At 44.5% G+C, this 72089-nt stretch overlaps 1 pseudogene; it reads left to right on the forward strand.

Moving 5' to 3' along the window:
* LOC141096908 (uncharacterized) overlaps positions 1-277 on the forward strand; it is a 601-nt pseudogene extending 324 nt beyond the window's left edge.
* The last annotated feature ends 71812 nt before the right edge of the window (positions 278-72089 follow it).

The following is a 72089-nucleotide window of genomic DNA, read 5'->3' on the forward strand; positions in this document are numbered from 1 at the left end:
AGTGTTCGGAAATCAACAAGTAGTTACTTGTTCAAGTCAATAGAAAATTCAATTTATTGATCCAGCAGAAAGCAAGTGTCATTTGCATTTTCTTCTACAGAAGCAGAATATAGGTCTGCTGCTTATGCAAGTCAAGAAGTAATTTGGTTGAAACAACTTTTGGAAGATTTCGGCAAGCCATTAGCTCAATCAACAGTTATCTATGAGGACAACCAAGGATGCATTAAACTTGACAGCAGTGAGAAAATTAGTGCAAGGACTTAGCAAATTGATGTAAAACATCACGTGACTTAGTGGAACGTGGTGTACTCGAGTTTGTTTATTGCGAGTATGACAAGATGATAGCTGATGGTACAACAAAGTCATTATCAAGAGCTAAGTTTGTGGACTTCAGAACCGCACTGGGACTAACAGGATAAGTAGTTGTGGAGTGGAGGTGTTGGAATATGTTTGGTGCAACAACTTCATTCCTGTCTATGAGTGTTTAGTTGCTAGATTTGTATGCTGTTTATAAAGTTAGAACAAAAAAAGTCCCATAGGCTCACACAGGGATAGCATGTGATGGTATTTCCTGTTTTCCTGTGTCTGTGTATGAAAGATGAAGCAGCCTCCTGTAGATGCTGCACAGATAGCGACACACAAACAATTTAATCCTGATCTATTAAGCTTATCATATATTGTTCCCAATTGTTCCTGAATAAAGAAGCTCTGTTGTCACATGTCATTTAAATATATATATCTTCAAAAAACAGAAAGAGAAAGAAAGAAGGAAGGATATGAAATGATATAGAGAAGGAATAAAATAGAATAGAGGAAAAGAGAGGGGAGGGAAGAAGAGAAGGAGAGACACCTGTAGGAACAGGCAGGAAAAAGACAAGTAAACTAATGTAACAATAATTGTAAGTACAAAATTATACAAGAATACAGTAGCTTATAATATCCTGCAATATAAAGAAGAAAAGCAAGTTAGTAGGACAGACAAAAGGAAAAGGAGGGTTTTTAAGTGTTAAAAAAGGCTACATGAACAGACGTGTGGCATTTTATGAAGGAAATAATGGGCACTGAACCAGTAAAAGCTATATCTCCAACAAAATAATATAGATAAAGTTGCCACCACTACCAATGAAGGAGCAATATGCCATGAATTATGTGGATGCAAGATTACTGTTTTTGGAATTTTTGTTTTCCCTACATTGAACTTTTTACTGTGAAGTTTTTCTCAGGTGCAATTTATTTGCTAAACATGCCTTCCTATATCATGTCATAAGTGGGTTTTTTTTACTACTTGGAAGATTTAAGAAAAAAAAATGGTTGCTCAGTCACGAAAACGAATATGCAGGTTCTACTTTCTCTCATTTTGTGAATTAATATGGTAAGGGCGGACTCTGCTGCTAAGCTGAAACAAGATTAAAAAACATGGAACAGTTTCCTTCAAAGTCTTACATTCTCTGATTGATCCAGCAAGCACAAAGAGCCCAAGTATTAGTTATTAAAGTTCACAAAAACACATTTTCTATGCTAGCAAGCAGCACCCACACACTTTCATAATGATCTCATATATGAAACTTTGTATTCTGTGAAAGAGGTTCAAGGTCTTCATTATGCTTTCTGCAGAGCAAAGTTTAATAAATTGTGAAAAGATTAAAAGATTGTAGTAATAGTTAAAACTATGTTGGTTGAGCTTTAATTTGTAAACTCACTTAGCACAAGTAAGTCATTATTTTATTGCCTGTGTCTGTTATGCATGCATTCAGGCTCTTGCTAAGATATTTATACAATTAAAGGGGTGTTCTTGAATTCTTAAATTGTTTTAATTAGTTAAGCAGCATGAAAATAAGCAAATTTGCAATTTACTTGCTTTTTCTATCTGTGTCATTCTCCTGCAATGTCATAATAATAATAATAATCTTTATTTATGTAGCGCCAACATATTCCGTAGTGCATTACAGTTTAGCAGTTTCAAACACAACAGTCATAAGTAACGTTAACAATAGAATAATTAAAGCAAAATAAGATGACCCTGCTTGTGAGAGCTAACAAACTACAATGAGGTGGGGTAGATACAAAGTATAGATGGGTATTTACAATGATGTTTTTACAATGATGGTCCAGCCATCTTGAGGGAGTGGGGGATAGATAGAGATAGTGAATGGGCTACACACACACATAAAATGACTTTGATTAGGGAATGTGATAGGCCGCTCTGAACAAATGTGTTTTGAGGGAACGCCTAAAACTGTGCAAGTTGTGGCTGGTCCTAGTTTCTTAGGGTAGAGCATTCCATAGGATTGATGCATCATGGGAGAAGTCTTGGAGTCGAGAGTGGAAGGTATGGATTAGTGCAGAGGTTAGTCAAGAGTTGTTGGCAGAGCGCAGTGATCGGCTAGGCCGATAGACAGAAATGAGGGAGGAGATGTAAGGGGGTACCGCACTGTGGAGAGATTTGTGGGTGAGAACAAGTATTTTGAATTGGATCCTGTAGTAAATGGGCAGCCACTGTAATGACTGGCGAAGAGCGGACATGTCTGAGTACCAATTAGCTAGATGGAAGACTCTGGCTGCTGCATTAAGGGTAGACTGGAGAGGGGAAAGTCGAGTTAGGGGGAGGCCAATTAATAGAGGGTTACAGTAGTCCAGGCAGGAGTGGATCAAGGCGACAATGAGGGTTTTTGTTGCTTCCATGGTGAGAAAAGGGCAGATTCTAGCGATGTTCTTTAGATGTAAGAGGCAAGAGCTGGCAAGAGATTGTATATGAGGGGTAAAGGAGAGATTGGTGTCAAATGTAACACCCAGACAGCGCGCCTGCTGCCGGGTTGTTGTTATGGTGCCACCCATGGAGAGGGCAGTGTCAGATTAAGGGAAGTTAGTGGATGGCGGGAGCAGAAAAAGTTCAGCTTTGGAGACGTTGAGTTTCAGATAGAGGGCGGACATGATCTTGGAGACTGCAGACAGTCACTGGCGTTCTGTAGTACAGCAGGGGTAAAGTCAGGGGATGACATGAATAGTTGTGTGTTATCAGCATAAAGATGGTACTGAAATCCAAATTTGCTGATGGAGTGTCCAATTGAAGCCATGCTGAGGGAGAAGAGAAGGGGGTTAGGGACTGAGCCCTGAAGTACCCCAACAGTTAGAGGAGGAGGAGATGAAGTGAAGCCAGCGAACAAAACGCTGAAGGAGCGGTCAGAAAGATAGGAAGACAACCAGGCAGTGTCATTAATGCCAAGTGACTGGAGCCCAAAGAGTAGGAGACGGTGGTCAACAGTGTCAAAAGCTGCGGAAAGGTCAAGAAGAATGAGCAGAGAGTGGTCACAGTTACATTTTGCTGTCAGAATGTCATTGGTCACTTTGATGAGTGTAGTTTCTGTCAAATGTAGGGGAGGGAAGCCGGACTGTGAAGGGTCTGGGGGGAATGAGAGGAGAAGTAATGGGCAAGGTGGAAGTAGACAAGGCGTTCCAAGAGTTAGAGATGAAGGGGAGATTGGAGACTGGTCTGTAGTTGTCTGTGCAGGATGGGTCGAACGTGGGTTTCTTTAATAATGGGGTAATGATAGAGTGTTTGAAGGAGGATGGGAAAATGCACAAGGAAAGGGAGAGAATAAAGATTGTAGTTAGGTGAGTTGTGACGACTGGAGAGAGAGACTGGAGGATATGTGAAGGAATGGGGTCAGTAGTGCATGTAGTCGGATGAGAAGAAGAGAGGAGCCTGGAGACTTCTGTGATGGGATCAAATATGGAGAGTGAGCCAGGGGAAATGCAGGGAGGGATGGGAGTCACTGCACTTGGTGGCTGGGAGCGGATATCCTGACAGTTATTATCTATTTTCTCTATAAAGTGGAAAGCCCGGTAATCAGCACAAATGTCTGCAATAGGAACTTGTGCTTTCGGTCTGAGGAGGGAGTGAAAGGTGTCAAAAAGTTTCTTGAGGTTGTTCGATAGTGAGATCAGGGTTTTTTAGTAGGTCTGTTTGGTGAGGTAGACTGCAGAATTATAGGTTCTTAACATAAAATTGAAGTGGGTGAAGTCTTGTGGTGTGCGAGTTTTCCTCCATAAGTGTTCAGCACTCCTATGGCATCGCTGGAGAAATCAAGTTTGCAATGTGAGCCACGGCTGTTTTACTCTGTCTTTGAAGGTTCTGAGGGTGAGGGTTGCTACTTGGTCAAGGGTGCTTCTGAGAGTGTCATTGTAGTGGTGTACAGCCAGATCAGGACAGGAAAAAGAGATTGGGGATAGTGATGAGTGTAGGGAGTCTGAAAGTGTATGAAGGTTAATGGCATGTAGATTTCTGAATGTGTGGTAGGTAGGCGTGTGCTGAGGTGGGTGGGCAAGGAATTGTGAGCGTGAAGGAGAGAATGTTGTGGTCAGAGAGGAAAAGCTGTGAGTTATTTAGGTAAGAGCGTGAACATAGCCAGACAAAGACCAGGTCAAGGGTGTTACCGTCATTGTGTGTTTGAGAAGTTGAGAGCTGTGAGAGGCCTAGAGAAGTGGTCAGTGATAGAAGCTGGGATGCAGATGTGGAAGTGAGGCTGTTAGAGGAGATGTTGAAGTCTCCCACAATAAGGGTTGGGAGTTCTGAGGACATGAAGTGCAGCAGCATGGCCAAGAAATGGTCAAGGAAATGGGTGGGTGAGCGTGGGGGCCGATATATGGTGACTACTCTGAGGGAGAGGGGACAGTAGAGCCTAATGGTGTGGACCTCAAAAGAAGGGAATGAAAGTGATGGAACAGGGGGAATGACCTGGAAAGTGCATTGTGGGACAGGAGTATGCCGACTCCACCACCAGGTCTGTTTGTGGGTCTCGGGGAATGGGAGAATTGTAAGCCACCATGGGAAATGGCAGCAGGGGAGACAGTATCAGAATCCTGAACCCAGGTTTCAGTGAGGGCCAGCAGATTAAGATAGTTGGTCATAAAGCAGTTGTGCAGGAAAGGAAGTTTGTTACATACAGACTGTGGAAGCCAGAGGGCACAAATAAAAGAAGGAGATAAAGGAGTGCAACTAATATTAATAAGGTTAGTAAGGTTTTGATGTGAGGTAGGGTAGGGGCTGAGGGATGATGGACCAGGGTTGGGGAGATGTCCTCCGAAATCTGTTATGAATGAGTCACCGTAGGAGGCAAAAACAGAAATACTAGCTAAGTCCAGAAAACCAGAGAAGTTGGCAGCTATCGGATTGCAGACCCCTGAACCTAACAACAACAACTAGCAGTAGCCATGGGGGGTTCCTACGGTGCCCTAGACCCCTCGATCACAGCCGGAGAACTAAATAGCCTAAAGACAGAAAGGGAAATCTAAACTGCCCCAGAGCAGACCCCAAAGCAATAGGCAGCCCCCAACATATAATGACGGTGAAGCAAGATGAAAAAACAGTCACACAGATAGAAAGATAGGCTGAGCAAATGATGGGGCCAAAGCTAACTAAATAGGACAGGATAGAAAAGCTGTTGTCTGCAATCCGCCAAAACCCTATCAAAACAAGAGCCAACAGACTGATAGGGAAAAAAGCCCTGAAGACGCTAGGCTTCAAAAAGACTATATCAGTACTCAGGTATTTTCTGAAGACAGAGCAAAAAGGAATTCAGCTCACCCCAGCAGGGAATGGCAGAAATCCAGAAAAACAAGGCAAAACAAAACCAAAACACAAATGCAAAAAGCAGAGCAGAAAACTTAGCTTTTAAGGAGCAGGAATCAGAATGGTCTCCTAGAATCCCTCAGGGATATCACCAGCAAGGCAGAAGGGCGTCAGCTGCCTTATATCCAGTCAGCAATTCCAGTCACCCAGTCATCATCATCCAACTCAGGTGCTTGGTAATCAGCCTCACTACCTTCCTTCACCAGAAGAGGGAGTTCATCAGACCTCAATGGTGAAGGGGAAAATGAACTCACAACAGAAATCAGTAGGAGTAGCAAGATCAAGAGCAAGTAGTTTTTGGAATTGTAAGAAATTTTTTTGGTGGGATGTGTTTGAGCAAGATAAGCTGAGGTTTTTCAGGAAGGTGAGCTGTGCATAGGAGCTGTACATGGGAGAGGGAAGTATAGAGGGGCTGATGTGTATGAGTTATAATGGAGAGGGGATGGGGCTGTGAATGTGGATGGCAAGGGAGCATAGGAGGATAAAAATAAAGCACATGGCTAAAATAGAGAGCAAAGTGTGGGTTACCTGACTCCTGCCCTGACTAACCGCCATTTATTAACTGCTCTTTCTAGATACTTAGCTTCTGGGATGCTTTGCTGGATGGGATGCATGCAAGGATCCCACACTGCGTGCACCCCTTAGAATGCATCTAAATTTATAGCACTCAATACAGGGTCAGGAGAGAGGGATTTTGGGAGCTGGTTTGTGATAAATTAGCACGAGCTGCTCTACACACCCAAATGTGGATAGATGATCAAAGGCACAAGTCCTGGCTCTATCTCTGATATAACACCTTTCCCAAGATGGTATGTACAATGATCCCCAGCCATTGATATACAGCAGTAAATACTGAGTATGATGCTACAGATGAATTATAGCAAATGTTCAGTAAGCAGAGATCATTAAAATATAATGCAGATGGTATGCAGCAGATTAGACAGCAGACAGACATGTGCAGTTGTACCTTTAGAATATATGTACAGAATGTGCAGAATGTACAGTTGATTTCCATAAATGCCTTGCTATCTCTATGTGTACATACATGGATAGCAGTATAGGCTCCAGAACAAACCACTGAAAGCTAAATGATGGTGTGGTGCTATTTGTCCCTTGTATGTGGTATTAGAGGTCACTATGTGGTGGTAATATGGTGTCTGGTCACAGTGGGATGGTATTTGTCCCCTGTGTGTGATACTATTGGCCTTTTCAAAAATTGAAAAATAAGTAAAAATATACCTAAATTGTATTGGATATTTTAACAAATGTTTAATAGGTTAGAGTAGAGTAGGGCCTGGCCAAAAGAGTCTACCTTGTGGAGGCTGCTTAAAAAATATTTTGACTGTGGACAGTTCTATGGGTGGAGGTGGGGATGGGGTGGAGCATGGAGTCTCAAGGGGGCCTCGAAAATTTTGCCAGTATGGGGTCCCGAAATTCCTAGTGGCAGCCCTTCCAAGTTCAGTGTGTCTTGCCTGAATTTGGCAGGGCTTTCAGACTACCAGGCCTACACCTGTTATTCATCCACCTATTATTGATCAATGTTTAAGCTACAAATGCTGCTTCATGCTCTGTCCCAGGCCCTGTCCCATGCTGACATGTGAAATTTGGCCTACTGGCTGAAGCACACAATTAGCACAAAGGATTTATGTATTGAGATGTAGCCTGCTTTCTGTAGCACATTATTATTCCAAACAATTTTGATTCAGAAATGTGGACTACTGGCGGGAGAAAAACTAGTAGCACTATATATTTATATAGGGGAAAGAGGTGCAGTGGCTTCTCTGGAGTCCAAATCTGTAACCCACATCTCTTGAGGCAAATCACTGGAACAGGTGGGTGCATGTCTAGGCTGGTAAGCACAGCAACAGGAAGACAGAGGAGGTGAGGGTACACCAAGTAATAATATCCAAAACCTTTATTGCGGCATGTCAAGCCATCATTAAAAACGTCATGATGTTTTTAATGATGGCTTGACATGCCGCAATAAAGGTTTTGGATTTTATTCCTTGGTGTGCTGTCACGTCCTCTGACTTCCTGTATATTAATATACTTAAATGTGGCCTTGTTTCAGTAACATGCTATTAGCAGTAATAATTTGTATTTTCAAATGTGGACACATGCATGGACAAAAATATTACCCGCACAAAATATTTTTCTCGAGAAATGTGGCTTTACTTCTGGACCACAGTTGTTATGATTGGGTCACCGAGGAGCAGAGCAAGCCCAAGCTAAGCCACAGAAAACCAGAGAGGTTGGTAACTAAGCGGATTGCAGACCCCTGATCCTATCCACACAACTAGCAGTAGCCGTGGAGCATGCCTATGATGATCCTAGACGCCTCGGCAGAGCCGGAGAGCTAATTAAGCCTAAAGCAAGAAAGGGGAAATCTAAACTGCCGCAGAGCAGACCCCAAAGAAATACATAGCCCCCAAATGTATATTGTTGGTGAGACAAGAAGAAAACACAAATGCAGGTAGGAAAATAGATTGAGCAAACAATGGGCCCACACTGACTAGACAGGATAGGAAAGGAAAGACACTGTCTGCAATCATGCAAAAAACCCTGCAAAAAGGTCCAACACGTCTGATGCAAAAATACTGAAGTCGCACAACTTCGCCCACTATATCAGCACTCTGGTATATTCTGAAAGCAGAGCAAAAAGAGGCCAATCTAATAAGGGACAAAAACAAACTGGCACAGGCAGTAACATATGGATTGTGATTCAGCACAGCTCCAACAGGAGCTGGCTGACCCACACAAAACTGAAATAGACAAAACCAGATCAAATGTGAACAGAATAGCAAAAGAACACGTAGCTGGGCATGCAGGGACTGAGCTGGAAACTAAGACCTCAGGAGGCAGGAAAAAATCACCAGCAGGGATAGAGGGAGTCGGCTGTCTTAAATCCAGTCTGAAACCCCAGATCTCCAATCGTCGTCCTCATTATCAGGTGGCAAGCCTCTGTTAATCAGATCGGCCCCATTACCTCCAGTAACCACCAGGGGGAGCCCAGAAAGAGAACTCGCAACCCCTCCGTCAACCTGACCAGCTCCACCACCTTCAGCAATAACCAGAGGTAGGCCAGAAAGCGAATTAACAACAAAGTATTACCACAAAGAATTTATATTTTGAAATGAAAAATATTTAGAATTGAGAGTCCTCAGTGGTTGATAACTTTTAATGGCTAACTGAAAAGATGGTGAGACATTGCAAGCTTTCCTGACTACTCAGGTCTCTTCATCAAACTAGACTAATACAACATCTGAAGAATCACATATTTATACACAAACAGCACAGAAACAACGCAATAGATAAGGCAAGTGATGTGAAGCAGAGTTGTCATTATGGGAAAGGGATAAGCATAAATATTGGAACAGTTCATAGATAAGGTGAGTGAAAATTATATTGTCATTTGATTAGTGTCTGGTTCTGTGTTGTGTGATGCACCCAGAAGGTCTGAAGAGCAAATTCCTTAATTGATGTAAAAAGACATAAATTTATACTCCCAGATCCTCCTGTCTCTCTGAGACTTGAAGTTACCTTTTAATACAAGTAATTTAATGTCCATCATGCTATGACCGGGGATACAAAAATGTTTTGCCACAGGTAGATCCATTCTTTTTCCTCTTATTGTGTGGCGATGAGAATTCATCCTTGTTCTCAGTTTTTGCCCGGTCTCCCCCACATACAGACCCCCAGTTGGACATTTAGTACAAATCATAAGGTACACCACATTAGTTGTGATGCAGCTGAAAGTACATGGGATCTTGTAGAACTGATGTAAGTTGGGGATCTTTATCTTGTCCGTGGTTATAATAAATGGACAGGTTTTACATTTTTTCTGGATGCAAGGAAAGGTTCCTGCAGCTGTTGGAGAGGATGGTTAGCTTCTAACAATGATGCTTCTTAAATTTTGGGGCTGCATAGAACACAGCAGTGGGGGGTCTGGAAATATGGATTGTAATTTACAAAACATCTTGATTTATTCAGTATTGAGTATGAGTGCCAACTGCAGAAACATATGCTCTTACAAGCCGTAACATGCTATTCATGAGGTTCATAATGGTTGTTTGAGGAATATTCTGCCATTTTGGATGTACTTGGGCATGAAAGTCAACAAGATCTGCATTGTAATTTTCCTTTGCCATTGCCAGCCAATGATAACCCAAATGTGCTCATAGAAGACAAGTTCTGAGACCATGGTAGCCTGATTAGGCTGCTCGCAGTTACACAAGTAACATGAGACCCGATGTTATGTTGAAAAAAGTATTTTGGGGTACTTTGGGGAAATTAATGAACCATTGGTTCCACCAACAGATCAATAAAACACTGAGTTGTTTTTCTACTTGGAATTAAGACTTAAGACTAGAGGAATCCAGCTACTGTACATCAGGGACATTTCTTCAAAGTGCCGCAAGAGCCATTTTTTTTAGCATGAAAACGCATTGCAGATGTTGCTTTTGTTACTATGAACAGCCTGCATGCCAAAATGAATTCTGCATAGCTGAATGCTCCTCAGACAAATATTAATAACCTAATTTACTGATTGTGTTCACATACCCTCACTGTTCAAAACAATTGCTATTGCTGTATGTATGCTGATTTATTCCTATAAAGTATTCTTATGTACCCTGCTAACTACACCATCTGTTAAAAATGTACTGTTTCCCCCTTGCTAGCCATTTACTAAAGAGGCAGGACTAGTGCTGTGTCTCCTCCCACACACTAGTCCTGCCTTATATTTTCTAATAACACCTCCTATGGCATAATTGACAGCCTCCACATAATCCCAGCCCCAACGATACCACTAGATTATGGCTTTTTTTGCATAATAGCGCTCCCCACCACATTCTGTTATGGGAGCTTAAAAACAACTCTTATCAAGTATCTAGGACTGTGCAGCAATACCGTACACAAACTGCCATTGTGCAGTGCAAAACTTTAAAGTGGCTCTAGCGATTAGCTAGCACTGCTGTCCCTTTAATTTGAGGATCAATGAAAGTCCTAGCTTTTGGATTTCAAGCCATCATCAAGCAATGGCATATTCTAGTTACTGTATATGTCATCTGATGAAATAATAGGAAAAACCTTTTAAGTAACACATAGTAAACTTTATTATAATACTAGCTGAAGAGTCCGGCGCTGCCCGGGCATAGTAACTAACTGTGGTTAGTTATAACAAATTATAATTATCCTCCATCCCATAGTCCCTTGCCCATATGCCCATCACACATATCCACGATCCCATAGGCCCGTGCCCATATACCCGTCATACATATCCTCCATCCCATAGTCGAGTGCCCATATACCCATCACACATCCTCCATCCCATAGTCCCATGCCCATATACCCATCATACATAATCTCCATCCCATAGTCCCATGCCCATACACCCATCATACATATTCGCCATCCCATAGTCGAGTGCCCATATACCCATCACACATCCTTCATCTCATAGTCCAATGCCCATATACCCATCATACATATCCTCCATCCCATAGTCCCGTGCCCATATACCCATCACACATCCTCCATCCCATAGTCCCGTTCCCATATACCCATCATACATATCCTCCATCCCATAGTCCAGTGCCCATATACTCATCACACATCCTCCATCCCATAGTCAACCATTATGACATCATAATGAGCAGTGGAGCTTGCAACCTATGATGACATCAGCGTCGCCATGGCAACCATTGTGACATCATAATAAGAGGCGGGGCTTGATACACACACACTGTTTCCCCGGTATGTAGATAGGGGCATTATGACATCATAATGAGGGGCGGGGCTTGATGCGCACACACTTTTTCCCCAGTATGTAGATAGTTGCAAAATTGTTTGGTGAATTGGAATGCGCGGGGTTAAAATTTCACCTCACAACATAGCTTAGGACGCTCTCGGGGTCCAGACGTGTGACTGTGCCAAATTTTGTGGCTGTAGCTGCGACGGTGCAGATAGCTATCCCGGACATACACACACACACACATACACACATACATACATACATACATACATACATACACACTTTGAGCTTTATATATTAGACTAGCTGAAGAGCCCGGCGCTGCCCGGGCATAGTAACTAACTGTGGTTAGTTATAGCAAATTATAATTATCCTCCATCCCATAGTCCCGTGCCCATATGCCCATCATACATATCCACGATCCCATAGGCCCGTGCCCATATAGCCATCATACATATTCTCCATCCCATAGTCCCATGCCCATATACCCATCATACATATTCACCATCCCATAGTCCCATGCCCATTTACCCATCATACATATTCTCCATCCCATAGTCCCATGCCCATACACCCATCATACATATTCGCCATCCCATAGTCGAGTGCCCATATACCCATCACACATCCTTCATCTCATAGGCCCGTGCCCATATACCCGTCATACATATTCTCCATCCCATAGTCCCATGCCCATATACCCATCATACATATTCTCCATCCCATAGTCCCATGCCCATATACCCATCATACATATCCTCCATCCCATAGTCCCGTGCCCATATACCCATCATACATATCCGCCATCTCATAGTCCCGTGCCCATATACCCATCATACATATCCTCCATCCCATAGTCCAGTGCCCATATAAACATCACACATCCTCCATACCCGTGGTCCCATGCCCATATACATATCCGCCATCCCATAGTCCCATGCCCATATACCCATCATACATATCCTCCATCCCATAAGCCCATGCCCATATACCCATCATACATATCCTCCATCCCATAGGCCCGTGCCCAAAACCCATCACACATCCTTCATCTCATAGTCCCATGCCCATATACCCATCATACATATCCTCCATCCCATAGTCCCGTGCCCATATACCCATCATACATATCCGCCATCTCATAGTCCCGTGCCCATATACCCGTCATACATATCCTCCATCGTATAGTCCAGTGCCCATATACCCATCACACATCCTCCATCCCATAGTCCCGTGCCCATATACATATCCGCCATCCCATAGTCCCGTGCCCATATACCCGTCAAACATATCCTCTATCCCATAGTCCAGTGCCCATATACCCATCACACATCCTCCATCCCATAGTCCCGTGCCCATATACATATCCACCATCCCATAGTACCGTGCCCATATACCCGTCATACATATCCTCCATCCCATAGTCCAGTGCCCTCCATAGTCCAGTATCCTCCATTCCATAGTCAACCATTATGACATCATAATGAGCGGCGGCAGGGCTTGCAACCTTTGATGACATCAGCGTCACCATGGCAACCATTGTGACATCATAATGAGGGGCGGGGCTTGATACGCATACACTGCTTCCCCAGTATGCAAATAGGGGCATTATGACATCACAATGAGGGGCGGGGCTTGACGCGCACACACTTTTTCCCCATTATGTAGATAGGGGAAAAATTGTTTGGTGAATTGGAACGCGCGGGGTTAAAATTTCGCCTCACAACATAGCTTAGGACGCTCTCGGGGTCCAGATGTGTGACTGTGCCAAATTTTGTGGCTGTAGCTGCGACGGTGCAGATGCCTATCCCGGACATACACACACACACACACACACACACATATATACACACTTTGAGCTTTATATATTAGATAACACTCGTTCTGATATGCACTACAACAATGATACTTGACTAGCATGTATTAGTTACATTTATGCATATTTTATATTGTACCTTTTACTGCATATTGTGGTGTCAATCTGACAAAAGACTAGATGCAGGCTTAAAGCGTGAAAGCATTAGCAAGATATTTTGCTGCAAGCCAAGTAATAATTCATTTTCAGGAAAGTGTCATTTTTCTAGCGGGGCACATTGCTCATGCTCACATGCACATAGGTATAAATGCAATAATCTGGAGAATTTTTTATTGCAAACAATTGTCTTTATTTTCCTGCTTGGTGCAAAGAGTTTTACAAATGTGCTGACTTTCACTGCATTTCAATTTCAATTTTTACTTAAAGAATCTTAATACAGCTACGAAAGATGCAGGTTCTACTACATGCGTATTACAAAAACATGAGTTTTCCATCTAATAGTACAATTTATCTTACACAAATCGTTTCCATAGCATTTGGAAATGTAAATAATGTTTGCTTTTATTACCCATACCAATCTATTCTGCCACTTATGATCGAACAATAAATATTTTAGATAGATGCAGTGCTTTTTCATGGAACAATGTTCATTTTAAATGGAAGTGTTTTCAGTTTAATGTATAAATTGAGCATTTAAAACACAAATACAAACTACATCATTTTCTGAAAGAATGTACTGTATTGCTTCATAGTACACTTTCATACCCTCCTCATCACTGAAATTGCAAATCCAAGGAAAACTTGTGGCATTTTGAAAATACCAGGATTGATGGGCATGTTAATGATATGCAAATATGCAAATTAGGAAAACAAAGCTTTTTAAACATCTTGAGGTATTTAGTGTCAAGTATTTTTGTCGCCGCCTTTGAGAAAGGTAGTATTAGGTCAATTGAACACCTATAACTGGAAATCTGGTTTGACACCATTGGCTTGCTATGTGACATCACTTGAAGAACACTGTGCCATTCTTTGAATTTGATGGGACAACATGAACAACTCCCTGGATTATGGTATGAATTGGAACTCATACTCGATTTTTAATAAATGGAAATACTTAGAAAATGTTGTTTCCATTTTTTCATCATTTGCATGTCATTAACATATCTATCCATCCTGTAATTTTCATGATTCTATCCCTTTTCCTTCTTGGTGTTGCAATTTCAATGTTGAAGATGTGTCCTATGTTCCTCATTGCGAAACAAAGAAATTGTTAAATGTTCTCCTTTCTTTACTATATGAAAAGTAAAATCTTCAGAAACATTTAGCGATATCTTTTAATTGCCAATTTTTTTGTTTCTATTTTTGTTATACTTGAGTTTGGAGCTCTTTTAAACAGGGACCTTTATGTATCAATACAGAATAACAAAAATTAGACCCCAGCTCTTATTTCTTGGTGCTTCAGTATATCAGATCCATCACTCTTTGTCTCTTTTACAGTTACAGTCTGAATCAGGCTTTTGTGGCCTGCTTGCTTTCAGTATTTTTATTCCTATTTGAGAAATTATTAAGAAATTTACCTTATTGAAATAGAAATAAGTGTCACTGAACAAACTATTCCACAAAAGCTGTTAACAGAGTTGAAGTGCATCACAGTTAATGATGATGATAGGATATTTATTACATCCAGTGGTAATGTCATAAAAAAACAAGATGGTGCAATCCCTTTATACTCATAAATAGAGATGCGTGAACCCGAACAGTAAAGTTTGGCATCTGTACTGGACACCTACTGTTCGGGCATAGACACCGAACACGGACTTCGACAAGGTACTTCATAACTAGTAGGGTAAATACATACTGTAGACACCTTACTTGCTCTTCATTGACTTGACTGTTTATTTTTTGCTGGTCTATTGAAAATGTTTAATAGGAGAAATATGGGGTTTTTTGCTCCTAGTTTGTAAAATTGTTCGGTGAGTTTGATGTTTTGATACCATGTTCAACTCTTTAGATCATTTATCAAGAAGCATATAAATAAACTACATATAGTACACAATTTTCAAAGTAAGTTTTGAAATGAAGAAAATTCCCCTTTGTAAATCCACCCAGAACAGCATAGAACTCAAATCACAGATATTTGTTGCATAGAGACTTCAAAGTTTATTCTGCTACAAAGTCTACAATAGTACAACACTGTGAACAGAGAGCTGGAACGAGATGACAGACTGTTAATAAATATATGTTTCAACTTTTATTTTATTGCTTTAAAAAATAACATTTTATTTCAGTAAGGAAATGAAATTTCACACACTATTTGTATAAAAATATATACAGAATATACAGTTGGTACGGAATGTATTCAGACCTTTAAATTTTTCACTCTTTGTTTCATTGCAGCCATTTGGTAAACTCAAAAACGTTATTTTTTTCTCATTAATGTACACTCTGCACCCCATCTTGACTGAAAAAAAGCAGAAATGTAGAAATGTTTGCAAATTTATTAAAAAAGGAAAACTGAAATATCACATGGTCATAAGTATTCAGACCCTTTGCTCAGACACTCATATTTAAGTCACATGCTGTCCATTTCCTTGAGATCCTCTTTGAGATTGTTCTACTCCCTTCATTGGAGTTCAGCTGTTTTTAATTAAACATATAGGACTTGATTTGTAAACACACATACCTGTCTATATAAGACCTCACAGCTGGCAGGGCATGTCAGACCAAATGAGAATCATGAGATCAAAGGAACTAGCCAAGGAGCTCAGAGACAGAATTGAGGCAAGGCATAGATCTGGCAAAGGTTACAAAAGAATATCTGCAGTACTCAAGGTTCCTAAGAGCACAGTGGCTTCCATAATCATTACATGGAAGAAGTTTGGGATCACCAGAAGTTTTCCTAGACCTGTCCATCCAGCCAAACTGAGCAATCGTGGGAGAAGTGCCGTGGTGAGATAGGTAAAGAAAAACCCCAAGATCACTGTGGCTTAGCTCCACAGATACAATACTCAGATGGGAGAATGTTCCACAAAGTCAACTATCACTGCAGCCCACTACCAGTCGGGCCTTTATGGCAGAGTGGCCTGACGGATGCCTCTCCTCAGTGCCAGACATATGAAAGCCCTAATAAAGTTTGCTAAAAAACACATGAAAGACTCCCAGACTATGAGAAATAAGATTCTCTGGTCTGATGAGAAAAAGATAGAACTTTTTGGTGATAATTCTAAGTGGTATGTGTGAAGAAAACCAGGCACTGCTCATCACCTGCCCAATACAATCCTAACAGTGAAACATGGTGGTAGCAGCATCATGCTATCGGGGTGTTTTTCAGCTGCAGGGACAGGATGACTGGTTGCAATTGAAGGAAACATGAATGTGGCCAAGTACAGAGATATCCGGGATGAAAACCTATTCCGGAGTACTCTGGACCTCAGACTTGGCCGAAAGTTCACCTTCCAACAAGACAATTACCCTAAGCACACAGCTATAATAACAAATGAGTGGCTTCAGAACATCTCTGTGACCATTCTTGATTGGCCCAGCCAGAGCCTGAACTAAACCCAATTGAGCATCTCTGAAGAGACATGAAAATGGCTGTCCACCAATGATCACCATCCATCCTGATGGAACTGGAGAGGATTTAAACAGAAGAATTGCAGAGGATTCCCAAATCCAAGTGTAAAAAGCCTGTTGCATCATTCCCAAGAAGACTCATGGCTGTACTAGCTCAAAAGGGTGCTTCTACTCAATACTGAGCAAAGGTTCTGAATATGTGATCATCCCAGTGCAGGTTTTTGAGCTGCACGGCAGGGGTTAATGTCTGGAGCTCAGTGCAGGTTTTGACCTGCACACCTGGGGTTAATGATTGTGGCCTCTATTTGGTTCTGGGAGAGCTTCTTAAACCCCTGGGAAGCTCCAATCCCTGTCAGTTATTCTTTCACCCTTGGCATAGTGTGGTGACCCCTGAGTGTGTTTGTGCTGTGTTCTGGTTGCTTGATACTCTGTGTATGACTCGGTCTGTTCTCTGGATATTGCTTGTTGGATTGTGCTTGGTACCTTCTATGTCTGTTTGGTTTTGACCCCTGATTGGCCCTGACTATCCGTTCTGTCTCATCCCTGGTACTTTACTGCTATCTCTGTGTATGACCTCCGTTTTGCCTGACTCTGAGTATTTCTGTTTAGTGTCCTGCCATCTCTGGAAGCAGGATGCTAAGCCCTGCCCCTTGCAGTCACATGACCGTATGTTCTTCACTGCTTGCTAAACTTCAGCGTCCCCAGGTCCTGTTTGTATTTTCCGTCCGTACCTGACCCCGGGCCCCCCTACAGTGTGGGTGAGTCCCTGCTCAGCAGAGGCTGCACGCCGGCACTGACAGGACCCTGACAGAATACTTATGACCATGTGATATTTCAGTTTTTGTTTTTTAATAAATTTGCAAACATTTCTACATTTTTATTTTTTTTCAGTCAAGATGGGGTGCAGAGTGTACATTAATGAGAAAAAATAACTGTTTTGAATTTACCAAATAGCTGCAATGAAACAAAGAGTGAAAAATTTAAAGGGGACAGAATACTTTCCATACCCACTGTATACTATGTTAAAAAAATAGAGCATCACCTTTAAGAACAGAGGGCACAAAGCCTTCCTGGTAAATACCAACTCATTCAGATAAAAGAGAAAAACTGGAGGCAGCACACCAAAAGATTGTACAATATGCACAATGTCATGGCTGTAATCCCCATGCCTCTTCAGCATTCTTCTACTAACAGTGCAGTTTTTCTCCACTTCAGGCCATTCCACTTCTTGCTTTTTGCAGCCTTGCTGCTTCTTCTATGAATTTCATTTAGCCTTAGAAGGGCATGGCTGGACCCTGCTGTGCCTTGAAGAGATTGACTTGCCCAGCCTTTACCGTACTAGCAGGGCCTTCATTAAGCAGCTCCTCCTGCCACTCACCACCCGAACGTTGGTTTTTACTCTGATAGCTCATGTTTTGCATTCCTCTGTATTTCACTTCCTGTTAATGAAAGAGCTTGTTTATCCATCATGCCTGACCTCTCTGCTCCTGACCTCAGCTGCATTTACTGATCCTTTGCTGCCTGCCCCGACACATAGTAGGCCATCTCACTGACCTCTGTCTTGCTACTCTGTACCTCATAGCCACGCTTCTGACCTTCTGGTCATCTGCTGCAGACTTGGGGACTGCCTTGGAGTGGTACCTGATGACTACCGGTGGCAAACCTTATCCTCACCATCACATTGGGAATAACCTGTAGTCACTTAGCTATGCACAAAAAATATTCTCGGATTGGAAGCAAAACATCACCACAATGAGCTTGTGGGGAGGTTGAGCTGATGGACAGGTCTGTCTGTAGTAAGAGACGGAGATAGCGCAGTGTAGGCTGAGATAAAGAGAAAAGGGTGTCATGTGGTAGTTTGACAATTAGAGGGCAGTGGGGAGCATAGGAGAGAGTGGTTATGTAACTGCCATGGGTCAAGGTAACTGCCATTGGTCAAAGGTTACTGTCAGGTGATGGTGGACGGAGCTGCCAGGGCTGGTAGTATAAAGGCTGAAGGAAGGTTCTAGAAGTTCCAGTCAGCCAGGGGAGCTCACTAGATAGGAGGGCCTGCCGTAGAGAGAAAGACGGTATAAGGCCCTCACAGAGTAACTGACAGTTGAGACGGTCACGGGGGGGTGGCCCAAAGGACAGAAGCGGCAGACGGAGACGGTCTGAGAGTACCAAGTGACGGTGTACTTTGAATGGTGAAGCACTGTGGTGGATGTGCCTAGGGCAGCCATAGTGGACAGAGTCACAAAGGACACCACGACGTACAAAATAGGAAGTAAAGGTACCCGGGTCTGTGTATAAAGAAAATGCGACATTCCTGTGGCAAAGTGCAGAAGTCGTCAGAAAGGCGGTGAATAAACACGGACCTGTTGAACTCAATTTCTGTCTCAGTCTCAAGTCTGTCGGCGTCAAGAAGTGGGTCACCCCCCATTCCTGTAGGATCACCTTCCCCGCACGTATCCTACATTTGGCGTAGTCAGCAGGATAGTTGCTGCCAATACAACATCTTCAGTGGCAAGCCTGCTCCAAAAGAGCCTAGGGATCCAAGTTGCTTTTTGCCCTTGTGGATTATATAAAAAAAAAAACTGGACTGTGGATTGCTGGCTGTTAACAAGCGGATCCGGAGCGGAAAAGTGCTTTGTTAAAAAATGGCTGTGGCGATTTGGCATCAAAAAGAAGCATGGGAGGTTGCAGCCACCTTGGGCTACCAGGAACAGCTGCTAGAGGAGCTATGCCGACCGTCCGTGCGGAGTCATCGGGCCTGGAGGCTGGCCCTGCCGGACGGCAGGGTGAAGAACATCGGCTACTGGAGGAGCTGCGGGATGGACTGTTGGGAGCCGTGGTGTCGGGGAAGGTGAGCGTTACTCCGGCCCAGCCAGCAGCACCGCAGGCAGACCCCGCCCCCATACCCTGTGTAAAAGACAGGCCCCAGGGCCCTGACACCGGCCCCCGGCCTCCCTGCCTGACCTCCCGTTCTTCAACGAGTCCAGCCCTGGATGACTTTACGGCTCCTGTCAGCGATCCTGAGCCGCCCCGTCCTGCGGCACCTAGTTCCGTGTTGCAGGCGCAGAACTGACCTGTGGCCGTCCCTGCTCCATCTTCCGGCAGCGGCCTATCCATCAGGGCCTGCTGCCATTTCAGCCCCTGCTGTGGCCTGCTCCACGGCCTACCCGCCGATGCCTGTGGCCACCTCGGTCCCGTCCGTGACTCTGGTTGCGGCCTGCTCCCCAATGTCCGCGGCTGCCTCTGCCCTGATCTTGACCCCGACTGCTGCCCGCCCACTGGACTCTGCGGCCTACACCGGACCCTCCGCCTGGGATGCGAAGATTAATGAACAGAAGGAGGCCAATGAGTTGGAGGTGTGGGCACTGTTACACGAGAAGGAAGACGCAGCCATGACTGCCCCTCAATCATATGGGCGGCTTGTATATACTAACAACGCAAAAGGCTATGGATTCATCCGGGTCCTCGCCACTGGTGAAAAAGTATATTTAAATGTGACTTCCATCCATCACGGCCTTGCTCTACAGGAGAGAGACTTAGTCTCTTACTATAAGGAGTACTGCCGCCGTGGCTACTATGCCGTTGCAGTGATCGCTTGTCCTGAAGACTACATGCCCCCATAAAAGGACTTCTAGAGACACCCCAAGAATCCCAGGACTTCATGGCTGTGGAGTCCTTTACTGAGTTGGCGGAACACCGGCCGTCAGGAAATTGCCCGGTCTACCGGGAATTCGATGCACCGTTGTGTACAGTTCATAGAACAGTCTTATGTCCAAGTTATTAGAAATGTTTTGTTTGTTGAAAGCTGTTTGCTCCTGACACAGCGTGGACACATACGGGGAGGTGCTCATGTCAAAAGAAGGGGGAGTATGCCTGTTTTGTTTTTTTTATGTTTGGTTTAAAAAAAATCTGTTTTAAAAAAAATACAACGTATTGCAACAAATCTGGAACAGTGTGTAGTGAATTTGAAATGTTAAGGTTTTATTAAAAAAAAAAAAGTGTGTTCAACAGGTCCTGGGTACGTGGCGTATGACGACCATGACTTATTCAAGTTGACAGGACGACAAGACAGGAAGAAGGTAGACAGACCGGGGTACATGAGTCAGGCCCCAGTACCACATACCCCCAGAAGGTTAGGAGGATGTTGACGATGACCTGGTAGGTTAGGGCCTCGGTCATGACGTTAAGAGGGTGACAGAAGGGGAGAGCAGTGGGAGGTACGCATCTGTAGAGTAGTCCGGATGGACCTAACCCAAGCTGAAGGAGTTGTCATGGCGGTGTACGTGCTGGCGAGTGAGCCATGAGCTACTCGGAGCATGATTGCTCCCGGTTTGGTTCAGCCCCAACATATCGCGGGCCTGGCTCAAAAACCGGTCCAACAAAAGAAGGTGGGGAAGTTTCAGAACGGAAAAGGAGGAGATAAGATTGTCGGGGACAACAATGGATAAAAGAAGGATGAATGTGGGAAGGTTGAGCTGATGGACAGGTCTGTCTGTAGTAAAAGACAGGGAGATAGCGCAGTGTAGGCTGAGATAAAAAGAAAAGGGTGTCATGTGGTAGTTTGACCATTAGAGGGCAGTGGGGAGCGTAGGAGAGAGTGGTTATGTAACTGCCATGGGTCAAGGTAACTGCCATTGGTCAAAGGTTACTGTCAGGTGATGGTGGGCGGAGTTATCAGGGCTGGTAGTATAAAGGCTGAGGGAAGGTTCTAGAAGTTCCAGTCAGCCAGGGGAGCTCACTAGATAGGAGGGCCTTCCTTAGAGAGAAAGACGGTATAAGGCCCTCACAGAGTAACTGACAGTTGAGACGGTCACGGGGGGTGGCCCAAAGGACAGTAGCGGCAGACGGAGACGGTCTGAGAGTACCAAGTGACGGAGTACTTTGAATGGTGAAGCACTGTGGTGGATGTGCCTAGGGCAGCCATAGTGGACAGAATCACAAAGGACGCTAAGACGTACAAAATAAGGAGTGAAGGTACCCGGGCCTGTGTATAAAGGAAATGTGAGATTCCTGTGGCGAAGTGCAGAAGTCGTCAGAAAGGCGGTGAATAAACACGGACCTGTTGAACTCAATTTCTGTCTCAGTCTCAAGTCTGTCGGTGTCAAGAAGTGGGTCACCCCCGATTCCTGTAGGATCACCTTCCCGCACGTATCCTACAAGCTTATAAATAATCAACTTTTGCACACCTTTTTGCACAAAGTTCAAATATTGGTGAACTGATGATTTTGCAAGTTTTCCCACCTAAAAAAAAGAAGAGGTCTGCAATTTTAATCAGGTACACTTCAACTGTAAGAGACAGACTCTTAAAAACAATTCCAGAAAATCACATTTTTTAATTTTTACACTATTAGTTTGCATTATATTGCATGAAATAAGCACTTGATACAATAGAAAAACAGACATTAATATTTGGTATATAAACATTTGCTTGCAATTACAGAGGTCAGACATTTCCTGCAGTTCTAGGCCAAGTTTGCACACCCTGCAGCAGGGATTTTGTCCCACTTCTCCATACAGATCTTCTCCAGATATTTAAAGTTTTGGGGGCTGTTGCTAAGCAACTTTGAGTTTCTGCTCCCTCCAAAGATTTTCTATTGGGTTCATGTCTGGAGACTGGCTAGGCCACTCCAGGACCTTGAAATGCTTCTTACAGAGCCAGTCCTTAGGTGCCCTGGATGTGTGTTTTGGGTCATTGTCATGCTGAAAGGCCCAACCAGTATAGACAGAAATGAGCATGTGCTCTAAGTTAAATTTCCTTGAACTCTCTGCAGGCTCCAATTTACATAGGTTGTCCTGAATCAATAGGATGAGAGGGAGAAGTCACTGAAACACTCTCAAATGTATTCTTATCCTTAAGACAACTGTTAAAATACATTGCCAGTGACATGGCCTCTTCCTGGGACAAAGGGGAGGAACTATAAACCATCATATCTCATATCTGACTAGAAAGACTTGGGTAGAATTGACTGCAGAGATCTTAGTCATTCCAGGAGGTTTCTACTAGCCAGTATTAGAACTGAGAGCAGTAGGCCTCCACTGATTTTTCTGAACCAACACGATGATCATTGATTCAGTAACAGCAACTACATTGGGGTTGTCATTAATGAGCCCTAGACAAAATAAAAAAATCATCAACTGAGAAAAACACTGGAGAATCCTCAAGCAGAGAAAATTCCCAAGCCTGAGGATCTACTCAGCATAACGACAGAACAATACCCACGCATTGATGCTCTCCTCCAGATGAGACAGGATGGAGATGAAAATACAACTTGCATGCGGAAAGAAAGATGGAAATCTTACTTTGGTCCTTTTGCTGTTGTCGCTTGATGTCTACGACCTCCAAAGACAAGGACAGCAGTTGTGTGGTCAGGGCATCCACAGTGTCCATTATGGTTTCTCAGCACCCTTAAAATGGAGTGGGGTCTGATAATATTATGATAGTGTAGCAACTCACTCGGGAAAATAGTTAACACACTAAAAACTGTAACTGACCCTGCCAATTCCTTTGCAAAAAATAAAAAACACTAACACCAGATGTAGTATAATAAATATATAATTATATAAATAGATACTAAATAGTTACATCAAAAAATTGACCATAGAAAATCTAATATATAAAGCTCAATGTGTGTATGTATGTGTGTATGTCCAGGATTGGCATCTGCTCCGTCGCAGCTAATGCCACAAAATTTTGCACAGTTGCATGTCTGGACCCCGAGAGCGTCATAGGTTATGTTGTGAGGCAACATTTTAACCCCCCCGCGTTCCAATTCACCAAACAATTTTGCCCCTATGCACATAATGGGGAAAAAGTGTATGTATGTATGTGTGTATGTCCGGGATTGGCATTTGCACCGTCGCAGCTACAGCCACAAAATTTTGCACAATCACACGTCTGGACCCCGAGAGCGTCATAGGCTATGTTGTGAGGCAACATTTTAACCCCCCGCGTTCCAATTCACCAAACAATTTTGCCTATTATTCTTAGCATTTCTATAGTGTTATCATCCTTCTGTAGCGCTGGAAATAACACAATTTATTACCGTGCCAACACAGACCACCCTCTGACACAGACTGCAGGGGGAGCCCAGTATCACACAGGATAGGATTAGATACACGGCTCAGCACTCAGTATCACACAGGATAGGATTAGATACACAGCTCAGCAGTCAGTATCACACAGGAGAGGATTAGACACATGGCTCAGCAGTCAGTATCACACCGGATAGGATTAGATACACAGCTCAGCAGTCAGTATCACACAGGATAGGATTATATACACGGCTCAGCAGTCAGTATCACACAGGATAGGATTAAATACACGACTGAGCAGTCAGTAACACACATGATAGGATTAGGTACATGGCTCAGCAGTCAGTATCACACAGGATATAGCTAGATACACGGCTCAGCAGATGGTATCACACAGGATAGTATTAGATACACTGCTCAGCAGTCAGTATCACACAGGATAGCATTAGATACACAGCTCAGCAGTCAGTATCACACAGGATAGGATTAGATACTTACTGCTGTATAGCCATCTGGGGGCCAGTAGAGATGTTATCAGGTGTAAGGTGTTACTAGCATATGGATGTAGCCAGGCCCTGTGCCTTTGATTGTCTAACATCCCCTGGTGTGCTAGGCAATTGGTAATTTATCCCAAATCAGTTCCCACAATCCCTCTCACCTGATCCTCTACTCAGTCTTATATATTCAGATGCCTTCTAGGGGGGCACATGTGCGGGTCAGGCACATGTGTCTCCCTGCAGCATAAGTATCACGGCAGCAAAAGTATCTCAAAAATGCAGTTATTACTACGGCAGTTAGTCTCGGCAGGAGTCAGGACCCCAAACTATCTACCTGTCTCTTTTGGGTATGTCTGCTGAGTAAGCCATTCTTATTTCTTGGACCTAGCTTCTCTTAACCTACCCAATTTCTTCACCATGTTTACATATACCCTCACAGTGTTTGCTCCTTTAATCCTCACTCTCCTTCGCTATCCCCAAACCCCAGCAGCCTCTAACCAAATAATCGTCTCCCCTTCCCTCTTTCCTCCCCACCTGAGTTCCTCTGCTGAACTGCTCCTCAACCTCAAATCTGTCCGAATGAAAGATAAAACAAGCTGCCCACTCTCCTCCCATCTGCTCTCCCTTTCTCTACTTCTCACTGCTGGCGACATATCTCCCAATCCTGGACCCCCACAGCTCCCACCCCCCCACTGCTTCCCCTTCATACCACTCCCTATCTAATAAGAACTACCACAATCTTTCCAACTTAAAACCTGTGCCATTGACACCCAACCCCCTGCTCCCTCTACCGGGTGCACTTTGGAATGCCCGCTCCATATGCAATAAGCTCCATGTGATTCATGACCTCTTTCTCTCTCACAATCTTGCCTTCCTTGGCCTCACAGAAACATGGCTGACATCCTCTGACACCGCCTCCCCTGCTGCGCTGTGTTACGGCAGCCTCCACTTTACCCACACTCCTCGCCCTGGCAACAGACACGGTGGAGGAGTGGGTCTTCTCCTTTCTTCCAACTGCACCTTCAACCCAATCCCACCTCTTCCCTCCCTAATCCTCCCCTCTTTCGAAGTCCACTCTGTCCGCATCTACTCTCCCTCCAACCTCCAAGTGGCCGTCATATACCGACCTCCAGGCCCGACCACTGCCTTCATTGACCAATTCTCTACCTGGCTTCTTCATTTTCTTTCAACTGACACCCCCACTATCATCATGGGTGACTTCAACATCCCCACTGATACCCTTCAGTCAGCAGCCTCCAAACTCCTGTCCCTTACTTCATCCTTTGGACTTACTCAGTGGTCCTCCTCAGCCACCCACACAGATGGACACACATTAGACCTGGTCTTCACCCATCTCTGCTCTCTTTCTAACTTCACCAACTCCCCTCTCCCTCTATCTGACCATCATCAAGTCACTTTCTCATCCCTGTCCTCCTCACCTGGCACCCATGTCCAGCAACACGCACACCCCCGCAGAAACCTTGCACACCTAGACACCCACGCGCTCTCTGACTCTATTCTACCACTGGCATCCATATCCTACCTCCATGACACAGACAGTGCCACTGCCTTCTACAATGCCACTCTCGCATCAGCTATTGACACGGTTGCCCCTCTCGTTCATGGCAGAATGCGACATATCAACAGACAACCCTGGCACAATAACACCACTAAAAAGCTCCGGCAAGTGTCCAGGATTGCAGAGCGGCGCTGGAAGAAAACAAATTCGCAAGATGACTTCACCACATTCAAACAGGCAACACTCGATTTCAAATCTGCCCTCACCTCTGCTAAACAGGCCTACTTCATAACCCTCGTATCTTCCCTATCTTACAACCCCAAACAGTTATTCAAAACTTTTAACTCCCTCCTCCGCCCACCACTGCCTCCTCCAACCTCCCTCATCTCTGTCGAGGACTTTGCCTCACACTTCAAAAACAAGATTGACCAAACAAGGCAAGTCTTCATCACTCAACCACCACAACCCCTTTGTATACCATACCAATGCCCAAACCCCATAACCTCACTCTCCAACATCACTAAAGGGGAGCTTAATCGCCTCTTTTCCAAATCGCACCTCACAACCTGTGCACTTGACCCCATCCGATCCCACCTCCTCCCCAACCTCACCACCTCACTTATCTCATCCCTAACCCACCTCTTCAACCTATCACTAACGTCCGGTACCTTCCCTTCTGCTTTCAAGCATGCCACAATCACGCCTATCCTTAAAAGCCAACCCTCGACCCAACCGCTATGTCCAGCTATCGCCCAATATCATTGCTTCCATTCGTTTCCAAACTCCTGGAACAGCATTCCCACGCTGAACTTTCCTCCCACCTATCATCTAACTTGCTCTTTGACAATCTACAATCTGGTTTCCGCCCCCATCACTCCACTGAGACAGCCCTGACCAAAATTACTAACGACCTACTTACAGTCAAATCAAATGGACAATACTCTATACTCCTGCTTCTAGACCTGTCCGCTGCATTTGACACAGTTGACCACTGCCTCCTACTACAGATCCTCTCCTGCTTTGGCATCAAAGGCCTTGCCCTATCCTGGATCTCCTCATACCTTTCCAACCGCACATTCAGCGTCTCCCACTCCCACACCAACTCCTCATCCCACCCTCTCTCTGTTGGAGTCCCTCAAGGCTCTGTTTTAGGACCCCTACTCTTCTCAATCTATACACTTGGTCTGGGGCAACTCATAAAGTCCCATGGATTCCACTACCACCTTTACGCTGATGACACTCAGATCTACCTCTCTGGCCCAGACATCACCTCTCTGCTGTCCAGAATCCCAGAGTGTCTATCAGTCATATCCTCCTTCTTCTCCTCTCGCTTCCTCAAACTCAATGTAGACAAATCTGAACTCATCATCTTTCCGCCATCTCACAGATCTTCTTTCCCCGACCTCGCTATAACAATTAATGACATCACACTTTCCCCAGTACCAGAAGTCCGCTGCCTCGGAGTAACCTTTGACTCTGCCTTGTCCTTCAAACCGCACATCCATGCTCTTTCAACCTCCTGTTGCCTCCAGCTCAAAAATATTTCCAGAATCCGTCCTTTCCTCAACCCTCAATCTACTAAAATGCTTGTGCATGCACTCATCTCCCACCTCGACTACTGCAACATCCTTTTCTGTGGTCTCCCTGCTAACACCCTCGCACCTCTCCAGTCCATCCTTAACTCTGCCACCCGACTAATTCATCTCTCTCCTCGCTACTCCTCCGCTTCTCCCCTCTGCAAATCTCTTCACTGGCTCCCATTCCCTCAGCGTATCCAGTTCAATTTACTAATTCTGACCTACAAGGCCATCTATAACCTGTCTCCCCCATATGTCTCTGAACTAATCTCCCAGTACGTTCCCTCATGTAATCTCCGGTCCTCCCAAGACCTCCTTCTCTCCTCCACACTTATTCGCTCCTCACCCAACCGCCTCCAAGACTTCTCCCGAATAGCCCCTATTCTCTGGAATTCTTTGCCCCAACAAGTCCGACTATCAACCACATTTGGATCCTTCAGACGGAACCTGAAAACCCACCTCTTCAAGAAAGCCTACAGCGTGCAATAACCCCGCTACCTCCTTCTCTCTCACCACTACCGTTGATATCACCTCAACCAACACCGGAACTGCTGCAACCCACCAATCTACTGTCTCCTTCTCCACCATCCTGTAGCATGTAAGCCCGAAAGGGCAGGGTCCTCTCTCCACTCTGTATCAGTCTGTCATTGTTAGCTTGTTTACTGTAAGTGATATCTGTAATTTGTATGTAACCCCTTCTCATGTACAGCACCATGGAATCAATGGTGCTATATAAATAAATAATAATAATAAAAATAATAACAATAATACACAGCTCAGCAGTCAGTATCACACAGGACAGGAATAGATACATGGCTCAGCAGACAGTATCACACAGGATAGGATTAGATACACAGCTCAGCACACAGTATCACACAGAATAGAATTAGATACACGGCTCAGTAGACAGTATCACACAGAATAGGATTAGATACATGGCTCAGCAGTCAGTATCACACAGGATAGGATTAGATACATGGCTCAGCAGTCAGTATCACACAGGATAGGATTAGATACACGGCTGCGCAGTCAGTAGCACACAGAATAGGATTAGATACACAGCTCAGCAGTCAGTATCACACAGGAGAGGATTAGACACATGGCTCAGCAGTCAGTATCACACAGGATAGTGTTAGATGCACAGCTCAGCAGTCAGTATCACACAGGATAGGATTAGATACACGGCTCAGCAGACAGCATCACACAGGATAGGATTAGATACACAGCTCAGCATACAGTATCACACAGAATAGTATTAGATACACGGCTCAGCAGACAGTATCACATAGAATAGGATTAAATACACGGCTCAGCAGTCAGTATCACAAAGGATAGGATTAGATACACGGCTCAGCAGGCAGTATCACACAGGATAGGATTAGATACACGGCTGAGCAGTCAGTAACACACATGATAGGATTAGGTACACGGCTCAGCAGTCAGTATCACACAGGATAGGGTTAGATACACTGCTCAGCAGTCAGCATCACACAGGATAGGATTAGATACACGGCTGAGCAGTCAGTAACACACGATAGGATTAGATACACAGCTCAGCAGAAAGTATCACACAGGAGAGGATTAGGTACACAGCTCAGCAGACATTATCACACAGGATAGGTTTAGATTCACAGATACACATGTTTATTCAAAGGCTCTTGAATGAGTTGAAAATAAAATACTATCAATACTTGGGTAATCGTTTAGTTAATTTGTGTTGCAAATCTGTAGTGTTGAATATATGATGTGAAATGTTTTTATGTGCAATATAATCATTATAATTTGTTATAACTAACCACAGTTGGTTACTATGCCCGGGCAACGTCAGCTAGTTATCAATAAAGATCATATATACTAACACCAGTGTCTCGTGAAAATAATGAAACCTCTAAAAATAGACCAAAAACCAAAAACCGAAGGATTCAAATGACCAGAAAAAAACAAGCAGGATATACTTAATAAATTACCTTTATTTAATCAGGTGGCAATATTATATAAAACCAAGTTAAGAACAATGTGCACATAATGGGACAACTTACAAAATTGTAAGGAAATAATATAGATCCTATTAACAATGTTTCCAATACGTATACCTCAAATCAGCAGTAAAAAGTGAAAAAAAGAGTACATAGCTAAAAAATGAGTGTAAAGCAATAAATAACCAAAAAGAGCTTGTGCTATAAGAATAAAAAATCCCAGTATAGTGTCTCAATTATTAAACATCAAATGGATATACTGCAATATAAAGTGCATAGTGCATGTGCAAAAAGTAGTGTAAGGAATAGTGCCACAAATAGTGAAACCTAATTAGGCAATAGATATACAGGTACTGCTATCTATAGTGTAAATATGCCATATATGAGGAATAGGATAAAATTGGTCATATACTTTAAATATCGAGTCTCTTTAACGCACACCCCGACGCACGTTTCGGGTCACCTGATGAAGGAAGTGCTCTGAAACGCGCGTCAGGGTGTGCATTAAAGGGACGCAATATTTAAAGGTATATGACCTATTTTATCCTATTCCTCGTATATGGCATATTTACATTATAGAAAGCAGTACCTGTATATCTATTGCCTAATTAGGTTTCTCTACTTGTGGCACTATTCCTTATGCTGCTTTTTGCACATGCACTATGCACTTTATATTGCAGTGTATCCATTTGATGTTTAATAATTGAGACACTATACTGGGATTTTTTATTTTTATACTGTAGCACAAGCACTTTTTGGTTACTTATTGTTTTACACTCATTTTTTAATTATGTACTCTTTTTTCACTTTTTACTGCTGATATGAGGTATATGTATTGGAAACATTATTAATAGGTTCTATATTATTTTCCTTACAATTTTATAAGTTGTCCCATTATGTGCACATTGTTCTTAACTTGGTTTTATATAATATTGCCACCTGATTAAATAAAGGAAATTTATTAGGTATATCCTGCTTGTTTTTTTCTGGTCATTTGGATCCTTTGGTTGATGGTTTTTGTTCAATTCCTTTACAGGCTAGACATCCTGACCCCACAGTCCCTTTTGGTTGCTGTGTTAGCTGAGATAGTGCTAACCACAAACTAGACGATGGTAATTTAGACCTATTCTACCTGAAAGACCGTCGAGTGCTTCACGTTCCTCCTATAATATAGAACCAGAGAGCAGAGTGCAAATTACCTACAGAAGGGAAAATGTGCTGAAAAAGAGAGTGATCCCAGAGTAAGTAAAACAAACCATGAAATACAAAATGAAGGAGTAAGTACATACTGTTAGAGAATGTGCCACCTACTTCCTAAAAAGAAATAGAAGATAGGTGTAGGGTAAAGAACATAAACAGATGAGAGTTAAACTTAGCTGGTCTTTCACTGACTTGCTTAATTTACAGCAGAATATCTGGACATCCAAAAGAGACTATCGCCAGCAGGAGGAAATATATAAAGCTGCACCTGAAAGGTGATAGGGCAGACAAATGAACATATTAAAACACCTGTTATCATAAAAAGACTGAAGAAAGGATAAGAGAAACTAAACACTCAAAAAATTTATTTATCTGCTGTGGCTTGGCTGGCAGAGAAGCCGACCACAAAGCATATGCTCAAGGGTTCAAACCCAGATGCATGACAGCTGAACATGCTTTGTTCATCTCATAGAGTTGCTGCATTGGCTCCTTTTTGGATGGGACCCTGGGAAATTGCCCAGTTCTCTCCCACTCACTCCTCCCTATATCACCGGTCCTGTGAGTATAATGCAATGTAAATAGTGTAGAGCTCACACTATATAGTATGTACAATCACATCATCATAATATATGTATTCATAAGTTTATTGGTGCTGTGCATATCAATCCTCTATATAGAATGTTGCTGCATATATAATATATACAAAACCAACGAAAAGACAATGTGTGAATATATCCTAATGAAAATAAATAAGTAAACACAATTGCATTAAATAATTAACATAGGGTACTTAGTAAACACTGTTTTGTTCAAAAAAGAATAATGCTGTCCCACCGCGACAAGCTGTACCCATTGGGACAGTAACTTCCCTCTCTAATGTTAAAACCTACTTAGTGTGAATGGTGGCATAGAGTCACTGGGTCCTAACTGGACACCCAGCTTTGGAAGGACTATACTGTATATGAACAGCCCAGCTCAGTGAAAAGGGGGGGGGGTCACACCCTATTTGCACTGAATACAAAAATACTGAAGAAAAATCAAAAACTGAGCCAGTGTATAACTTGAATAACATGCATGATGTAAAAGCATGTTCACACTGGCCATGGAAAAATATATAGTATAATATATTAAATTATATTTAGTATAATGCTAACCTGGGGCAATTAACACACCAATGCCTAGAACAAGTAGGCATCTGGCACTTCAAGATAACAATAGAAATCACCCTCTAGCAACCATTGTCAGTAGAAAAAAGAAAAGATCCAGTGACAGTAAAATTACATGTTTATTCATATTCAATTTTAAAAAAAAAAAAAATTGTGAAGATAAAAGGCAGAAAATGTCTCACCTTAAGGAGAAACCACAGGGAGTAAAAAAACAATAATATGGTCAAAAATCAATTGTATAAGTAAAAATGCATATAATGTGAAGTATACCCCAGTAATAAAAAGTGTATCTGGTGCCATAAAATACCCTATTATTATTGTTCATAATGCACTGCGCACTTCATAGTGAAGAGAGGGAAATAAAACACAAGCAAAACAAACAATAAATAATGGGTAACTACCTGGAGATCAAGAAATGTGACGGCTCCCCACCCCAACACGCGTTTCACCGCTAACTTCATACTCATGACCATGTGATAATTCAGTTTTTCTTTGTTAATACATTTGCAAAAATTTCCACATTTCTGTTTATTTTCCGTCAAGATGGGGTGCAGAGTGTACATTAATGTGAAAAAAATAACTTTTTTAATTTACCAAATGGCTGCAATGAAACAAAGAGTGAAAAATTTAAAGGGGTCTGATTACTTTCAGTACCCACTGTATATATAATGTAATGTAGACGCAACACTACAGTACAGTATATAATACATAGACAGGTACACCTCCTCACTGGTATATAATACATACACAGCCACAAACTATATACTATATGCTTATACACAGCACTACACTATATATTATACCGTATATAATATACCCAGCAAAATTAGTGTTGTGTATAAAAATAGACTATGGTGCTCGGTATATGAAATACAGTGTGGATACCAGTGGAGAAGCTCCACTAGAGTCCACAATATGTACATACAGTGGGGAAAAAAAGTATTTAGTCAGTCAGCAATAGTGCAAGTTCCACCACTTAAAAAGATGAGAGGCATCTGTAATTTACATCATAGGTAGACCTCAACTATGGGAGACAAACTGAGAAAAAAAAATCCAGAAAATCACATTGTCTGTTTTTTTTTCATTTTATTTGCATATTATGGTGGAAAATAAGTATTTGGTCAGAAACAAGCAATCAAGATTTCTGGCTCTCACAGACCTGTAACTTCTTCTTTAAGAGTCTCCTCTTTCCTCCACTCATTACCTGTAGTAATGGCACCTGTTTAAACTTGTTATCAGTATAAAAAGACACCTGTGCATGTGCTGCGTGATGAACAAATTGAAGCCGTTGTCGGATGGATGGCAGCTAACGCATCCACTTCAATGACTTCCGCATCCTCCCAGGGCCAGAGCACTGAAGAGCAACCATCTGTCTCTTCACAACCTGCCAAATTGCCCAGGCAGTCTGAGAGCCCTGGACAGGAGCCATCTCAATCTTTACTTCTGTTCTCAGAATCTGTTGGCTTGGAAAGAGGTGGCCAGCCAAGCAGCATTCTAGAGTGTGAAGAAGAGGGAGTATGCAGTGATGCGCAACTGCTTTGTCCCTCTGAATCTAAAGAGGCGGGTGGGCCAGTGCCTATTGTCAGCACACCTCAGTGCTCATCTGATGATGATGAGACTCAGTTGCCAATTTCTGGTGCGTACGGTGCTGGCGAGACAACCCAGGACCAGCCGGTGCTTGCAGAGGGTAGTGCAGATGATGAGGTCCTTGACCCATCATGGCGTCAGCCACAGGAAGGTGGTGGGAGCAGCTGTGAGGAAGAGATTCCCTGAACGGCCAAAAGAGGAGGGAGAGGGCGGGGGCAGACTTGGTTGCCTGTAGCCTCCACTTTGGCACCCGTGAGGAGTAATCCTCTTCCAAAACAGAAAACGGGCGCTCCCAGGACTTGCAGTGCGTGGTCTTTTTTTGACACAGTTGCAGATGATATTTGCTTTGTCAAATGCAAGCTGTGTCATCAGAAAGTTAAACGAGGGAAAAATGTGAGCAACCTCAATACCACAAATATGTGGAAACATGTGCATACCAAGCACGAGGTGGAGTTACACAGACACACTGAAGATGTAGGCCAACCTTCAGCAGCACCTACCACCTCTTCAGCTCGTGTTGGGGCCTCTTCCTCCAGCTCACACACAGCTGGTTCGGCTTCCTCACTGGAACGCCATGGAAGAACCACTGCCACTGTTGTCCAAAGACCCAGTGAAATTCCACCCACTGAACCACGTTCTCAGTCATCAGCACACTCCCAGGCCACTCACCAGCAATCGGTAGCACAGGCATGGGAGAAAAAGCGGCCATACTCGGCAAACCATCCCCGAGCACTGGCTCTGAATGCCGGCATTGCCAAACTACTGGCCCTTGAGATGCTGTCATTCAGGCTGGTGGAGACTGACACCTTCCGGAACTTTATGTCATTGGCAGTTCCACAATACAATGTGCCCAGCCGCTTTTATTTCAGCAGGCAAGCTGTCCCTGCCCTGCAAAAGCATGTGGAGGGGAAAATTAAAAATGCGCTAAATGCCGTCAGTAGCAAGGTCCACCTGACCACCGATGCGTGGACCAGTAGCCATGGACAGGGACGATACCTTTCCCTCACTGCCCATTGGGTCAATGTTGTGGATCCGGGTACAGATCTGGAGAGTGGCTCTGTACGTATTCTGCCAACTCCAAGGATTGCAGGAATGCAGTCTGTACATATTGAGTCCTCCTCCTACTATAGTTCCTCGGAATCAGCACTGCATGAGCCTGTTAGGCCAGATATGAGGACAGGTGTGGCCAAACGTCAACAGGCCATCCTTAAATTAATTTCTTTGGGGAATCAGAGCCACACAGCACAGGACCTCTGGAATGCCATCAAGCAGGAGAGCGATGTGTGGTTTGTGCCAGCGAATCTCCAGCCAGGTTTGGTAGTGAGTGACAATGGCCGAAATCTAGTGGCAGCTCTGGGCCTAGGCAACCTCACTCACATACCATGTCTGGCACACGTGCTCAATTCGGTCGTGCAGAGCTTTCTGAGGGACTATCCGGATCTTGATGCACTGCTGCACAAGGTTCGCCTAGAGTGTGCTCACTTGCGGCGTTCCAGCATGGCAAGATCGCGCATTGCATCTCTGCAACGCCGATTCCGCCTGCCAGAACATCGCTTCATATGTGACCTCCCCACCAGGTGGAATTCAACGTTACATATGTTGGAGCAGTTGTGTGAGCAGCAGGCAGCAGTAATGGAGTACCAGCTGCATCAGGTGCAAACAAGTCGCACTGTGCACCGGACACACTTCACTACCACTGAGTGGGCCACTATGAGGGACATCTGCCAAGTTTTGCGTGCCTTCGATGACTCCACGCGGATGGCCAGTGCAGATGATGCACTAGTCAGCATGACTGTCCCCATTATCTGTCTGCTTCAAAAAACCTTACAAGCACTAAGTGAGGAGGTTTTTGAAGAGGTCGAGGATGAGGAGTCAGAAATGCCATATGCTTCTGGCAAGTCTGCGCAACGTGCTTCCACACAAAGGCCCAGGCAGGGGACACTTAGTGAGGAGGATGACGAGGAGTCAATGGAGGAGGAGGAACACATCTCTCCAGAGGAGGGAGGTACACAAGGCTCTAGTAGTCAGTGTGTACAGCGAGGGAGGGGTGATGCTGAGCAGGCTGAGATGCTGCCTCAAGCTGGGGACAGCGTTTCCGGTCCAGTTGGCAGTCTGCAGCACATGGCTGATTTCATGCTGCAGTGCTTGTTAAATGACCGCCGCATTGCCAACATTCTCCACACGGCTGATTATTGGGTGTACACCCTCCTAGATCCTCGCTACCGGGACAACTTACAAAGCCTCATACCACAGTTGAACCGGGAGCGAAAAATGCAGGAGTACCAAGAAACACTTGTGCAGGCCATCATGTTCTCCATTCCCCCCGCAAGTGTTGCCGGTAGTGCTTTTCAAAGCAGCCATGTGGGTAGAGGCAGTGGAGGAAGCTCTGCACAAAGAGGTAGCAGAGGCAGTGCCGCAGGACAAGGCAAAGCCAGTATGGCCCAAATGTGGAAAAGTTTTGTGGGACCGCCACAAACGGCTACACCATCACAGACGGCTCCAGTCAGCAGGAGGCAACGTTTCTGCGAGATGGTGACAGACTACTTGTCTTGCCCTGTTAGTGTACTCCCAGACGGCTCTTCCCCGTTTAAGTATTGGGTCTCTAAGCTGGATACATGGCCAGAGCTTAGCCAGTATGCATTGGAGGTGCTGGCTTGCCCTGCTGCCAGTGTCGGAACGTGTCTTTAGTGCTGCAGGTGGTGTGGTAACAGACCGTCGCACGCGACTATCGGCCGATAATGTTGACCAGCTTACTTTTCTGAAAATGAACAAGGCCTGGATCTCACCTGAATTTGCCAGTCCTCTTCCAGAATAAAAAATTGGCTGGCAACAGGATCCAGGTCTCCTGTTGTGTTCATGTTTCTATGACCTGAACTTTATTTCCTGGGCTACAGCAACGCCCGTTGTTGCTCAGAAGTGCTGTCCACACAGACAAAACACTCGCTCATGTGTAAGTGGGGTTCGGTAACGTCAGCTGATCCCCTGCTGTGTGTACGGCAAACTCTCCTGCTGCCTACAACTTCTGACTACCTCTGATTTAATATGTTCTCTGATTTGCCCTCTGTCTCCACTCTGTTTTGAGTATTTCCTCCGGCCTACAACACTGCCTGTTTCTGCTCTCAAGTGCCGTCTGCACAATCAACACTTGTTCCTGTGTTACCTGGGTCCTGTAACATCTGCTCATCTCCAGAGGTGAGTCCGGCAATGTCTCCTGCTTTGTCTACATTCCCACTACTTGTAGTGGAAATGTGGACAGAGCAGGAGACATTGCCTGACTCACCTCTAGGGAGAAGCTGCTGTTACAGAACCCCAGTAACACAGGAACAAGTGTGGGTTGTGCAGACGGCATTTCAGAGCAGCAACTGGCGTGGTTGGAAGCCAGAGGAAATACTCGAAACAGAGTGAAGACAGAGGCCTAATTGGAGTACGTTGACAGTTAGTAGTAGTGTAGAAACAATCGAAAACTGCCACCAAGTAGGCCTCAGCCTACTACCTGATTTTCCCTGGGCTCCGATACCGCCAGTTGGTGCTCAGAAGTGCTGTCCACACAGACAAAACACTCGCTCATGTGTAAGTGTGGTTCGGTAACGTCAGCTGATCCCCTGCTGTGTGTATGGCAAAGTGTCCTGCTCCCACCACAGTCAAACAACCTCAGATTTACACCTAGCTCCAAGTAGGCCTCGGCCTACTACCTGATTTTTCCTGGGCTCCGACACCGCCAGTTGGTGCTCAGAAGTGCTGTCCGCACAGACAAAACACTCGCTCATGTGTAAGTGGGGTTCGGTAATGTCAGCTGATCCCCTGCTGTGTGTACGGCAAACTCTCCTGCTGCCTACAACTTCTGACTACCTCTGATTTAATATGTTCTCTGATTTGCCCTCTGTCTCCACTTTGTTTTGAGTATTTCCTCCGGCCTACAACACCGCCTGTTTCTGCTCTCAAGTGCCGTCTGCACAATCAACACTTGTTCCTGTGTTACCTGGGTCCTGTAACATCTGCTCATCTCCAGAGGTGAGTCTGGCATTGTCTCCTCCTTTGTCTACATTCCCACTACTTGTAGTGGAAAAGTGGATAGAGCAGGAGACATTGCCTGACTCACCTCTAGGGAGAAGCTGCTGTTACAGAACCCCAGTAACACAGGAACAAGTGTGGGTTGTGCAGACGGCATTTCAGAGCAGCAACTGGCGTGGTTGGAAGCCAGAGGAAATACTCGAAACAGAGTGAAGACAGAGGCCTAATTGGAGTACGTTGACAGTTAGTAGTAGTGTAGAAACAATCGAAAACTGCCACCAAGTAGGCCTCAGCCTACTACTTGATTTTCCCTGGGCTCCGACACCACCAGTTGGTGCTCAGAAGTGCTGTCCGCACAGACAAAACACGCGCTCATGTGTAAGTGGGGTTCGGTAACGTCAGCTGATCCCCTGCTGTGTGTATGGCAAAGTGTCCTGCTCCCTCCACAGTCAAACAACCTCAGATTTACACCTGGCTCCAAGTAGGCATCAGCCTACTACCTGATTTTCCCTGGGCTCCGACACCGCCAGTTGGTGCTCAGAAGTGCTGTCCGCACAGACAAAACACTCGCTCATGTGTAAGTGGGGTTCGGTAATGTCAGCTGATCCCCTGCTGTGTGTACGGCAAACTCTCCTGCTGCCTACAACTTCTGACTACCTCTGATTTAATATGTTCTCTGATTTGCCCTCTGTCTCCACTTTGTTTTGAGTATTTCCTCCGGCCTACAACACCGCCTGTTTCTGCTCTCAAGTGCCGTCTGCACAATCAACACTTGTTCCTGTGATACCTGGGTCCTGTAACATCTGCTCATCTCCAGAGGTGAGTCCGGCATTGTCTCCTGCTTTGTCTACATTCCCACTACTTGTAGTGGAAAAGTGGACAGAGCAGGAGACATTGCCTGACTCACCTCTAGGGAGAAGCTGCTGTTACAGAACCCCAGTAACACAGGATCAAGTGTGGGTTGTGCAGACGGCATTTCAGAGCAGCAACTGGCGTGGTTGGAAGCCAGAGGAAATACTCGAAACAGAGTGAAGACAGAGGCCTAATTGGAGTACGTTGACAGTTAGTAGTAGTGTAGAAACAATTGAAAACTGCCACCATGTAGGCCTCAGCCTACTACTTGATTTTCCCTGGGCTCCGACACCACCAGTTGGTGCTCAGAAGTGCTGATCCCCTGCTGTGTGTATGGCAAAGTGTCCTGCTCCCTCCACAGTCAAACAACCTCAGATTTACACCTGGCTCCAAGTAGGCCTCGGCCTACTACCTGATTTTCCCTGGGCTCCGACACCGCCAATTGGTGCTCAGAAGTGCTGTCCGCACAGACAAAACACTCGCGCATGTGTAAGTGGGGTTCGGTAACGTCAGCTGATCCCCTGCTGTGTGTACGGCAAACTCTCCTCCTGCCTCCAAATTCAAACAACGTCTTATCTTAAAATGCCACCAAGTGGGCCTCAGCCTACAAAATGACTATCCCTGGGCTCCAACATCGTCAGTTGTTGCTCGGAAGTGCTGCCCACACAGAAAAAAACACTCGTTCATGTGAAAGTGGGGTTCGGTAACGTCAGCTGATCCCCTGCTGTGTGGAGGGCAAACTGCTGCTGCCTCCAAATTGTAACTACTTCAGATTTAAACATTCTCTGATTTGGCCTCTGTCTCCACTCTGTCTCTAGTATTTCCCCTGACCTCCAACACCGCCAGTTCCTGCTCACAGTTGCCGTCCACGCATTCTACACTTGTTCCTGTGTTCCTGGTGTTCTGTTACGTGAGCAGATCCCCCAATGTGTGTCCGGCACTGTCTCCTGCGCTGTCCACCTTCCCACTGCAAGCGGTGGGAAGGTGGACAGAGCAGGAGACGGTGGCAGACACACATCAGGGGATCTGCTGACATTACAGAACCCCAGTAACACAGGAACACGTGTGGATTGGGCAGACGGCTGCTGTACGCATAAACTGGCGGTGTTGGTGGTCACGTGAAATTCTGGAAACAGAGTGGAGACAGATGCCTAATTGGAGCACTTTGACAGTCTGTTGTAGCCTACAAACAATCTAAAACTACCGCCAAGTAGGCCTCGGCCTTAACCATGATTGTCCCTGGGTTCCAACAACGCCAGTTGATTCTCGGCAGCGTTTTTGGCACGGGTACTCCCTGTTGCCCAGCCTAGTTCCAGCCCGCCATCTGTTTCCGGGTAGTGTCATGGTCACTATGCCAACAATCCGTTGTCCTGTCGTCTTGCGGCCGGGTTAGCCGACTCTACGGTGCCTGCAGTTTAGGTGACTCCTATGTGGTCTGCGGGAACTGGCATTGAAGGCTGGATCCATAGTGCCAATGGGACATGGACCCCCTGTAGGACTGTGGGTTTCAGTAACTGCGGCCGGCTTGCGGCCTGGCTACTTTGCTTTGGATGGGTACCTTCTGCTACCCACCCGGGTTCCAGCACTGTCAGCTGGTTCTCGCCAGAGCCTTTGGCCTAGGTGCCTCCATCTCGGTATCCGAAGGTCCAGCACCGTCAGCTGGTCCTTGGTAGTGCTTTCTAGCACAGGTACCTCTTGCCTAGTAACCATGGTCCAGCACCGTCAGCTGTTCCTCGGTAGTGCCATTGGCTCTTGTAGCTTTTGCTACCCATCTGGGTTCCAGCACCATCAGCTGGTTCTCGGCAGTGTCTTTGGCACGGGTACTCCCTGTTGCCCAGCCTGGTTCCAGCACGCCAGCTGTTTCCGGGTAGTGTCAAGGTCTCTATGCCAACAATCCGTTGTCCTGTCGTCTTGCGGCCGGGTTAGCCGACTCTACGGTGCCTGCAGTTTAGGTGACTCCTATGTGGGCTGCGGGAACTGGCACTGAAGGCTGGATCTGTAGTGCCAATGGGACATGGACCCCCTGTAGGACTGTGGGTTTCTGTAACTGTGGCCGGCTTGTGACCTGGCTACTTTGCTTTGGATGGGTACCTTCTGCTACCCACCTGGATTCCAGCACTGTCAGCTGGTTCTCGCCAGAGCCTTTGGCCTAGGTGCCTCCATCTCGGTATCCGAAGGTCCAGCACCATCAGCTGGTCTTTGGTAATGCTTTCTAGCACAGGTACCTCCTGCCTAGTAACCGTGGTCCAGCACCGTTAGCTGTTCCTTGGTAGTGCCATTGGCTCTTGTAGCTTTTGCTACCCATCTGGGTTCCAGCACCATCAGCTGGTTCTCGGCAGTGTTCTTGGCACGAGTACTCCCTGTTGCCCAGCCTGGTTCCAGCACGCCAGCTGTTTCCGGGTAGTGTCAAGGTCACTATGCCAACAATCCGTTGTCCTGTCGTCTTGCGGCCGGGTTAGCCGACTCTACGGTGCCTGCAGTTTAGGTGACTCCTATGTGGGCTGCAGGAACTGGCACTGAAGGCTGGATCCGTAGTGCTAATGGGACATGGACCCCCTGTAGGTCTGTGGGTTTTGGTAACTGCAGCCGGCTTGCGGCCTGGCTACTTTGCTTTGGATGGGTACCTTCTGCTACCCACCCGGGTTCCAGCACTGTCAGCTGGTTCTCGCCAGAGCCTTTGGCCTAGGTGCCTCCATCTCGGTATCCGAGGTCCAGCACCATCAGCTGGTCCTTGGTAGTGCTTTTTAGCACAGGTACCTTCTGCTTAGTAACCATGGTCCAGCACATCAGTTGGTCCTCGGTAGTGCCATTGGCTCTTGTTCCTTCTGCTACCCATCCGGGTTCCAGCACTGTCAGCTGGTTCTCGCCAGAGCCTTTGGCCTAGGTGCCTCCATCTCGGTATCCGAGGTCCAGCACCGTCAGCTGGTCCTTGGTAGTGCTTTTTAGCACAGGTACCTTCTGCTTAGTAACCGTGGTCCAGCACAGTCAGTTGGTCCTCGGTAGTGCCATTGGCTCTTGTTCCTTCTGCTACCCATCCGGGTTCCAGCACTGTCAGCTGGTTCTCGCCAGAGCCTTTGGCCTAGGTGCCTCCATCTCGGTATCCGAGGTCCAGCACCGTCAGCTGGTCCTTGGTAGTGCTTTTTAGCACAGGTACCTTCTGCTTAGTAACCGTGGTCCAGCACCATCAATTGGTCCTCGGTAGGGCCTTTGGCTCTTGTTCCTTCTGCTACCCATCCGGGTTCCAGGACTCTTAGCTGGTTCTCGCCAGAGCCTTTGGCCTAGGTGCCTCCATCTCGGTATCCGAGGTCCAGCAACGTCAGCTGGTCCTTGGTAGAGCTTTTTAGCACAGGTACCTTCTGCTTAGTAACCGTGGTCCAGCACCGTCAGTTGGTCCTCGGTAGTGCCATTGGCTCTTGTTCCTTCTGCTACCCATCCGGGTTCCAGCACTGTCAGCTGGTTCTTGCCAGAGCCTTTGGCCTAGGTGCCTCCATCTCGGTATCCGAGGTCCAGCAATGTCAGCTGGTCCTTGGTAGTGCTTTTTAGCACAGGTACCTTCTGCTTAGTAACCGTGGTCCAGCACCGTCAGTTGGTCCTCGGTAGTGCCATTGGCTCTTGGGTTCCAGCACCGTCAGCTGTTCCTCAGTAGTGCCATTGGCTCTTGTTCCTTCTGCTGCCACTACGGGTTCCAGTACTGTCAGCTGGTTCTTGCCAGTTTCTCAGCCTTCTTGTACCTTCTGCTACATTTCCAAGATCAAGCTTTTTGAAATTGTCTTTGGTAATCCGTATTGATCTCCATGACGACGACCCTGATGACGACAACCCTGAAGACCAAAACCAAAAAAGACCAGAAATATGACCCTAGATAATATGACCAAGAGGACAAAGAACATGAAGACAACCACCAAGATACAGAACAAAAGAAAGAAGAACAAGAAGCAGAAGAAGCAAAAGCAGAAGAACAGAAAGCAGAAGAACATTAAGCATAAGACTAAAAATCATCATAGAAGAAATCAAAATTTTAAGCAGAAGAAGACTAAGCAGTAAATGGGGGTGAGTCCGTTCCTCCTCGTGGTGCCCCTGGAAAATGCTTGCTGCTGCAGGCCAAACTGAACGAGGACAAATCCTGTTGTAAATCTTTAGTGACAGGCAGAATGTAAGGTGTAATCTTATAACTTTTATAGATAAGTACTACAGGAATGCCTGTCACCATAAGAAAATGAAGAAAAAGAAGAATAGGAAGAAGATGAAGAAATAGCATATGAAAATTAATAATAGCTGAATAAGAAGAATATGAAGAATGGAAAAAAAAATTAATGGGAAGAAGATGAAGAAGAAGAAGAAGAAGATGAATAAGGTGAAGAAAAAGTTGATGAAAAAAATGCTACTGCTGCGTATCATGAAGGAGAAAGTGTGGGAGAAGTACAAAAGAAGGTGAAGAGCATGGAAGTTGTGAAACATACATATCTGACAAAATATAAAAAAGGTTAACATAGTCAATATCTTTTTAACTCCGAACGTCTTGAAAAAAAAAAATTGGAATTAATGCTATGCCATGTGATTTGAATAAACCACTATGCCTTTAATGTCTCCTCCACCTCCCACAATACATTCTACATGATTCTTATTTGTTTTCAATTATGTAGAATTAGCCAACAAGGAAATAAAGGGCATTTTTAAATTCCGATACCGGAAGTCCCATTGACTTGAATGGGACTTCCGGTATCGGAATCGGCGATACCCGATATTTTTTTCGTATCGGGCGATACCATCCGATACGATATTTTGGGGTATCGAACGGTATCACTCAACACTAATGATCAGCAGTAACTTAGCATCTGTTCTACGATGCAGCCCTTCACAAAGGTCATGACCTATGAACCTGATGCTCTGTATTCCCTGTGTGAACACTGCCATATACAGATTATTTTTTTTTATATTTTTTTATTTGCACTGGTGTGACACACGGCCAATCTCTGATTGTAGGCTGGCTGTCTCATTTGGTATTTTGCATCTGTGCTGTTGCCATTTTACTTGGGTCCACTGCACCCTGTTTAGTGCAGATGTATTGAGGCCTGTTTACACAGGGAGCATCTCTGCCTGTTTTTGGTGTTTTCCTGAATATTGGAGGATTTTTTCCTCTTTCTGTGGTTTTCATGTTAGAGTAGGACTGGCAAGTGTAAGGAACCTTGGCGCGATTTGCCAGCTTACATATTATGGCCAGAATATCAACCAATACCTGACATATATTTATATGTTTTTATTCACTTTATATCTTTTCAGGGTGCAGTTGGGCCCAAATGGTTCTGTAAACTGTGGCCTCTGTTCACACGGGATGCATTATAGTCAACACTGGGCAGCCCCCCTATATAGTGTTACTAAGAGGCTGTGAACCTGATGCTCTGCATTCCCTGTGCTAACACTGCCACATACAGATTATTATTTTTTTGCACTGGTGTGCCACACAGCCAATCCCTGATTGTAGGCTGGCTGTCTCATTTGATATCTGTTTAGTGCAGATGTATTGAGGCCTGTTTACACAGGTAAGCATCTCTGCCTGTTTTTGGTATTTTCTTGAATATTGGAGGATTTTTTCCTCTTTCTGTGGTTTTCATGTTAGAGTAGGAATGGCAAGTGTAAGGAACCTTGGCGTGGTTTGCCAGCTTACGTATTATGACCAGAATATCAACCAATACCTTACATATATTTATATGTTTTTATGCACTTATATCTTTTTCAGGGTACAGTTGGGCCCAAATGGTTCTGTAAACTGTGGCCTCTGTTCACACGGGATGCATTATAGTTAGCACCTGGCAGCCCCGCTATATTGTGTTACTAAGAGGCTGTGAACCTGATGCTCTGCATTCCCTGTGTGAACACTGCCACATACGGATAATATTTTTTTTGCACTGGTGTGCCAAACGGCCAATCCCTGATTGTAGGCTGGCTGTCTCATTTGGTATTTTGCACCTGTGCAGTTGCCATTTTACTTGGGTCCGCTGCACCCTGTTTAGTGCTGATGTATTGAGGCCTGTTTACACAGGTAAGCATCTCTGCCTGTTTTTGGTGTTTTCCTGAATATTGGAGGATTTTTTCCTCTTTCTGTGGTTTTCATGACCTATGTTATCCTGAGAAAAAACAGTTTTCCTGGTCTCCACTCCAGGGGGCCTTCCTGAGAGCACACAGAATTGGAGACCTTCTGGGACTGTGAATAGAGATGCTAAATTGCAGACTGACACTATCTATTTACTATGAGAAAGAAAAGTTATACAAACAGCGTTCAGAAAAAAAAAAGGAATTCATTGGTAGAGTCGCCAAGATCCAGTCACAAATCAGCAATTAGAAAATTAACATGAGAAGCTGGTCTATAAATCTGATCTACAGGTTAAATCTATAAATTAGGCCTTTACACAAAGAAAGATGTTCACAGACTGAGGGGCAGCCAAGCCGGTGTGACCCATTCCATATTTACCCCCTCCCTCAGGGAGCAGAATGCCAGACTGCAAAGTTTAGATATTTCTGTAAGTTTCTCACTTTTATTTTTACCACTGTTTTTGCATATTTGTATGTCACTTTTTATTTCCACATTTGTTCATCCTTTTATTGTAAGCACAGTACCTTTTCTATTAAAGCTTAAAACTTTAATAAGTTGAACCTTGTATGCTCTAAAAAAAATCTGTAGCCTTAAAGTGTGTGATCCTAGTGATTGGCAGACAGTAGTAGCAGTACTTCCGGGACTCATCGCCCGTGTGTTTGGTGAGTGGTGGCAGCGTGTGTGAAGCAGGGTAGCGTTGTCTGTGCCGTGGTCTGATTTATGCTCCTATTGCAGCATACTACAGAGGCTAAATGCTGGACTGAGTGAGTGAGAGGTTATAGATTAACCCTTTCAAGCACAACCACAAGTCATGTGCTGAGAAGCAGGTACTTGACAAGAGGTATAAATGTTTTTAATATATTATATTGTATATTACTGTAGCCTCTACGCCTGGATTTGACTTGCAAATGCTAATACAAAATTTGGATGAAAATCTGCTAGTGGTTCTAAGGTCACCTAGAGATTGATAATTACTGCCGGTCTTGTCCTACCTGTTAGCTAATAGCTCCCGTATCCCATGTCTTCAGTCCCCTAGTTCTGTTGCACATTATAGAGATCCCATTTGACTGGAATGCAATGGACTTTGTTGTACCCCTAATTAAGTCCCCAAGGTGGCACCAATACATCCTGGTGGTGATGGACTATGCATCATGGTGCCTAGACGAGGTACCACAGAGAAACTGCCCTGGCAGAAGTATAGCCTGAGAGCTGGTCCACATTTTCTCCCAGACAGGCCTGCCAAAGGAGATCCTGATAAACTAAGGAACTCCTTTTGTGCCCAAGGTGATGAAGCACTTGTGTAAGGCTCTCCAATTTACACAACTCAGGACGTCAGTGTATCATCCGCAGACAGACAGCCTGGTGGAGAGGTTCAATAAAACCTTGAAATCCATGCTTGAAAAGATCATGGAGAAGGATGGTCAAGGCTTGTATTCACTACAAACGTATCTGCTAGTCTCTATTAGGGAAGTCCAACAGGCCTCTACAGTATTCCCACCATTCAATCTGCTATATGGACCAGATCCTCGGGGTCTTCTGGATATTGTGACGGAGACCTTGAAAAGCAGAGGTTACACCCTACCTGAGCAAATAGGCCAGATGCAGGGCCGGGTCAAAAGGATGATGCCAATTGTGAAAGAGAGCCTCCTTTAAGCACAAGAAGCCCGTCAAGGGTTTACTGTCGATCGGCTAGGAAGAGGCAGTTTAGTCCTGGAGACCGGGTATTGGCGTTGGTCCCCATGGTCGAAAGTACATTTCTGACCAAGTGGCAGGGGCCATATGAATTTGTAGAAAAGCTGAGTGACGTCAACTGCAAGGTCCACCAGCCAGGTAGAAGAAATCCATACCAGGTGTAACACATCAACCTGCTTAAACCATAGCGAGACAAGGCAGCGATGGAAGTTACATGCCTGGAGGCCAATCCTGAAGCCAGGATCGAGGATGTAACAATGGTAGAGACACTGTCACCAGCCCAAAAGCAACAGTGCTGTGAACATCTTCAGCGGAACCTGGACCTGTTTTCAGAGTTTCCAGGAAGCATGCAGATTATTAAGCATGAAATCCTGATGGAAACACACATGCGGTGAACCAAAAGCTATATTGGATTCCTTAAGCTCACTGTGAGTTGATCTCAAAGGAGGTGAGTAGGACATTGACCCTGGGTGTCATCGAGGAATCAAAGAGCAGTGAGCCAGCCCTATTTGCCTGATGATGAAGCCAGATGGAGTATGGTGTTTTTGTAACGATTATCGAAAGCTAAATGAGGTGTCCAATTTTGACTAATATCTGATGCCCTGAGTTGAAAAACTCATTAAGAGGCTAGGGTCAGCCAGATACACTACCACCCTGGTCCTAACGAAAGGGTGCTGGCAAATCCTCCTGTCCCAAAGGGCCAAGGAGGAGATAGCTTTCTCGACACCTGATGGTTGCTTCCAGTATACTTGAATAGCGTTCGGGCTACAAGGAGCCCCAGCTACCTTCCAGAGGACCATGGATCAGATCCTATCCCCTCACAAAAAGTATGCAACAGCTGGACAACATTGTGATCTTTAGCCCTGATTGGGGAAGTCATCTGCGAAATGTCCAGGCAGTTCTGGATGTGCTGAGGAAGGCAGAGTTTACCATGAACCCCAAGAAAAGTGCCATGGGTAAAGAAGAGGTGAAATTCTCGGACTATACTGTTGGGAGGGGTGATATCAAGACAAAAGTAGTAATGTATAGGCAATCCAAGAAACAGGTTAGGGCTTTTCTGTGAATTGTGGGATAGTGCGCTTTCCAGCTTTAAGCTAGGCTGGTTAGTTGCGTCTGCCAGTGCGGCTCTGCATGCTCCAGTAGAGGTTGACTTTAGTTCTGTTCTCCTGGCATCGCAGTTGCGGTGCCGCACACTAGTGAGTCAAGAGGGACTCTAACCCTATGTCCTTGGGCAGAGTCCTGTGTCTCTACACAAGCGCTCTCCTTGCTGGGCTCTGTGAGCGTAACAGGCTCCGGGGAATGTGCCAACTGCTCTGTGAAGTAACAGAGTTCGCTCCTATACACACCGGGTCTGTGGTTAATCCGCCAGTGTTCAGTTAGTACTCCGCCATTACCAAGCAGCAGTTTACCATCTCTGCACGATGGACCCCGGATTGTGATCGCACTTTCTTATATTTTATGCTTAGTGTGATCCGCAACCCTAACAGTGTGTTGTAATAGTATTAGGGCAAATTAAAGTATACTAGTGTTACATGCTCACATCCTCAGATTATGTTGAAAGACAAGCAATATACTGTGGATAATATAATGTAGTATTACAAAAATTGCATCCTGGTGCACTCTTTCATCTCGAATAGCAAGTAGAAAAATTACAATAGCAAAGACTTGCTTTTAATATTAAGCCTGTTTGGAATGCAAAGCTTTTACTACTTTCATCATTCTTCTTGACAGCAGTCTTTCTGCTTATTTTAATAGTCTTCACTCAGTTACTATGACACAGACTCTTTATGAGTCTTGTAAAATAAACAGTGCAGCCTACAATCTCCATTATACTGTGTCTTGGGCCTTGTAATCCCATGCAATAAAAAGTCAGAAAATCAGAAGAAAGCGAGAACTGGGGGAGTAGAGCCAGGGGATACATTGTAGCATTCCAAATCCAGTAGCATTTTCATGACTAAAGTATATAGGTACTACTTAGTAGTTAAAGTGAAAAAAAAAATAAAAAAAACAAAACAACTTGCATTACAAAAGTAATTCTCTAAATATAAATTTATTCAAAGGTATTCTTTCTTACCATTACTCTTTACTTTAAATAACCTGTCATTTTATGATACTTTTATGTTTGGGGCTGCTTAGGCTACGTGTGCCAATGTGATCACCAGGTGATTGTAATGTTGAAGGGTTATGTCCATCTTCTTGTTCCCTTCTAGTGATAAAACAGGAACAATAAAGACAATTTTCAAACACAAATGCTATTACAAGGCTGCCCAATGTTTTCTACTTCCTCTTCTGGAAGGTTTTTTTTTACTGCTTGTTGTCAGAGGTTACAGCCACACCATTAAGATCCAGCAGCGGTGGTCCTACATGCATGCTTCTGTCATTTCAAATGCTTCAGTCTGCACATGTGTAGTGGCTCACATCCCCAGCCACCTCTCCTCTTCTCGATTCAGGTATATAAGACAGCTGAGTAAATCTGAAAATTGGAATAACCTATTAATGGCAACCTATTGACAATTTTATTAGCATGACCATTGCATCACATAAGAATTGACAAGTAAGTGTATGCAGAACTGTGTGTTCATGAAAGATATGTTCATCTTAATCATAAAGACAGCAATCAAAGCAAATTTGCTGCTTTTTTAAAATAATACATATATAAAATATTTATGGCATCCTATGGTTTAAAAGTAAAAACAAAAACTACAAATGATTATAGTGGCACTGATTTTTTTCCTTGAGAAGCATGATAACTCACTCTAAAACTAGGTTGACATGACCAATATCTTCACATACGCAAAAATTGTGCAGATTATCCTGATCAGACTTTGACCAGAGTTTGAAGAGTGGCATCAGTTTTTCTTGTAAGTGTAGAAAAAGATCTCCATCTTGTCCTTTCTATCAGTCCGTGAAAATTGAATAGTGCACAGTTGTCATTCGAATGCGGTCCAATATTTTTCATGGACCCATACACTTGCATTACCAGTTTTGATCTGACCCCTAGTGAAAACCAATGGATAGCACTTGTATCAGAAAATTGTTTTTGTGCACAAGTCCTTAGAATGAAAAGGGAGGGCATTCTGCTGTCCAATGTAAAAACATAAATAAGTCATAGTAATATTATGAAGATTTTTTCCCAAAACCCCCCAGAAAACTTTGATTTGCTACTCTGTTGAACTTAGCTCTTTTTACATTCAACGTGTTCTGAGCTTCGTTTTTTACCATTCTTGACAGCTTATTTGCATGTACTTTGTTGACAGTTTCTGTCAATTACTTTGTGAAGTTTATTGTATTTTTTTGTTAAGGAAAAAAGGAACAAAACCAGGAAGGTAAAATTAAGACTTAAAAAAGACACAAATCAATAATAGAAGAATTATTGCTATTACTAGGGCTCAACTTTTATTATCATAGAATCATGAGGCTAGCAATGGGTGGTGAAGGGCAACAATGAGTGCAAAAGGGACATTTATTTTTTCATCTGACATAAAAAGTGATTCCATTTATTTAAAAATATTATTTATCTATTGGGCAGACAGAAAATGGTAGTTTGGTGGTAGTCTGACTGATGAGTAGTTATGCAGCATCGGTTAAGGTACATTTTATTGCACATGACAATAGTAAAATCTACAAGGGTTTCACACTTGTGACACGATCAGGTATACGATTTAAGTAGGGATGAGTGAGTAGTCAAATATTTGGATTCGCTATACTCGTAACGAGTAGGTTCTAATACTCGGGTATTCGTAACAAGTAGCGAGTCCAATGCAAGACAATGGAAAATGCGAGTAATTTTCTGTTGGACCCTACAAAGCGGTCTGGGGGCCTGAAGAAAAGGCTGACCTTCTACAGTACAGTACTCCCTGACCTTCTACAGTACTTTCAGCTCTCAGAAGAGCTGAGATATTGAGGTACTATGTATGTACTGCAACGCTCCTGCCTGTCTCCCTGCACTACAGTCACCTACTATTAAAATACTCAAGGTAGCTCTCCCAAGAGCTTTTGGGATGATTTATGGATGATTTGCAAAAGCACAACTCTCCCTAGCAGCTGCTCACATTCTCCCTACGCTAGCAATAGCTGTGTTCTGGATGCAATGTGTAGAAAATGGCAGCAGTAGGGCATATATAGAGCCTATGAGTCATAGGCTATGACTAATCTATGACGCTGCGCGACCAGTCAACCATAGTAATGTCACAACCAAGAAGGCTGCGGCATTACTGTGATTGGCTAACATGCTGGGCAGGAGATCCGAATATTGCAAGGCAAGTAGTGAAATACTCGCTATGCTATGAGTACCGTATTACTCGCTGAATACTTGCAAATATACTCGCTCATCCCTAGATTTAAGCCATACTGACTTCACTGTTTTTTATGCAATTTGTAAAGACGTAGTCTGAAACGAGTCTGCAGTTTCTAGGTGATGGATTAGATTTTAATGGATTTACAATAAACTTCTGAATTCTAAAGGATCATTTTACTGGATGTGTCTTTTTTTTACCAGAATACTTGCCATACTAAAAGGTTGAAAACAGGTAACTGAGGGTGAGCTGATGTTTTTCCTTCTTTTTCACAACATTTTATTAATATTACAAAGTGAAGGCTTACATTTAAAACTCAGAAATGTCAAAATTGTTATTTCCATTTCCTGTGAAAAAAATTGCTTGTTTCAAAAATGTTGTCATTGAAGAAGCTGCCAGCTGGTTCCTTTATCCTCTTCCTCAGGTCATTGGTGTGATTCAATGAAGGTAAAGACAGTCAGGGCTTTTTTTTCTTTTTTGCATGATAGAGAAGCCAATAAGTGAGCAGATTTCTACAGAACCTTCTGTGCAGCAACCCTAGATGTTAACAGCACCCAAACAGATGAGATTGTGTATGTATTAGGCTATAGAGAAAAAGAGCTGCACATCCATGGAATAAAATAATAAAATATCGTTTATTGCCTAGCAGAAAGAGTAAATACCTTTGCAATGGAAAATATTCAGATGATATGAAACACTGACGCATTTCTGATGTAACTATAATGCCTTACTCATAGTCTAAATCAGGAAATCATGCGAGAGAATATAAAACCAAGGTGGGTGAATCACATGTCAGCTATTATTAGACATAATTATTTCAAGTAGTGGTATAAAGAAATAAAATACATAGAATGAAGCATGTTTTACAATTATAGGAACAGCAATGTTTGTGTTTTGAACATCGTTACCTATACGGAGATATCAAAGCAAGTATTATTATACAAATTTCAAGCCAACTGTGTTGCTTTTATACCTATTGTAAACTGACCTGTGGTACATGTTTGTATTAATCAAGATGTTAAATTCTCTTGCATGTATGCTGAGTTTTATATTCACATTTTCCCAATAGAGTTGCATTAGATGTGAATAATTTGCAGGTAAAAAAAAGTATATGCATCTTTTTTGGGTGTTTTTACTGCGGATATGCATTATGAGCTAATGTTGTTCGCATACACCTGTATCAATAAAGTTTTGTCAAAGCCACATATCCATATAAAAAATAAAGCTGCTTTATTTAAAACATAGCATATGTAAGAGACAAAAAGTGCAATGTCAAAAATACAATAAAAATGTATGTAACAAAATGCAATCAAAATTTCAATTTAAAAATGTTCAAGTAACCTAATTTGGGTATGAAAATGCCTCAGAAAATCTGTAGCATGAAAAGCTCACCAAATACTCACTGTGGGAACATAGCTTAACCCCTTAACGACCGCCGATACGCCTTTTAACGGCGGTAATTAAGGGTACTTAAACCACAGCGCCGTTAATTCACGGCGCTGTGATTTAAGTGAATAGCGCCCCCCAGTGTCGGATTTTCTCCGGGGTCTCGGCTGCCAGGGGTAGCCGAGACCCCAGAGAACATGAATCGGTCGGTTTTTACCAACCCCCGCTTTTGCGATCGCCGTTATTAACCCTATAACGGCGACCGCAAAAAAAAAAAAGCCGCGATTTTACATTTAATTTCTCTTTCCTCTGATGTGATCGCACATCAGAGTATAGAGAAATAGGGTCCCCTATCCCCCCGGTCCCCTCCCGGTACCTCTCCTTTGTCCTCAGTCCCCTCCCGGTGGTCCCGCGCCCGCCGGCGTCATCCGATGGGCGCCGCCATCTTGAAAATGCATGCGCAGTGCGCCCGCCGGGAATCTGCTGGCTCCGGCTGGCAGATTCCATTCATTATTTTGATCACTATGATAAACGATCATAGTGATCAAAATAATAAAAATAGTACATAACCCCCCCGTTTATCACCCCCTTATATAGGCACACATAATGAAATAAAAAAAATATTTTTTTTTTCAGTTTTCCATAAGGGTTAGGGTTAGGGTTAGGCTAGGGTTAGGGTTAGGGTTAGGCAAGGGTTAGGGTTAGGGTTAGGCTAGGGTTAGGGTTAGGGTTAGGGTTAGGCTAGGGTTAGGGTTAGGGTTAGGCTAGGGTTAGGGTTAGAGTTAGGCTAGGGTTAGGCTAGGGCTAGGGTTAGGCTAGGGTTAGGGTTAGGCTAGGGTTAGGGTTAGGCAAGGGTTAGGCTAGGGTTAGGGTTAGGCTGGGTTAGGGTTAGGCTAGGGTTAGGGTTAGGCTAGGGTTAGGCTAGGGTTAGGGTTAGGCTAGGGTTAGGGTTAGGCTAGGGTTAGGCTAGGGTTAGGGTTAGGCTAGGGTTAGGCTAGGGTTAGGGCTAGGGTTAGGGTTGGGCTAGGGTTAAGGGTTAGGGTTGGGCTAGGGTTAGGGTTGGGCTAGGGTTAAGGGTTAGGGTTGGGCTAGGGTTAGGGCTAGGGTTGGGCTAGGGTTAGGGTTGGGCTAGGGTTAGGGCAAACTAGGAGTAGGGTTAGGATTAGGGATTAGGGTTGGGATTAGGGTTAGGGGTGTGTTGGGGTTAGGGTTGGAGCAAGAATTGAGGGGTTTCCACTATTTACCAACTTTGGGGGTCTAAAAATTGGGGTCTAAAAAAAATCACTTTTGTAGAAATAAAAAAGACTTTTTATTTTCACGGCTCTGCGTTTATAAACTTCTGTGACGCGCTTGGGGGTTCAAAGTGCTCACCACACATCTAGATAAGTTCCTTAGGGGGTCTAATTTCCAAAATGGGGTCACTTGTGGGGGGTTTCCACTGTTTAGGCCCATCAGGGGCTCTGCAAATGCAACATGATGCCCGCAGACCATTCCATCAAAGTCTGCATTCCAAAATGGCACTCCTTCCCTTCCGAGCTCTCCCATGCGCCCAAACAGTGGTTCCCCCCACATATGGGGTATCAGTGTACTCAGGACAAATCGCATAATAACTGTGGGGGTATGATTTCTCCTGTTACCCTTGTAAAAATAAAAATTTGGGCGCGAAAAGATCATTTTTGTGGAAAAAAAAAATGGATTTCTTATTTTCACGGCTCTACGTTATAAACTTCTGTGAAGCACTTGAAGGTTGAAAGTGCTCACCACACATCTAGATAAGCTCCTTCATGGGTCTAGTTTCCAAAATGGAGTCACTTGTTGGGGGTTTCCACTGTTTAGGCCCATCAGGGGCGCTGCAAACGCAACATGGCATCCGATCTTAATTCCAGCCAATTCGGCGTTGAAAAAGTCAAACGGTGCTCCATCCCTTGCGAGCTCTGCCGTGTGCTGAAAAAGGGGTTTACCCCCACATATGGGGTATCGGCGTATTCAGGAGAAATTGTACAACAAATTTTGTGGTTGATTTTCTCTTTTAACACTTGTGAAAATAAAAAAAAATTGGTTCTGAAGTAATTTTTTTTCCAAAAAAAAGTTAAATGTTAATTTTTTCATCCACATTGCTTTCGTTCCTGTGAAACACTTAAATGGTTAATAAACTTCTTGAATGTGGTTTTGAGCACCTTGAGGGGTCTAGTTTTTAGAATGGTGCCACTTTTGGGTATTTTCTGTCATGTACACCCCTCAAAATGACTTTAAATATGATGTGGTCCCTAAAAAAAATGGCTTTGTAAATTTTGTTGTAAAAATGAGAAATCACTGGTCAACTTTTAACCCTTATAACTTCCTAACAAAAAAAATTTTGCATCCAAAATTGTGCTGATGTAAAGTAGACATGTGGGAAATGTTATTTATTAAGAAATTTATGTGACACATCTCTCTGATTTAAGGGCATAAAAATTTAAAGTTTTAAAATTGCAAAATTTTAACATTTTTTGCCATATTTCTGTTTTTTTCATAAATAAACACAAGACTTATCGAAGAAATTTTACCACTAACATGAAGTACAATATGTCACGAAAAAACAATCTCAGAATCAGCAGGATCCATTAAAGCGTTCCAGAGTTATAACCTCATAAAGGGACAGTGGTCAGAATTGTAAAAATTGGCCTGGTCATTAAGCTGCAAACTGGCTCTATCGCTAAGGGGTTAAAGCCCTGTCACACTTAGCGAGATTGCTAGCGAGATCGCTAATTTTGTGATGCCACAGCGATCTCGCCAGCGATCTTGCTGTGTGTGACACACATCAGCGAACAGGCCCCCTGCCGGGTATCGCTGATCGTGCTGGATCGTCCTGGGTCATTTTTTTGATCGTCGCTCTCCCGCTGGCCAGGGCACATTGCTGCGTGTGGCAGCGGGAGCTAACAATCAGTGAACCTCCCAGCACTCTAAGCAGGCGCTGGGAGCTGGTATCTAAGGTAAATATCGGGTTGCTAAGCGGCGCGCGTCACTTAGTTACCCTATGTGTACCTTAGAAACCTGCATGCTCACAGCTCCCGGCACGAGCACGCAGGTTTCTAAGGTACACATCGGGTAACTAAGTGACGAGCGCCACTTAGTAACCCGATATTTACCTTAGATACCAGCATCCTCGCTGGTGCTGATAGCTGGTGAAGCTGCCTGTTTGGCAGCTTACCAGCGATCATGTAGCGATGCACCAGCGATCCTGACAAGGTCTTATTGTTGTCGGGATCGCCGGTGCATCTTTAAGTGTAACGGTACCCTTAGCGTAGGGGCAAACAACCAGATATTCTCCCATTCAAGAGAATCTAGCCGATTTTGCAAATCACACTCTGATCAAACTCTCATGAGAGTTCACTGTTTTTTTTTTTATGCAATTAGTAAAGACGTAGTCTGAAACGCATCTGAAGTTTCTAGGTTATGGATTGGATTTTAATGGATTTACAATAAACTTCTGGATTTTTAAGGAACCCTCTAATGCAGGGTTCCCCAACTCTAGTCCTCAAGGCCCATCAACAGGTCATGTTTTCAGGATTTCCTTAGTATTGCCCAGGTGATAATTGCATCACCTGTACAATACAAGGAAAATCCTGAAAACATGATCTGTTGGTGGGCCTTGAGGACTGGAGTTGGGGAACCCTGCTCTAATGGATTTAATTGATTTACAGTAAACTTCATCTTCCCCACTCTGTGAATGTGGAAATCAGTCTGCTCTCAGAGGGTATCCGAATATCATATCAAGCTCAGCATGCAGAAATTTGTAGCAAACTCGGACATGTGTATGACCCCATAGATGAGCATTGGTCCAAGTGGATGGAATATCTGGTCATCAAAAACAGACTCCTGGGTGTTACTTTTAATATTCTGCAGCACCTCACTTGATTACAGAGCTACTGACAAAGCAGCTTGTGTAGTGGTCCAGGCTCAGACTTATTCAAGAATGACAACCATCTAAGTCCGAACCCAAATCTACTGCTGCCGACTCCTTCTGGCTGGGTACGTGACGTCTTATGAATATTGCCTTTACACAACATTAGACACAAATCACTGAAAGAAAAGATGTTCAAACACCATGTTCCAAAGATACCTTACTAAGTGAACAAAAATGGTAACAGATATTTCCTATATAGTAAGTGAAAAATCATTGCAGAAAGAATAAAAGCAATAGAAGCTTGCAAAACCCTCTTATGCGCTTTTTATGTAAATTAGCAAAATATAGAATTTTTTTGCGTGATAAAGTTTAATGCCTGTTTTTTGTGTTTTTGTAAAATGTTGTTCTAGGGCAAAATAGAGGAACGCTCTTCATAGAGTTGCTAAAAATATATATTTTTCTATCTGTATAACTGTGTTGGTTACTTAGTATTACTTTATGTCTTTTTATAACTTAAAAGTGAGGCAAACTTTTGTTTTGTGCAGTAAATCCATTTAAAATGATAATCATAGAAATAGCATACTTAAAAATCCATTATCATAGACATCTACAATAAAGAAAAGCATTTTGAAGCCACTGCGGGGAGAAATCGATGTAGAGGCTGTTGCATAGGTTTCATTAAGTCTTTAACACACAGTCACAGCAGTAATCCTTCTAATGATTCATGTATATGGCAAAACCATATAGATGTGTGTGAGTGGACTAAGGAGCAAGGGCTGTTAATGAAGAGGACTATTGATAAGCATTTACAGTATGTGTTTGTCCTTTTTGTTATCTTGTGTACGTCTGCTTTATTATCTGCAAGTCACATATATCACTGTAGCACCAGATACTTAAAGGGGTTGTCCAGGCTTTTTTTTCAAGTCTGCAGTCACTAGATGGGAGAAAAATATTTGATCCCTTGCTGATTTTGTAAGTTTTCCCACTGAGAAAGACAATAACAGTCTATAATTTTAAGGGTAGGTTAATTTTAACTTTGAGAGATAGAATATCAAAAATAAAATCCAAAAAAATCACGTTGTATAAATTATGCAAATTTATTTGCATTTTGCAGTGAGAAATAAGTATTTGATCCCCTACCAACCATTAAGAGTTCTGGCTCCTACAGACCAGCTAGACGCTTCTAATCAACTCGTTACATGCATTAAAAGCAACTGCCTTACATAGTCACCAATATAAAATACTCCTGTCCACAGACTCAATTAATCAGTCAGACTCTAACCTCTACAACATGGGCAAGACCAAAGAGCTTTCTAAGGATGTCAGGGACAAGATTATAGACCTGCACAAAGCTGGAATGGGCTACAAAACCATACGTAAGGCATTGGGTGAGGAGACAACTGTTGGTGCAATAGTAAGAAAATGGAAGAAATACAAACTGATTGTCAATCGACATTGATCTGGGGCACTATGCAAAATTTCACCTTGAGGGAGATCCTTGATCATGAGGAAGGTGAGAGATCAGCTAAAACTACACAGTGGGAACTTGTTAATGATCTCATTGCAACTGGGACCAGAATCACCAAGAAAACCATTGGTAGCACATTATGCAGTAAAAGTTTACAATTCTGCAGTACTTTCAAGGTCAGTAAGTTTAACCTCAACTGTGGGAAAAATCCTGGAGGGTTTTCTAAGAGATACTATACAGGAGTATCTGGAGAAGAATAACCTCATGACCCAATATCAACATGGGTTTACAAGGGACCGCTCCTGTCAGACTAATCTGATAAGTTTTTATGAAGAGGTAAGTTCCAGACTGGACAAAGGGAATGCAGTGGATGTGGTGTACATGGACTTTTCAAAAGCTTTTGATACGGTGCCACACAAAAGGTTGATACATAAAATGAGAACAATGGGGATAGAGGAAAATATGTGTAGGTGGGTTAAGAGCTGGCTCAGGGATAGGAAACAAAGGGTGGTTATTAATGGAGCACAGTCGGACTGGGTCACGGTTAGCAGTGAGGTACCACAGGGGTCAGTTTTGGGCCCGCTTCTTTTTAACATATTTATTAATGACCTTGTAGGGGGCATAGAGAGTAGAATTTCAATATTTGCAGATGACACTATACTCTGCAGGGTAATCAATACAGGGGAGGACAATTTTATATTACAGGAGGATTTATGTAAACTAGAAGCTTGGGCTGATAAATGGCAAATGAGCTTTAATGGGGATAAATGTAAGGTCATGCACTTGGGTGGAACGAATAAGATGTATAATTATATGTGCTTAATTGTAAAACACTGGGCAAAACTGTCACTGAAAAAGACCTGGGTGTATGGGTGGACGACAAACTCACATTTAGTGGCCAGTGTCAGGCAGCTGCTGCAAAGGCAAATAAAATAATGGGATGCATTAAAAGAGGCATAGATGCTCATGAGGAGAACATAATTTTACCTCTATATAAGTCACTAGTGTGTCCACACTTAGAATACTGTGTACAGTTCTGGTCTCCGGTGTATAAGAAAGACATAGCTGAACTGGAGCGGGTGCAGGAAGAGCGACCAAGGTTATTAGGGAACTAGGGGGTCTGCAATACCAAGACAGGTTATTACACTTGGGGTTATTTAGTTTGGAGAATCGAAGGCCTAGGGGTGATCTTATTAGAATGTACACTCACTGGCCACTTTATTAGGTACACCATGCTAGTAACGGGTTGGACCCCCTTTTGCCTTCAGAACTGCCTCAATTCTTCATGGCAGAGATTCAACAAGGTGCTGGAAGCATTCCTCAGAGATTTTGGACCATATTGACATGATGGCATCACACAGTTGGCGCAGATTTGTCGGCTGCACATCCCTGATGCGAATCTCCCGTTCCACCACATCCCAAAGATGCTCTATTGGATTGAGATCTGGTGACTGAGGAGGCCATTTGAGTACAGTGAACTCATTGTCATGTTCAAGAAACCAATCTGAGATGATTCGAGCTTTATGACATGGCGCATTATCCTGCTGAAAGTAGCCATCAGATGTTGGGTACATTGTGGTCATAAAGGGATGGACATGGTCAGCAACAATACTCAGGTAGGCTGTGGCGTTGCAACGATGCTCAATTGGTACCAAGGGGCCCAAAGAGTGCCAAGAAAAAATTCCCCACACCATGACACCACCACCACCAGCCTGAACCGTTGATACAAGGCAGGATGGATCCATGCTTTCATGTTGTTTACGCCAAATTCTGACCCTACCATCCGAATGTCGCAGCAGAAATCGAGACTCATCAGACCAGGCAACGTTTTTCCAATCTTCTACTGTCCAATTTCGATGAGCTTGTGCAAATTGTAGCCTCAGTTTCCTGTTCTTAGCTGAGAGGAGTGGTACCCAGTGTGGTCTTCTGCTGCTGTAGCCCATCTGCCTCAAAGTTCGACGCACTGTGCGTTCAGAGATGCTCTTCTGCCTACCTTGGTTGTAACGGGTGGCAATTTGAGTCACTGTTGCCTTTCTATCAGCTCGAACCAGTCTGCCCATTCTCCTCTGACCTCTGGCATCAACAAGGCATTTCCGGCCACAGAACTGCCGCTCACTGGATTTTTTTTCTTTTTCGGACCATTCTCTGTAAACCCTAGAGATGGTTGTGCGTGAAAATCCCAGTAGATCAGCAGTTTCTGAAATACTCAGACCAGCCCTTCTGGCACCAACAATCATGCCACGTTCAAAGGCACTCAAATCACCTTTCTTCCCCATACTGATGCTCGGTTTGAACTGCAGGAGATTGTCTTGACCATGTCTACATGCCTAAATGCACTGAGTTGCCGCCATGTGATTGGCTGATTAGAAATTAAGTCTTAACACACAGTTGGACAGGTGTACCTAATAAAGTGGCCAGTGAGTGTATAAATATATGCGGGGACAGTACAAAGACCTTTCTAATGATCTTTTTACTCTTAGACCTGTGACGTGGACAAGGGGGCATCCTCTACGTCTGGAGGAAAGAAGGTTTAAGCATACTCACAGACGCGGATTCTTTACTGTAAGAGCAGTGAGACTATGGAACTCTCTGCCATATGATGTTGTAATGAGCGATTCCCTACTAAAATTTCAGAAAGGACTGGATGCCTTTCTTGAAAAGTATAATATTACAGGGTATATACACTAGTTTCCTTAATACTGCGTTGATCCAGGGAGCTAGTCTGATTGCCGTATGTGGAGTAGGGAAGGAATTTTTTTCCCCAATGTGAAGCTTACTGTTTGCTAGAGTTGAGTGACTTTTGGTTTTTTAGGGTCGAGTTTCGATTCATGAAACCCGACTTTTCCAAAAGTCGGGTCGAGCAAAATCGGCCGACTATAGGGAAAAGTCGGGGGTCAGACCGAAACACGAAACCCAATGTAAGTCAATGGGGAATTAAAGTCGGCAGTGAGAGGAGGACAGGAAACACACCTACAGTGCCCATTTGAATGCCAAAAGCATCAATTCTTATTACTTAAGCTGGTCAACCTTAATTTACTTCATAATACTAGTTACGCACTGAAAAATGGGGGTTATTTGGCTACAGTTGTGGGGGGGTAGGGCTGGCTCCAGGTTTTCATGGGCCCAGGGCCAAAGAGCGCCCCTTTAACACATACCACAACTCATGATGCTCCGATACGGCAGAGAAATAGCAGTATAGTACAATGAAAAATACTTCACTTCTTACATCTCATGACTGATATTTTAAATTCTCCAATACCTCCAAAAACGGACAGTATATAACTTCATACAGTATTATGGCCAGCGCTTAGTGCGCTATACAGAGTAATGAGGCCCATATATTTCTCCATATGGAATCATTGATCCCATATAATGTTTCAAACCATATATGATGAGCTCCACATAATGCTATAGTAAATGTTGGTCCCAATGGATGAAGCTCCACTGTCTTATGGGCCCAAATAATGCTCCATATATAATGGGCCCCATTTCTACTGCTCTAGTGTATAATGGGCCCTGTAAATTCTGCTCCAGTGTCTGATGTCCACCTTTGGAATGCTCCAGTGTATGGTGGACCCCATATATCATTCACCAGAGTATAGTGCTCCCCAAAAATTGCTGTCCCAACATTGAAAACAATTACATAAGTCTCCTTGCTAGGGAATCCCTGCACTACTCTGAACTCCTTGTCGTCCCCATCTTCCATCTCACTGCACTTGGCTGTTTAGGCCCTCCCACCGGCAGAGACACTTTTGCGTACTATGCGGTGCCCTGTGCCAGTGCCATCGCCCATGAGTATGCCCCCCCACCTGCTCAAGGAACCTGCACTTTCATCTGCACCTTCCTCTTTGTCACCGTGTAAGGTGGTATAGTATGTGGGAAGGGGAACCTGAGTTTCATCTGGGTCAGATTCTGGCAGTGTAGAGTGTGAGGGGAATGTAGTGGTCTGAGTCAATGTACCAGCAGCATCATCTAGCAGTGGCTGGGCCTCAGTGCACTTGTGGTGTCCCCAAGAGTACGGTCGCCACTGTGGCATTACCTTCCTCCTAGGGAGTGTGTTGTCAAGCTTGGGAGCAACGAAGGATCTCTCTAGCAGTGAAACCAACACACAACACATTTCCCACTCCAGGCTAGCAGGGAGACCTCTGAACCTGACTGCTGAGGAGCTGCTCTCTGTGGTCAGGAGGAGGTAAGTTAGGGCACTCTGTGCAGGGAAGGGGAAGTGTGTGGACGTGAGAAGGGGAGCTGGAGGATGAGCAGAGTTAAGGCTCACTCCTAGCTGGAGCGCATGGTCCAGATTCCGGTCTCCGAGTTTGTAGGGACACTGACGTTCCTGCAGCAGAAACCGGGGGAAGTAGCAGCTATAAATGCTCTGTACCCAACTAAGGCTCAGAGGCCCCAGCATCGACATGTGGGAGCCAGAAGGAAAAGGCTACAGCTGTCTGCCATACAAGTAAAGTCTGGGGAACATCTGTTAGACAGGATGTGCTTCAGTGAACCACGGTCCTGTGAGTGCTTCCCCCACAAGCGCTAGAAAGGAGACGTTCAGGAAGGTACATGTTCGCGGAGTGTTGGAAGGGAGCTTTCCATTTTGGTCCCGGAGGTTGGCTGAGGTCCTGACCCGGAGGACACAGCATGGAGGCAGGCATCTGTGTAACCTGCAGACTGTGAGTAAAGCTTTGGAACTGCATGCTCTGGTGTCCTACAGTTATTCCAGCACCGCTACATCTGGGTACCAGCACCTACACCGCCTGTGCCTTTCCCCCATCACTACATCTACACTTCCCTTGGACTCCAGCTCCACCTGTGGGGAGCTTCACCATCTTTGCTGCACAACACCATCAGTCCCAGAGGATCTGCATGCAGCGTCGGCCTAACACCTATGTTGCCGAACACCACAGGTGGCGTCAAACTATCTATATAAACTCTTTACCATTATACCACGCCATTTACATGGGCGCCCAGGGCCACCGTCCGGGTCACCGCTGCTGTGACACATCCCACTGACACCGGCCCGGTACCAAGTACCCCACAGCCCTGGGAGGGCGACCCATATGCCAACTGCTGATTGGGCGGCGTTATTCCCACGAACCTCCAAACAGCGTCCATGAAGGCAAAGTTTTTGGTTTCCGGGGGCAGTATGATTGCAAAGCTGAACCTTAAAGGAATGTCCAAAAGGGCACCACCAGGAGTGGAGCCTGTGGCTTAATTGGACTCCACCCAGGAAACCACAACCATGCCACCTAAAGAAAAGACGCACACTTTGAAAGCTTTGTCCATTCTGTGCGTGGTGTGGTATGGTTTGATTTCTCAGCTTTATTCCGTTAACAACCAAGACTCCGGCATGCCCCCGCAGTACGCCTCAAGCTTACTAGAGGGATAAGTGAGGCTCTGGCACATGAGATCGAGCAATAACAGGTCTAGCATTCCCGTACATGTCCAGGGCTGCATGCACGCTACACTGAAGGACCAGCTTTTGTCGCTTACAGGTGCAGATAACCTGCTGAACTCCGTTAATGATGGGGATCTGGGATTCAGATTATTCCCCGTGAACGATGATTTCCCAGAAAGTTCAGGTCAACCGCAATTCCGGAGTTAGGCCTAACCGTCATTCCTGATAAAATTACGTGTCCAAACCACAGGTGCTATAGCTTGCTTAACAGCTCGGCAGCCGTTCTCAGGCCCAGTATGGATTCAACAACATTGTAGAAAGTTGATAAAGGGTAGAGTTTCACCGGATAACACGTATATATGTAGCCTAGTATACACATTAAAAATATATGTCTATAGATCAGGAGGCAGACTCAGATGTTCTCAGGCCCAGTATGGATTTGACCAGATTGTACAAAGTTGAGAAAGGGTACTTTATCACTGGATAGCAGGTATATATAGCATAGTTTAAACATGTAAAATCTCCGTGTTCTCAGTATGGATTACAAAGCAATCTAAAAAGTGGAAAAAAGGAAATGCATTTGAGGCGTGCACAACTATATACTTTAGGTGTTATTTTTAAATCTTCATATATATTTCTGACTCAGTAATACAGTCCAGCCTCTCCGCAATAGGAAATGAGATGCATACAATTACTGACATAAAGGCTAGTGATTGCAGAAATCTAGGAATTACTATTCACGGGAAAAACTTCCATCACAATTCTCATAGGCGATGCTGACCCTCAATTAATTTGAGTGTTGAGACAGTGAAAACATTTTTTTGTGAATAAAGTCTTGCTGTATCGCACTTCCGTTGATTCCATCACTGTTACTCATCTCAATCAAATTTTTATCACAGGGAGCGATGTAAACATGGTGCTCACTGGCTATCATGATCTGTCACGTAACTTTGGAGTGCAAAAGACAGAAGCCACAGGCCGTAGGCGATTCTATTTGATTGGCATGAGAGGGCACATTTTAAAACGTGCGCCGGAATGTCACACGTTTGTGAGTAGGAAAACTGTGAAAGCTGATGATAAACCACCACTGCATGTCATTGTGAGTCGACGTCCATAAGAAATGGAAGCCATTGATCATCTGGAGCTAGAGCCCGGCCAGCAGGACAGGGCATAGCTACATCTTAACCATCATCTTTCAGTTCAATCAATTTGTAGTGGCACTCCCAGTGAAGGATTTGACAGCCCAGACTGCACAGCGGAGGAGCAGGGAGAGGTAAACATTGCAAATGCTGGGGCCCTGCTCAAGCAAGGGGGGCACACTCGTGGGCGTCGGTACTGGCACTGGGCCCTTCATAGTACGGCGGTGTGTCTGACGGCGGGTGTGCACCACCACCATCAGAGACACTTGATTGCACTATGAGGGACCCTGTGCCAGTGCCCGCGCCCAAGAGTCGGCCTATCCACCTGTCCAGGGCAACGGCACTCGCACGGTTTCGTGCACTAGGTGGTGACCCCGGCAATGGGGGGGGGGCAGCCCAGTTAGGGCAGTTTACAAAGTGGCATATGTTGATGTGGGATATTCAGCTGCTGCAAAAGGCGAAATAGGTCAAGTTCGCGGAATAGGAGGAGGACCAAAGCAAGCCATTTTTCTGGCAACCTATGTGTCATCAAGGGAAGGTGGGACAAAATCCTTGGAAACCCATGCATGGTTCATTTTAATGAAGATTTGATCATCCACATTTTGGGTTGACAGACGGGTCCTTTTTTCTGTCAGGATTGATCCAGCTGCACTGAAGACTCTTTCCGATAGCACACTTGCAGCTGGGCAAGCGAGCTCCTGTAAGGCATATTGTGCCAATTCAGGCCAGGTGTCCAGTTTAGCGGCCCAATAGTCAAAGGGGAATGACCTGTGCGGGAGAACATCGATATGGGAGGAAAAGTAGTTTGTAACCATAGTTGACAACTGCTGTCTCCTGTCACTTTCCATCGATGCAGTATTACCAGTTGTGTGAGTGGTACTTGAAAAATCAGTCCACAACATTGTCATGAAACCCCTGTCTCCAACACCATTTCTGCTGTGTGCACCACGAACACCTCTGCCAAGCTGCCCCCGGCCAGTACCGCTCGTGTGAGAACCATCACCGCTGCTGTGTGCTGGGAATGCCTCAACCAACCGGTTTACCAGAGTTGCTTGTTTATTAGCCAATATTAGGTCAAGGTTCTCCTGTGGCATGATGTTTTGTAATTTGCCTTTATAGCGTGGATCCAGGATGCTGGCCAACCAGTAGTCGTCATCATTCATCATTTTGGCAATGCGGGGGTCCCTTTTTAGGAACTGCAAGGCATAATCTGACATGTGGGCCAATGTTCCCGGTGTCAATGATGCACTGCGAGTGCTGGTTGGAGGAGCACTTTCTGGCAAATCCACATCCCTCCAGTCACGCACAAACCCTGTACTCACTTGCGCCACGAGATGCATCCTCCTCCCCATCATCTTCCTCCTCTTCCTCCTCCACCTCGTCCAGGAGAGGTCCCTGAGCAGACAATGGCTGAATGTCATCAAGGATTCCCTCCTCCTCTTCCTCCTCGTCAACATTGGCTGCAGACGGCTGCTCCTTAAGGTGCGTCAAAGTTTGCATGAGCAGACGCATAAGTGGGATGCTCATGCTTAGGATGGCGTCGTCTGCGCTTACCAGCCGTGTGCATTCCCCAAAACACTGAAGTACTTTATAGAGGTCTTTCAGCTTCGACCACTGCACACCTGTCAACTCCATGTCTGCTCTCAAAGTGCCTGGCCGTGTATCCTCCCACAAATGCATTATGGCCTGCCTCTGTTCGCACAGCCGCTCAACCATGTGCAGGGTGGAGTTCCACCTTGTTGCAATGTCGATAATGAGGCGGTGGTTGGGAAGGTGGAGCAATCGCTGCAGCTTCTGCATACGAATGGAGTGTACAGGCGACCGGCGGATGTGCACGTACAGTCTTCGCACCTTCTGGAGCAGGGCTGTTAACTCCGGATAATTGTTGAGGAAGCACTGCACCACCAGGTTCAAGGTGTGAGCCAAGCAAGGTATGTGGCTGAGTTTTGAAAGGGCTATGGCTGCCACAAAATTACGGCCGTTATCACTAACTACCTTGCCTGCCTCAAGATGTATACTGCCCAGCCATGACTCAGTTTGTCGCTGAAAGTACTCGGCCAGCACCTCCGCGGTGTTTCTGTCGCCCAAACACATCATCTGCAACACAGCCTGCTGACGCTTTCCTTTAGCTGCTCGATAGGGGGACACCTCGTGTGCAACAGTGCCAGCTGCAGATGGAGTGCTCATACGACTGCGCTCTGTGGATGAGCTTTCGCTTCTGGAGGAGAAGGAGGAGGAGAAGGAGGGTCGAACGCCTACAGCCAACTGTTTCCTATACCATGGGCTAGGCAGCACTGTCCCACCACCGCTGTCCCCTGTGGACCCTGCATCCACCACATTAACCCAGTGCGCAGTGATGGACACGTAACGGCCCTGGCCATGCCGACTGGACCATGCATCTGTTGTGAGGTGCACCTTTCCACTCACTGACTGCTTGAGTGCATGGACAATGCGGTCTTTCACATGATGGTGGAGGGCTGGGATGGCTTTGCGGGAGAAGAAGTGGCGACTGGGTAGGTCATAGTGTGGTACTGTATAGGCCATGAGTTTGCGGAAAGCTGCGCTTTCCACCAACCGATAGGGCATCATCTCTAACGAGATTAGTTTGGCAATGTGGGCGTTCAAACCCAGTGTACGCGGATGAGAGACTGAGTACTTTCTTGACCTACTCATAGTCTCTGGGAGGGTGAGCTGGACTTGAGAGCTGCATATGGTGGAACTAGCGGTGGACAGGGCCGACTGAGAGAGGGTTGATGATGGTGATGGAGTTGGTGTTCTTTCTGATGGCCTAGATTCAGTCTTTCGTTGATATAACAGTGGGAATCCCTGACTGCTTTGGCCTTGCAACGACACCTCAACATTTGCTGCTGTGCTAACCGGTGGGCTTACAGTGGGGGAAGCAATGTAGCGTTGCTGACTACCTTCTTTGTGATCAGTTGCACATGTGGTACTTGAGGTTTGGTGTTGTGTCCACGCTTGCAAGTGCATGGTGTTTAAATGTCTAAGCATGCAACTGGTATTCAAATTTTTCAGACTTTTCCCTCGGCTAAAGGTCTTTGTGCACTTCTTACAAATAACCTTGGCCTGATCATGAGAATTTTGTTCAAAAAAGTGCCACACTGCACACTTCCTACTTTGGAAGACATTTTGCAGCCTAGCACGCTGTGCTATTTTGACCGTTTGGACAAGCTGTCCAGCAACTCTTTTGATTTTTGGAACCTGTCTTTGGAGTGCTCCGGGCCTGCCAGATAACAGCTGTTGCGATGTCGATGTGTGCTGTGGATGCTCCTCCTCCTCATCTGAGCCATTGGAAGCAGCACCCTCTTCCCCCAATGGATGCCAATCTGGGAAAACAACTGGGTCATCCATCACCTCCTCTTCAATGTCATGTGCACCTTCCTCTGTGTCACCGTGTATGGTGGTATAGTATGCGGGAAGGGGCACCTGAGTCTCATCAGGGTCAGAATCTGGCTCATTACACTGCGAGGACAATGTAGTGCTCTGAGTGAATGTACCAGCAGAATCATCTGTCAGTGGCTGTGCATCAGTGCACTCCATGTCAGATTCATCTTGGCCTGGGTAATTCACCATTTCACTTGATAACCCAGGCATGGTATGTGAAAACAGCTCCATGGAGTAATCAGTTGTATGGCCTGCGTCATCCTTCAATCTCGGTTGGGGTGAAGGACACAAGGAAAGGTGTGGTTCATGAACATGAGCCTCCAATGACGACTCAGTGCTATTATTTTTTACAACTTCAGAAGAGGAGGCGATAGAGCTGGAGGCTGAGTCAGTAATGTTAGCCAAAACTTTTTCCTGAAGCTCAGGCTTTAAAAGCGGTTTGCCAACTCCTAGAAAACTAAGCCTTCGAGGCCTTGTGGAGCCAGATGATGACGCAGGCTCAACACCTCCTGCATTCGGTCCTATTTTGCTTTTGCCACTACCATCAGATCCACCACCAACATCATAATTACCAGCTGGCAACCCCCGCCCAATTCCATGGCCTCTTCCACCAGCCTTCCTCATTTTTGGTAAAAATGTACACAAAATCCCACAAACTATATAGTAATGTAAAACAAGGTACAAGGTGTATATAGGACAGGGAGATGTAGAATTTCTGAACACACTTGTGGACACTGTTGGATTGTGTGAGGTCCAGTGAATATTACACCGCTATGTCACAGTCTCAATGTCGCAGGTGTGAAAAATGTCACTATAGGACAGGGGAGATGTAGAATTTCTGAACACACTTGTGGACGCTGTTGGATTGTGTGAGGCCCAGTGAATATCACACCGCTATGTCACAGTCTCAATGTCGCAGGTGTGAAAAATGTCACCATAGGACAGGGGAGATGTAGAATTTCTGAACACACTTGTGGACACTGTTGGATTGTGTGAGGCCCAGTGAATATCACACCGCTATGTCACAGGCAGAAATTGGCTAGTGTATGACAAACTACAAGGTGTATATAGGATTGGGCAGAATAGGAATCTCCCTAGAGTGTAGGTCTGTAAGAACGGAATATGTCCTCGACTTATTCTTACAGAGTCACACACAGATAGCTTCACTGTGGCCGTGATAACAGCCGTTACACGGTACTGAGAGAGGAGCGTGCACGTACACCGCTGTCCGGTGTCCGTAAAATTGTTAAGCTCCGTGTTTTTTAAGTATACGGACTGACACACGCTGTCTCTCTATAGTTTTGAATGTGATCAAACAGCAAATATACTTAACTGTTTGAAAAGCAGACAAAACTAGAAGGTGGAGGTCTGTAAGAACGGAACATGTCCTCGACTTATTCTTACAGACTCACACACAGATAGCTTCACTGTGGCCGTGATAACAACCGTTACACGGTACTGTGTGAGGAGCGTACACCGCTGTATGGTGTGAAAAAATGCATGCTCAGTACCTCACCAGGACAAAAATGAAAAATTTGGATTGCTTTTAAAAAAGCAGTGTGCAGAGCAGTGGGAAAACAGCAATGCAGCTATCAGGAAGCCTTATAAGGCAGCCTAACAACCAACACAGCTGATCCAGCAAATTATAGCCTCCACTTGCACTGCACACACAGTGACTGGTGTGTTGTACAGGCAAAATCGCTAGCAGCAGAAGCAGTTTTGGGTGTCTTCTTCCCTGCCTAACGCTCTCCCTACAGAATCATCATCAGCAGCAGCTCTCCCTATTCTGAGATCAGCATGAGTAACATGGCGGTCGGCATGCACGCCCTTTTATACCCCCTGTGACACCCCCAAAGCAAGCCAATCACTTGCATGCCCTTCTCTAAGATGGTGGTGACCCCTGCCTATATCATCACGTTGCCCACAGTGTCCGCGGATCCTGATTGGCTGAAAAAGGGCAGAAAACAAACTTTTGAAACGCGACTTTGGCGCTAAAGTCGCAGAGCTCGTGGCCGACCTCACCCTAGGGTCGGGTTTCGTTTCATGATATCCGACATTACCAAAAGTCGGCGACTTTTGAAATTTTTCGACCCGTTTCGCTCAACTCTACTGTTTGCCACATGGGTTTTTTTTTTTTCCTTCCTCTGGATCAACATGTAGGGCAGGTTAGGACAGGATATGAGTTGAACTAGATGGACTTAAAGTCTCCCATCAACCTTAATAACTATATTACTATGTTACTCTACTCAAGAAGGCACATGTGCAAGGCAGTCTGAAGCTTACCAATGAACAACTGGATGATTCTGTGAGTGATTGGTAGAAGGTGCTGTGGTCATATAAGACAAATATTGAGCTTTTTGGCATTAATTCAACTTGCCATGTTTGGAGGAAGAAAAATGCTGTCTATCACCCAAAGAACACTGCCCCCACTGTGAAGCATTGAGGTGGAAACTTTGTGTTTTGGGAGTGTTTCTCTGCTAAGGGCACAGGACTACTTCACCGCATCAATGAGAGAATAGATGGAGCCATGTACTGTAAAATTCTGAGTGACAACCCCCTTCCATCCGCCAGGACATTAAAAATGGGTCGTGGCTGGGTCTTCCAGCAAGACAATGATGCAAAACATACAGCTAAGGCAACAAAAGAGAGTCTCAAAAAGAAGCACATTAAGGTCACGGAGTTGCCTAGCCAGTTTCCAGACCTTAATCCCATAAAAAACTTATGGAGGGAGTTGACGATCCGAGTTGCGAAGCAACAGGCTCAAAATCTTAATGGTTTTTAGATGATCTGCAAGAGGGGTGGACCAAAATTCCTCCTGACATGTGCGCAAAATGCATCATCAACTGCAAAAAACGTCTAACTGCTGTGCTTGCCCACAAGGGTTTTGCTATGAAGTATTAAGTCTTGTTTGTCAGAGGGATCACATACTTATTTCTCACTGCAAAACGCAAATAAATTTATATAATTTATGCAATGTGAGTTTTTTTATTTTATTTTTTACATTCTTTCACTCAATGTTAAAATTGTCACATTTTGCGGATTATAAAACGCTCCGGATTATAAGACGCCCTCCAAATTTTGAGGAGAAAAACAGGAAAAAAAACTTTTTTTATATAAAATAGTGGTGCTTCGTATAATCCATGCGTCTTATTGCTTACCGGGAGTGGTGGCTGTGGTGAAGCGGGGTCCCAGGGTCGCTGCAGGAGGAGGCAAGAGTGGAGTGTTTCTGCAGGTTACAGGCTGAGATGAGGAGGTGTTTCGGGAAAATGGCTGTCGGGGGTGGAGCATGTGCAAATGGAGATCTTGGCACCAAGATTTCGGGAGATGAGATCTCAGCGCTGAGATCTCATCTCCCAAGATCTTGGTGCTGAGATTTCCATCTGAGCATGCTCCAGCAACCATTTTCCCAGGTCCACCGCATAGGAAACTATGGAACTGCAGGGGCTCTTGCCTTTAAAAAATGTCAGCAGAACCCCCGCACCAGCACCAGACACTCGCAGCATCATCGGACACCCGCAGCATCATCGGACACCCGCAGCAGCATCAAACACCCAGAGCGGAGCGCCGCACATCTGAACACCCCGTCATCCCAGCCTGTGACCTGCAGAAGAGCTCCACTCTTTCCTCCTACAGCCACGACCTTGAGACCCGACTCCACAGCAGCTGGTTAGGTTTATCCACATTATAAGACGCACCCCCATTTCCCCCAAAATTTGGAGGAAAAAGTGCGTATTATAATCCGAAAAACATGGTAACCGACCCTTAAAATTATAGACTGTTCATGTTTTTGTCAGTGGGCAAACTTACAAAATCAGCAAGGGATCAAATACTTATTTCCCCCACTGTATGAAATCTCAAAGCAAGCACAGTGCAGGTTTTCAGTAGTTTTGGTTCCTGGGAGCAGGTGGGTATGGGATTGCAAGAATGTATTTTTCCATATTCCTGCTCGACATGTCCAGCTTCTCTCAATTTACTTGTATTTGGCATGGCTGTGCACATTGAGTCATCATTTGAACGTATGCATGCAAATCACAAGCAAATCGCTGTCATGCGGCCACCCGATCATGATGATGACCCTGGAGAATTGTGACAGCGTAGACTGCACGTGCTCTGAAGATTCACAAGTCTGCAGACCTGGAAGGAGTTCGATGTGTGTCATCAAAGGCTTTGTTCGATCTTGTGATGAAAGTCACTATGTAACTGCTGACTCCTGAATCCTTACAGTGAACATACCACACAAAGTCAGGATTCTTTGATGTTGCTGCTGAGACAGGGAGATCATGTGACTGCAAGTATGCGATTTGCAAACACATGGTAACGTGACAACTACCAATGCTCAGCCTCAGTATATTCAGTTGAATTAAGAGGAAGAGCATGTCTTGTTGTAATGTGGCAAGAAGCATGCAACTGACATCTTTGTGGTCGTGTGACCACTTGTTCCCGCTGGCAACATTGGAGAAGACAGGACAACCCCTTTAAGCACATGTGTGGCTTGTAGGGACAATAAATATCTGCTGAGATGTTAATTCATCAGATTGCTTGAATTAACAAGAAAAATACAACTTGCATTCTTATTTATTTAAGCTCTTGGGACTGTACAGATCCTAGAACATAATAAGGGGTAAAAAAAAGAAAACATACTACTCACTTTACCACAAACCCGTCTTGCTGATGCCAAATCCCACCTTCCAGCCCTAGCTATGTCTGACCCCTTCTTTCCTCCTTTCTCCAGTGCATAATATCTTTTTCAGCCACCTTAACTCTAAGCCAAAGTGTTACAATACACGTGTAGCACTGCTAGAATCCAGTTGCTTGTGGTGCACAAGCAAGGAACAGCAAGCGGTAATATAAGTCCTTAGAGATATCAAAGGAGTGGCAGGAAATAATCTGTAGGCAAGTGAGAGCCAGTTCAGTTCAGAAGCTAGAGACTGGAACTAGACTAACAGCTAGATACAATACTCAAGCAATGAATGAGAGATCCATGTAACTTTAAGTAGTCACAAACAGGAAACAAGATGGATTCCACAGGTTGCCATCTTAGTAAAGGGCAATTGCAGAACACAATTATCAATGTGAATTATAGCAGCCACTAGTGGTCAAACTGCAGTAAGACAGCAGGAATCCTGACATTACTCCCCCTTTTTAATAGTGGCCTCT

The sequence above is a fragment of the Dendrobates tinctorius genome, unplaced genomic scaffold (assembly GCF_039654945.1).
Source record: "Dendrobates tinctorius isolate UK_male_01 unplaced genomic scaffold, ASM3965494v1 ptg000081l, whole genome shotgun sequence".
NCBI classification, from domain to species: Eukaryota; Metazoa; Chordata; class Amphibia; order Anura; family Dendrobatidae; genus Dendrobates; species Dendrobates tinctorius.